Source organism: Trachypithecus francoisi, unplaced genomic scaffold, assembly GCF_009764315.1.
Source record: "Trachypithecus francoisi isolate TF-2019V2 unplaced genomic scaffold, Tfra_2.0 Lachesis_group4, whole genome shotgun sequence".
Classification (NCBI taxonomy): domain Eukaryota; kingdom Metazoa; phylum Chordata; class Mammalia; order Primates; family Cercopithecidae; genus Trachypithecus; species Trachypithecus francoisi.
In genome coordinates this window covers 151,072,317-151,144,405 of record NW_022681469.1, presented here as the reverse complement: position 1 = coordinate 151,144,405, position 72,089 = coordinate 151,072,317, and the positions used below count along the sequence as shown (strand labels likewise).

The 72,089-nt window shown below is 38.8% G+C and overlaps 1 protein-coding gene across 6 annotated transcripts; it reads left to right on the top strand.

Moving 5' to 3' along the window:
- The first annotated feature begins 23,780 nt into the window (after positions 1-23,780).
- On the top strand, positions 23,781-54,144 carry ZNF92 (zinc finger protein 92). 6 transcript variants are annotated; one of them, XM_033194558.1, is made up of 5 exons: positions 23,781-23,974; positions 40,577-40,703; positions 41,829-41,924; positions 51,407-52,003; positions 52,256-54,139. In XM_033194558.1, the coding sequence occupies exons 1-5, from the start codon at positions 23,972-23,974 to the stop codon at positions 52,939-52,941; spliced, it is 1,509 nt and encodes a 502-aa protein (XP_033050449.1). In that variant the 5' UTR covers positions 23,781-23,971; the 3' UTR covers positions 52,942-54,139. The 6 variants fall into 6 exon arrangements, with proteins under 6 accessions (XP_033050449.1, XP_033050443.1, XP_033050444.1 ...); XM_033194552.1 differs by having other exon boundaries at positions 51,407-54,144; XM_033194553.1 differs by lacking the exon at positions 41,829-41,924 and having other exon boundaries at positions 51,407-54,139.
- Positions 54,145-72,089: the final 17,945 nt, after the last annotated feature.

The window sequence follows — 72,089 nt, the reverse complement described above, 5'->3', positions numbered from 1 at the left end:
AAATTTCTTTTGCAATTTTATATTTCTGTGTTTCTAATTTCAGGGTAGGCCACCTTACATAATTTGTGTTTTAGTTTTTATTTATATATTATAGTTTTAATAGAAATATTCAACTGTGTATATTTTAAGAAAGTGTTGCTGGGCACGGTGGCTCACTCCTGTAATCCCAGCACTTTGGAAGGCTGAGGTGGGTGGATCACCTGAGGTCAGGAGTTCGAGACCAGTCTGACCCACATGGTGAAGCCCCATCGCTACTAAAAATACAAAAAATTAGCTAGGCATGGTGGCAAGCGCCTGTAATCCCAGCTACTTGGGAGGCTGAGGCTGGAGAATCGCTTGAACCTGGGAGGCAGAGGTTGTAGTGAGCCGAGATCAAGCCATTGCACTTCAGCCTGGGTCACAGAGTGAGACTCCATCTCAAAAAAAAAAAAAAAAAAGTAAGAAAAGAAAGAAAGAAAAAGAAAGTGTTCAGAAAAAGTGAAATATGCATGTCATATGTCACTTGACTTATGTTCCTTGACTCATATTGTCTGTTTGCAATTTAACTATCTATCCTTTTGTTTGCCTGTATAAATACCCTCTCTCTTTTTTTTTTTAATGATGTATTGTTTTCTGGTTGGTGATCAATGGTTGTTCATCCTGTCTAGTTGAGTAATCATGAAAGTTGTCTTAATTTCCCCATCTGTTTATTGGACAATCCATATTATTTTTGTAGGAGAGAAATACTTTGTGATTCAAAGGTAATTTTTTAAAAGTTTCATAAATCTGTATCTTTTTAGTTTTTATTGTTTATTTTCAATAGTGTTCAAAACCATATAAAATTTATAATCTTAAATATTTTTAATGTATAGTTCAGTCATGTTAAGTATAGTCACATTATCACACAACATATCTTTAGAACATTTTTATCTTCCAAACCAAAATTCAATACACATGAAAAAACTACTCATTGTTTTTCTATTACCTAGACCTTTCCAAATATCATTTTATTTCTTGTTTATAGATATCTCATATAAGTGGATTCAGACAATATCCAGTTTTTGTGACTACCTACTTTGTTTAACATGTTGTTAAGATTTCTCTTTTTTATATGTTACCTTTTCTGGTTTTGAAAAGCTGAGTAATATTTTATTAGTTTTATATTCCAAATTATATTTATTCATTCATTTGATGAGGAAAGTTTTGGCTTATTTGACCTATCTTCTTTTGCAAATAATGCTGCAATAAATATGGGTATGCAAATAACTCTTGACTGCATATGGGAAGCTTTATTTCTGAGTACACCGTTATGTTTTGTTTTTCTAGTTGTCTACCTTTATGCTAGTATCAAACTGCTTTAGCTATTGTGGCTTCAGAATGTATTTTAAAACCAGGAAGTTCAGGCTGGGCATGGTGGCTCGCGCCAGTAATCCCAGCACTTTGGGAGGATGAGGCAGGTGGACCACTTGAGGCCAGAAGTTTGAGACAAGCCTGGCCGACATGGCGAAACCATGCCTCTACCAAAAATCCAAAAATTAGCTAGGCATAGTGGCACACGCCTGTAATCCTAGCTACTCAAAAGGCTGAGGCACGAGAATCATTTGATCCTCGGAGGGAGAGGTTGTAGTGAGCTGAGATCACACCACTGCACTCCAGCCTCGGTGACAGAGTGAGACTCCATCTTAAAAAAAAAAAAAGTGTGATGTCTCCAATATTGCTTTTGATTTTTGAAAATTGTTTGGCTCTTCATGGTCACTTCATATTCATATGATTTGGGGGTTGTTTTTTCTATTTATGCAAAAATAAACTGAGAATTTGAAAGGATTGCATTGAATCTGTAGCTCACTTTAAGTAGTATATCATCTACCTAAAGACATCTTCATAATATTAAGTCTTCCCACCCTTAAAGAAGAGTATGCTCAAGAGTGTATTGCTTAATTTCCATATATTTGTGAATGTTTCAGATTTCCTTCTCTTATTTTATTCCATTTTGGTTATAAATAATAATCACTAAGTTTTCAATTTTTAAAAGTTTAAGACTTGTTTTATGACCTAACATGTGTAGTATCAAGAAGAATGTTTAATGAGATATTGAGAAGGAGGCCGGGTGCAGTGGCTCAAGCCTGTAATCCCAGCACTTTGGGAGGCCGAGACGGGCGGATCACGAGGTCAGGAGATCGAGACCATCCTGGCTAACACGGTGAAACCCCGTCTCTACTAAAAAGTACAAAAAACTAGCCGGGCGAGGTGGTGGGCGCCTGTAGTCCCAGCTACTCGGGAGGCTGAGGCAGGAGAATGGCGTAAACCCGGGAGGCGGAGCTTGCAGTGAGCCGAGATTGCGCCACTGCACTCCAGCCTGGGCGACAGAGCGAGACTCCGTCTCAAAAAAAAAAAAAAAAAAAGAGATATTGAGAAGGTTGTGTATTTTGTTGTGTGGAGTGTTTGCCATATATACATCTATTAGGTGTGATTTTACAGTGTTTCAAGTCTTCTGCTCCCTGTGTGTTTTGTACTTTAATTTTTGTCAATATTTACTTTATAAATTAAAAACCCTGATGTGAGATATAAATGAAGATATGCTCACATGAACACACAGACACACATATACAATTGTCATAGGTTTTCAATGAATGAACTTTTATTAAAGTCTTTTTTGATTCTTGTAGTTTTGAATTAAAATATATTTTATGAACTGTGACAAATTTTAACTTAAAATGTATTTTGTCTAATTAATTGTGATCTCTTATGCTCTCATTCAGTTAACATTTGCATGAAATACCTTTATGTTTATTTGTTTTTTGAAATATGTGGGGTTTTTTTTTTTTTTTTGAGATGGAGTCTTGCTCTTTCTCCCATGCTGGAGTGTAGTGGCGCGATCTCGGCTCTCTGCAACCTCCACCTCCCGGATTCAACCAATTCGCATGCCTCAGCCTCCCGAGTAGCTGAGATTACACACACTCACCACCATGCCCGACTAATTTTTGTGTTTTTTATAGAGATAGAGTTTCAACATGTTGGCCAGGCTGGTCTCAAACTCCTGACCTCAGGTGATCCACCCACCTTGGCCTCGCAAAGTGCTGGGATTACAGGCATGAGCCACTGCGCCAGGCCTGAAATATCTTTTTTTATACTGCCACTTTTAGTCTATTTTTGTCATTAGATCTAAAGTCAAACTGTTGTACACAGAATATAGTTGGAGCTTTTAATCCAATTAAAAACTTTTTTTTGCAATATATGATTAATTGGGAAAGTTAATTCCTAAATATTTAAATAATATTCTGAAAGAAGATGACTTACTATTGCCGTATTAATTTTTTTATTCTATTATTGTAACTATTGCATTCTCTTTTTCTTTCACTTTGTCTTCTTTGCTGTCTCATTTGTTTTCATATTGACAGATTTTAGTTCCTTTCTCATTTTTTATGGAATATCTTTCTAGGTAGTTTATTTATGTTTACCATGGGCATTACACAAGACCTCTTAAAGTTACAACAATATATTTTAAACTGGAAAGATCTTCAGTTGCATCCAATTCTTTTGTTTGTTTGTTTGTTTGTTTGAGACGGAGTCTTGCTTTTTCTCCCAGGCTAGAATGCAATGGTGCGATCTCAGCTCACTGAAACCTCCACCTCCTGGGTTCAAGCAATTCTCCTGCCTCAGCCTCCCAAGTAGCTGGGATTACAGGCACGTGCCAGCACACCCGGTTAATTTTTGTATTTTTACTAGAGATGGGGTTTCACCGTGTTGGCCAGGCTGGTCTCAAACTCCTGACCTCAAGTGATCTGCCCGCCTCGGCCTCCCAAAGTGCTGGGATTACAGGTGTGAACCACTGCGCCCAGCCCTAATTTTTTTAAAGTACATCTACCCTCAACTTTGTTATTGATGTCACTAATTGTATCTTTTTATATTAACAGGTGTTTATAACTCTATTTGTTCTTTTGTCTATCATGTTTATGAGTATAGTCAGTGTTTGCTGCATCATCATTTTATCACTGCACAGTTTTATATATGTGTTATGTATATGGCTTTTCCAGAGAGTTATGTATTTTCATATGATGTGTTGTTTTCTAGCATTTTATTTTCAATGGAAGGGACTCCGTTTAGCATTTTTAGTAGGGCAGGTTTACTAGCGATGTACGTTTTCACTTATTTATTTATTTTGAGACTCATTTAAACCTGGGAGGCAGAGGTTGCGGTGACTCAAGATAGCACCACTGCACTCCAGCCTACGCGACAGAGTGAGACTCTGTCTCAAAAAAAAAAGTTAAAATACAGAATTTATTTTTATGTAAGACTAAAAGAAGCAAGAGTTTGATTTTTGAAGAGTTGTAATTATATTTAAAGTTTATTGTTCAATAGTAAAGACTTGGAACCAACCCAAATGTCCATCAATGATAGACTGGATTAAGAAAATGTGGCACATATACACCATGGAATACTATGCAGCCATAAAAAAGGAACGTTCATGTCCTTTGTAGGGACATGGATGAAGCTGGAAACCATCATTCTGAGCAAACTATTGCAAGGACAGAAAACCAAACACCACATATTCTCACATATAGGTGGGAATTGAACAATGAGAACACTTGGACACAGGGTGGGGAACATCACACACCGGGGCCTGTCGTGGGGTTGACGGGGGAGGGATAGCTTTAGGAGATATACCTAATGTAAATGATGAGTTAACAGGTGCAGCACACCAACACGACACATGTATACATATGTAACAAACCTGCACATTGTGCACATGTACCATAGAACTTAAAGTATAATAATAATTTTTAAAAAAGAAAAAAAAAAATAAAGTTTATTGTTTTACATTGAAAGAATTTTAGATTTTTTGAAATATGAATATTAATGAGCATTTGGTTACCTTGTAATTTTTTTTTTCATTTTGAAGAAGAATTTTTCTGGTTATAGTATTCTTCCTTGGAAATTTTTCTCTTCCAGGACTTTGACTATATCTCTCAACTTTTTTTCTGGCCTGTAGGGACTCTGCGGATAAATCCACTGCCAATCTCATTGGAACAAACTTATAGACAACACATTAGATTTCTTTTGCTGCTTACAAGATTCTGTATTTGTCTATAACTTTATTTATTTATTTATTTATTTGTTTTGAGACAGAATCTGATTCTGTTGCCCAGGCTGGAGTACAGTGGTACATTCTTGGCTCACAGCAACCTTCACCTCCCAGGTTCAAGCAATTCTCCTGCCTCAGCCTCCTGAGTAGCTGAGATTACAGGTGCCCACCACCATGCCCAGATCATTTTTGTATTATTAGTAGAGATAGGGTTTCACCATGTTGGCTGGGCTGGTCTCGAACTCCTGACCTCAGGTGATCCGCCTGCCTCCCAAAGTGCTGGGATTACAGGCATGAGCCACCACACCCAGCCTGTCTATGACATTACCATTTTTGTTTATAATCTGTCGTGTTATGAGTCACTTTGTGTTTATCCTAAAGTATGTTAAGCTTCTTGATTTTTTACAAGTGTTTTCTTTACGTTTGAGGATTTTTCAGTCATTATATCTTAATATATTGTTATATTTATGGCTGCATATATATTAACTCCATAATTTTTTTTTTTTTTTTTTTTGAGACGGAGTCTTGCTCTGTTGCCCAGGCTGGAGTGCAGTGGCCAGATCTCAGCTCACTGCAAGCTCCGCCTCCCGGGTTTACACCATTCTCCTGCCTCAGCCTCCCGAGTAGCTGGGACTACAGGCGCCCGCCACCTCGCCCGGCTAGTTTTTTTGTATTTTTTAGTAGAGACGGGGTTTCACCGTGTTAGCCAGGATGGTCTCGATCTCCTGACCTTGTGATCCGCCCGTCTCGGCCTCCCAAAGTGCTGGGATTACAGGCTTGAGCCACTGCGCCCAGCCTCATAATTTTTCTTTTTATACTTTTAATCTTTTGGTTGATATTCTCATTTTCCTGGTTTCATTTACTTGTCTGTTTTCCCATTTTATGCATTGAACATCACTCAGGTAGTTATTTTGAATTTTTTAGGTAAAATTCATATCTCCATTTCTTTAGGGTTGATATATGGATATTTATAGAGGGTTTTGGGGGCCATATTATGGCGAAACTTTGTATATGTTGTAAGCTTTTATTGAAATTGGTGCGTTTACAAAAAGCTTCCTGTCACAGTATTTATAAAGTGGCTTTGTCATGAGGGTGTCTGATACCAGTTGACCAAGCTAGAGATTCTAGAACCCTCTCAAACTTGTTCTTCAGGAGATGTCTACTCTGGAATTGTGTGTACATATTTTAAATTAATGAAGTTTGTCTGTGTTTCTTCTTAAGAGACTATAATCACTTGCTGCACCTGTTGTTTTTTTGTGATACTGACCTCTCTGTGCTGCTGTGAGCATTATTTATCTTTGCTCTCAGCAGAAGCAGCCTGCCATTCAAAGTGTAGCACCATTCCTTTTAGCACTTTGTGTTATAGGAGGCAAAAAACAGTCTTTGAAAAGTTCCCTGAAAGCTGGAATTATGGACATCTGTGCCAGTATTTTCTTTCTCTCTTGAGGGAGAAGTCAGAAGTTTACTTCTAGGGGCATCATGCTGCATTAGAGAGGAAGGACTGTGATGGGTAAATGTAACACACTTTCCTTCTTCTGTTTGGCTCTTGGCATTGTGCTTACCTGTGGTGCTGCAAACTCTTACTTTTTAGAATTATTACAATGGAATTTCGTTAAGTATATTCTTGTTAAGTGTATATGTATATAAAGACCTGTGGTATTTTATTATGCCATCTTGCTCTTGTACTTGGTAGAACTTTATACATTAGATTTGTAAAGCATATTCACCTGAGTCTAGTAAGTGGGATAATTTTTTTTCTTTCTTCCAATAGTGTCTTCTATTTCACTGAAGATAAATTGCCAGGGCAAAGCATAATACATTAATTCCAAAGTGTAATACTGAGAAGACATGGAAACTGCAATCTTCAGAATTTACACGTAAGAAAAGACTGAAAACGTGTGGGTGAGTGTATGGGGCATGTTACAATGCACTTAACCAGTGTTCATCCACTATTCATAGCAAAATCTTTCAATGTGATAAATGTGTGAAAGTCTTTAGTAAATCTTCAATAATAAATAGACATAAGACATGCTGGACATACTGGAGGGAAAGATTTTAAATGTTAAATAAAGTAACAAATTATTCTAAATGTCTTAAATTCTAAGTTAACATCAGAGAATCAATACCGGATGGAATCCTTACAAATGTAAATAATGTGGCAAAGGCTTTAATAAGTGCTCACACTTGACTGAAAATAAGGGAAATCATCTCGGAGAGAAACATTACAAATGTAATGAATGTGGCCAAGTGGTTAAATCTTGCTCTACCCTTTCTATTATTAAGAGAATTTATGCTGAAAAGAAACCCAACGAATGTGAAAGATGTGGCAGAGTCTTTAAGTGGTCCTCATCCCTTACTCAACATAAGAGAATTCATCCTGGAGAGAAATCTATAAATGTGACAAATGTGACATAGTCACAGCCTTCAACTTTTACTAAACGTATAATACTTTGTAGTGGAGAGAAACCCTACAAATGTGAAGAGTGTGGCAAAGCCTTTAAATTGTTTCTATACTTTACACAACATAAGGACATTCATACTGCAGTGAAACCATACAAATGGGAAATATGTGGCTCTTTTTTTTTTTTTCTTTTTTTTCTGAGACAGAGTCTTGCTCTGTCGCCCAGGCTGGAGTGCAGTGGCGCAATCTTGGCTCACTGCAAGCTCCGCCTCCTGGGTTCACGCCATTCTCTTGCCTCAACTTCCCGAGTAGCTGGGACTACAGGCACCCGCCACCACGCCTGGCTAATTTTTTGTATTTTTAATAGAGACAGGGTTTCACCGTGTTTGCCAGGATGGTCTCAATCTCCTGACCTCGTGATCCACCCGTGGCAGAGCTTTTATGTGGTTTTCATACCTTACTAGACATCAGATAACTCATCTTGGAAAGAAATTCTACAAATGTAAAGAATGTGGCAAAGCCTTTAATCAGAGCTCATACCTTAATGAACATAAGAAAGTTCATACTGGAGGGAAACCCTGAAAATGTATGGAATGGGACAAAGCTTTTAACACTCAAATCTTGCTAATCATAAGGCAACTCATACCAAATAGAAACCATACAAATGTAAAGAATGTGCCAAAGTCTTCTACCAGTTCTTATACCTTGCTGTACATGAGGAAATTTAAACCTGAGAAAAATTTTACAGATGTGAAGAATGTGGCAATGTCTGTAATACCTGTTATCTTACTTGATATGGAAGAGTTCATACTGACTAGTAGTGTTATAAATGTAATTACTGTCTAAAAACATTTTACAAAATATAGATTAGATTGCAAAAGTTTAGTGAAGAACAACATTGCAAATACAAAGATGGGTTCAGGCCGGGCTCAGTGGCTCAAGCCTGTAATCCCAGCACGTTGGGAGGCCGAGACGGACGGATCATGAGGTCAGGAAATCGAGACCATCCTGGCTAATATGGTGAAACCCCGTCTCTACTAAAAAAAATACAAAAAACTAGCTGGGCGAGGGGGTGGGCGCCTGTAGTCCCAGCTACTTGGGAGGCTGAGGCAGGAGAATGGCGTAAACCCAGGAGGCGGAGCTTGCAGTGAGCTGAGATCCAGCCACTGCACTCCAGAGCAAGACTCCGTCTCAAAAAAGAAAAAAAAAAAAAAAAAAAAAAGCAAAGATGGGTTCAATGCCTTCACTTATATCATGGATCTTTTTGTACACAGGAGAAATTATGCTGGAGAGAACTCCTCAAACAGTTGCTCACACTTTATTCAACTTTAGAGAATTTGTATTGGAGACAGACACTACAAATATAATAAATGAAGAAAAACTGTTTGTTCTAAAAATATCAGAAAACATCAGAGTGTTCACATTAAACGATATTTTTAGAAAACAGCAAAGTGTTCACATTAAATGATATTTTTCAGGTTTAGTAAATGTAAAAAAATAAATATAGCCAAAATAATCATCAGATAATTCACAGGAGAAATCACTAAGGCACACACAACACTTTAGACATTAAGCAGGGTGTTGATTATAGAGATTAATCCAAAGTTAAGGCCGGGCTCGGTGGCTCATGCCAATCCCAGCACTTTCAGAGGCCAAGGCAGGTGGATTACTTGAGGCCAGGAGTTCAAGACCAGTCTGGCAAACATGATGAAATTCTGTCTCTACTAAAAATTAAAACAATTTAGCAGAACCATCGTGGTGTGGCGCCTGTCCTCCCAGCTACTCGACAGGCTGAGGCAGGAGAATAATTTAAACCCGGGAGGCGGAGGTTACGGTGACTCAAGATAGCGCCACTGCACTCCAGCCTAAGTGACAGAGCAAGACTTTGTCTCAAAAAAAAAGTTAAAATACATAATTTATTTTTATGTAAAACTAAAAGAAGCAAGAGTTTGATCTTTGAAGAGTTATAATTATATTTGAAGTTTATTGTTTTATATTAAGTTTAGATTTTTTGAAATGTGAATATTGATGTAATTAAACTCTCATCACTTGATGCTATGCCTTCATTTGTAGCATTTATTAAAAAACATTTGATCAATTGTTGCTGCATTAAAGCTATAAGAAGTTCTTCTGTATTAGATTGACATCATTCATATTCTTTTTCATGAAATATTATGGATACTGAAATTTAAGATGCATGATCTTTATTGAGCACACAAATGACAGAATAAGAAATATAATCATCAGATGTCATCAAATCACTGCAATGCATCAACAATTTATTATAAATTAAACTTAGTATAGGGTCTAACTGAAAACACAATTCTTGCTGACAAGCATATTGCTAATTTCAAGACACTTAATTCTCAGATGCCCTAGGGAAAAAGCATAGGCAGGGGAAGCATAGGCAAAAGTAGCACACAGAAAGACTCTGGAGGGACTTGGTCACAAATACTGTGTTGCCAATATTAGAAAACCGTAAAAGTTCTAATGGAAGTTTTTTTATGTTTGTTTGTTTTGGTTTGGTTTTTGGTTTTTGGTTTTTTTTAGACAGAGTCTCACTCTGTCACCCAGGCTGGAGTGAAGTGACTCAATTTTGGCTCACTGCAACCTCTGCCTCCCAGGTTCAAGTGATTCTCCTGCCTCAGCCTCCTGAGTAACTGGGATTACAGGCATGCACCACCACACCTGTCTAATTTTTGTATTTTTAGTAGAGATAGGGTTTCACCATGTTGGTCAGGCTGGTCTTGAACTCCTGACCTCGTAATCTGCCTGCCTCGGCCACCCAAAGTGCTGGGATTACAGGTGTGAGCCACCGCGCCTGGCCAGTTTTTTTTTCTTTTTGTTGTTGTTGCTGTCAATTGTTTTCTGATCATCCCAACTAAGATATTAGTGAATAAACACTTTTTTTATCTAAAGGCTTCCAATATCCTTTGTCATCATGTCCATGTGCATAACAGTAAAGAGATAATGAGAGTCATACTGTCAAATATTAAATTTGGAGGGATATTTCCAAGTTGGAAATTGGAATTTAAAGAAAAGCATCTTTTGCTTTTCATGTACACTGAAAGTAGTTGAAGTTCTTTTCTCTCTGACATTACTATCTCAAGTGCACAACAGACACACAGAATTAAAAATGTCTTATCTAATATTAAGACACTTATGTGATTACATAATTTTGTACTGTTTAATTTTCTTAACAATTTTATGCCCTCATTGGTCACAAATAATTATTATCAATATCTTTTTTCTTTTGATTTCAAAGTACCCTTACTTCATACTCTCTGTCTTTCATTTTAAGAATCGTAGACAACAAAAGGACACTATCCCTACTGAAATAAAACATTAACGTGTACATTTTATTAACAACATTGAAACATACTTTTCCAATTTGTGAATATATCTTAAAAAGCAAATTGCAAATTTAAAATTGTATGAGACTGTATGAGTAAAAAATTCAGAGTTTTTTTTGTTTTTGTTTTTTTGTTTTAAGACAGAGACTCACTCTGTCACCCAGGCTGGAGTGCAGTGGTGCCATCTCGGCTCACTGCAGCCTCTGCATCCTGGATTCCAGCAATTCTCCTGCTTCAGCCTCTTTAGTATCTGGGATTACAGGCATGCGCCACCATGTCTGGCTAATTTTTGTATTTTTATTAGAGATGGGGTTTCACCATGTTGGTCAGGCTGGTCTCAAACTGCTGACCTCAGGTGATCCACCCGTCTCAGCCTCCCAAAGTGCTAGGATAACAGGCATAAGCCACGGCGCCCGGCCCAGAGTTTTTTTTTAATAAAAAGGGAATGCTATCTTCTTCAATTTTTGCAGATTATTATTCTTTTATTGCTAAAAAGTGTTACCCAGCTGATTAACATGAGTAATATTTTATAACTTAGTTTCGTGATGAGATATGAAATACTATAACTGAATTTATGTTTATATTTATAATTATGCTTACTATTAAAAGCTTCTATATCTGTTATTTAGTAACTCTACAAAAATTTAATAAATGCCAAATGCAGATATTTCTAGTTTATAAAAATTAGAACATTTTTTATTAGCAATTGCTATAACAGAATTAAACTTTTTTTATGGTTATCTGCTACAAGCTAATATATGAGAAAGGCTGAATAATAATCTTAAGGTTTATTACATCTCAATTTTAAATGGTTGTAAAGAGTATAAAATATACTAAAGTATTTCCAATTCTGAAAAAAAAAATGGGCGGGTGCTGTGGCTCATGCCTGTAATCCTAGCACTTTGGGAGGCGGAGGCAGGTGGATCACCTGAGGTCAGGAGTTAAAAATACAAAAGGTGGATCACCTGAGGTCAGGAGTTAAAAATACAAAAATTAGCCGGGCATGGTGGCAAGCGCCTGTAATCCCAGCTACCCAGGAGGCTGAGGCAGGAGAATCGCTTGAACCAGGGAGACAGAGGTTGCAGTCAGCCAAGATCACTCTATTGCACTCCAGTCTGGGCCATAAGAGTGAAACTCTGTCTCAAAAAAAAAAAAAAAAAGAAGAAAGGATGACTGCATTCTGAACAAGTTCTGATATCTTTTATAATAACATTCAAAATTTTAGTTATATATATACTATAAATTAAAATTAGAAAAATGAGAAAATGTAAATGCAATTCTAATTCAAAGGTAATATTACAAATTCTTTCAAAATTTTTAAAATCCTTTCAAAGTTTATAGCCTAATAAAATTCAAGAAATTGATCTTTTAATTTGGAAACTTCTACTGCATTTAGCTGTTAGTAAGATATATTACTGAAATTATTAGAAGGGAATTATTTTAGCACTTTATTGAGAAAATTCTACCTCATTCCATCACTTACCTGGGTCTTGAACTCTCTCACTGTTAATAATGCTGACAAATAGACATTTACCCAAATGAGTCCTGAAGTGAGTCTGTGTATGAGGGATGAGGCCCCCAATATATACTTACAAGGAAGTAATGCCATTAGCTCATCCCCCTCCAGGCCCATAATTTTAATGTAAACTCTATAAGGATGACAAGCCCTAGCTTTCTGATAATTAGAAATGGAGCCACAAAAGGAAAAACTGAACTGAATTACTAGAAAACACAATAGGAATAACTGGGTTTTAAATTATTCTGTGTGAGCTCACTTTTCCAGGTAACTTTGGCCTGGTAGATTGTATGGTCTTAGTCTTTGGCAACAAAACCAATACCTCCTAATAACCAAAACATTAAAATAAATAGAAAACAGTGCCAGATTTCCCAATGTATGCCCACCGGTTGAAGTGATTCAGGGTGTCTTCTACATATATTCTCCTGTGGTCTCTAGTTTTTTCACAGTCAGAATTACACCAAAAGCACCTTTGTGGGAATTAGAAAAATGCTACCTCTATCAGACTTCCATATGCAAAGTCCTCAGTCTCGCAGACAACACATCTGTGAGCCAGTGGACTAGACATGGGAGCAAAATACAGGCTGCTTTTCACCGCTTCTCTCTACTAACTTGTTTAGGTGCATTTACTAAGAGCACAATGCCTCCATTTTAAACTCCGTGAGTTTTGAGATAACCTGTCTTCTTCAAGAGCTCTTGACTGGGCCTGGTGGCTCACGCCTGTAATCCCAGCACTTTGGGAGGCTGAGGTGGGTAGATCACCTGAGGTCAGGAGTTCAAGACCAGCCTGGCCAACATAGTGAAACCTATGTTGAACCTAAAAGTTAACCTTTTAGTCTCTACTAAAAATACAAAAATTAGCTGGGTATGGTGGCAGGCGCCTGTAATCCCAGCTACTCGGGAGGCTGAGACAGGAGAATCACTGGAACCCAGGAGGCGGAGGTTACAGTGAGCCGAGCCGAGATCAGGCCACTGCACTCCAGCCTGGGAGACAAGAGTTTCACTCTTGTCTCAAGAAAAGAAACAAATGAACAACAACAACAAAAGAGATCTTACTAAGATATGATGTATCAAGCAGTTCTTGTGGTGAATTTGGTCAACCCATTCTTCTATCTCCTCTGTGGCTTATGCTCATAGGAGTGTTTTATTTCATACACTAACAGGAAAGTACCCACTTTTCAGCAATCTTTTTCTTTCTGTAAGCCTATGAATCTTAAAACAGAACAACAGTTCAGCCGGTTTATGTTCAGCATGATATGCTGTCATGTGTCATCTTTGATTCTCTAAAAAATTACTCCTCAGCTGGGCATGGTGGCTCAATCCTGTAATCCCAGCACTTTGGGAGGCTGAGGCAGGCAGATCACGAAGAGGCAGGAGAATAGCTTGAACTGGGAGGCAGAGGCTGCAGTGAGATGAGATTGTGCCACTGTACTCCAGCCTGGGCAACAGAGCCAGACTCCGTCTCAAAAAATAAATTAAAAAAAAGAATAATAATAATAGCTCTTCATTTGACCTCAGTCAGAACTACTCACCTTATAACCTTATATAATTTTTCATTTTCTTTTCTTTTTTCTTTTTTTTTTGAGACGGAGTTTCGCTCTTGTTATCCAGGCTGGAGTATAGTGGTGTGACCTCGACTCACTGCAAATCCCGCCTACCGAGTTCAAATGGTTCTCCTGCCTCACCCTCTGGAGTAGCTGGGATTACAGGCACCCGCCACCACGCCTGGCTGTGTTTTTGTATTTTTAGTAGAGACAAGGTTTCACCATGTTGGCCAGGCTGGTCTTAAACTCCTGACCTCAGGTGATCCACCTGCCTCAGCCTCCCAAAGTGCTAGGGTTACAGGCATGAGCCACCGCACCTGGCTCACCTTACATACTTTTATTGTCCACAAGTTTTATTCTCACTGCTCTCTCCAACCCAATTTAATATATTATCTTCTGCCATTGATAGGCCTTCCTATGTTAACCCAGTTGGCGTTTTTAGGTATTGATTTGTCCTCTTGAAAGGCCTTTCAAGTTTAATTGAAATTCCTTTCTATTTTTCAAAGAAAAACTGTCATGTAAAAATCCTGTACTAAGAAAATATATTTATTGGCCGGGTGCGGTGGCTCAAGCCTGTAATCCCAGCACTTTGGGAGGCCGAGGCGGGTGGATCACGAGGTCAGGAGATCGAGACCATCCTGGCTAACACGGTGAAACCCCGTCTCTACTAAAAATACAAAAAACTAGCCAGGCGAGGTGGTGGGCGCCTGTAGTCCCAGCTACTCGGAGGCTGAGGCGGGAGAATGGCGGGAACCCGGGAGGCGAAGCTTGCAGTGAGCCAAGATCAGGCCACTGCACTCCAGCCTGGGCAACAGAGCGAGACTCCTCCTCAAAAAAAAAAAAAAAAAAAAAAGAAAATATATTTATTAAAACTAAAACCTTTTAGTTTTAATAACTAAGATCTTAGTTATTAAAGGCTTTAGTTAGTAAACTATATAAGCCTCAGTTATTAAGGCTTTAATGATTAAAACTAATAACTCTTGAAAGCCTTTCACGATCAATTGAAATTTTTTTATTCCTCAAAGAAAAATTGTCATGTAAAAATCCTATATTGAGAAAATATATTTATTAAAACTAAATGTAAAATAAACACATTCCAGAGCAAAAAAACTGAGAAACTTTGGTGCTAGCCAACCCATCTTACAGAAAATATTGAATGAAGATTCTTAAGGCTAAAATCAACTGACCACAGATAATTTGAATTCACATAAAATGACAAAGAGTATTGGTAAATGTAATTACAAAAGAAAGTATACAAGAACATTACTTTTTCTTTATGATTTTAGTTCATTTCAAACAAACAATTGTATAAAAATATGAATATAGGCTGGGCATGGTGGCTCATGCCTGTAATCCAGCACTTTGGGAGGCCAGCGCGGGCAGATCATGAGGTCAGGAGTTCGAGATCAGCCTGACTAACATGGTGAAACCCCCATCTCTACTAAAAATACAAAAATTATCCAGGCGTGGTGGTGCACACCTGTAGTTCCAGCCACTCCAGAGGCAGAGGCAGTAGAATCACTTGAACCTGGGAGGTAGAGGTTGCAGTGAGCCGAGATCGTGCCACTGCACTACCAGCCTGGCGACAGAGCTCGACTCCATCTCTAATTCTAATTGTAAGAATTAGAGAAACAACTAAGGGTATAATTCCAAAAATATGTGAAGAAAATTATGAAAGAAATTAGAATGTTACACAATAATTGTTCTCTTAATGCAAAACAAAGCAGAAGTAGAAAAATGTAACAATGCATGAGATATATAGAAAAGAAAATGATATAACAAATATAAGCACAGCTATATAAATAACAACATTACATATAAAAAAGATTAAACAGGACCAGTTGCAGTGGCTCATGCCTATAATCCCAGCACTTTGGGAGGCCAAGGCAGGCGGAACATTTGAGGTCAGGAGTTTGAGAGCAGCCTGGCCAACATGGTGAAACCCCATCTCTACCAATAATACAGAAATTACCTGGGCGTGGTGGTGCATGCCTGTAGTCCCAGTTACTCAGGAGGCTGAGGCACGAGAATCTCTTGAACCCGGGAGGTGGAGTTGCAGTGACCCAAGATCATGCCAATGCACTGCTTCAATGCCATAGAAATAAAAAATACAATTTAAATATTTAACAAATGCAATGTGTGTTCTCTAACCGTAGTGAAAGAAAATTAGAAACTGATGATAGCGATAAATCTGTACAGACACATAGACATTTCTCCTTGAAGGTGAAAAGAAAATTATCCTAAATAAAGTGCTTGTAAAAGTACACCCTCAGGTAAAGCAGGCTTGCTTCTTTGTCAGATTTATCCATGCTTAGTCCAGCCTTAGAGAATTTTTTCTTGGCTCTATTTCTTAATAGGCTCCATGCTGAACTCAGTAATTATAGCTAAGAAACAGTAGCAAAGTTAGAAAGACCACCTTTTGAACTAAATTACGACTTCCTGAAATTTATCTTGAAATCCTTTTGTCCAAAAAAAAAAAAAAAAAAAAAAAACTATGTCTGTAAAGGAAATCTCCATTTGTAAGGTGTCTGCAATACATTAAAAATATTTAGTTGAACATTGTGGCTCATGCCTGTAATCCCAGCACTTTAGGAGGCTGAGGAGGGTGGATAACTTGAGGTCAGGAATTTGAGACCAACCTGGCCAACATGGTGAAACCCTATCTCTACTAAAAATACAAAAAAATAAAAAAATTAGCCAGGCGTGGTGGCAGGTGCCTGTAATCCCAGCTACTTTGGAGGCCGAGGAAATAGAATTGCTTGAGCCCAGGAGGCGGAGGTTGTAGTGAGCCAAGATCAGGCCATTTCACTCCAGCCTGGGTGACAGAAAAAAAAAAAAAATTAGTATTGTTTCAAATTTACACAAGTCATACATTTAATACGCTTTTCTGACCATCTTCTCTTAACTAAACTTTTACTTACACTGTAGTTTCCTTGGTTGAAAAAATAATACAACATTTTAGCCTAAATTGTTAGTTCTGTGCTTTAGAAATATGCGTTTTTTGTTTCACCTAAGTTGTCCCATTAGAAACGCAAACTTGTTGCCTAGATAAAAATTGCTTGGAGCAATGAAACAGGCAGCTGGAAGTTTGATAGGCTAAATGAGAAAAATAAAAAGTATTTAAAAGCCAGCAGATGAAAATTGTTTAGAAAAGCTATAAGATCTGCTTCTATATATTTGTCCTTATGTCTATATGTGTTGTGTGTATGTGACCATACTTGGCAAATGAAGGTAGTTTTTAAATTGTTGGTTAAATAGAAATGGCTTTGTAGGCCCGGCACAGTGGCTCACACCTGTAATCCCAGCACTTTGGGAGGCCAAATCACTTGAGGTCAGTAGTTCGAGACAGACCTAGCCAACATGGCAAAACCCCATCTCTACTAAAAACACAAAAATTAGCTGGGTGTGGTGGTGGGTGCTTGTAATCCCAGTGACTTGGGAGGCTGAGGCAGAGAATCACTTGAACCTGGGCGGCAGAGGTTGCAGTGAGCCAAGATCATGCCACTGCACTCCAGCCTGGGCAATAGAGTAAGACTCCATCTCAAGGAAAAAAAAAAAAAAAGTCTTCATAATGATCATTTAAATATAATTCAATACTTCAGCAAATTTTTGGTTTTGACCCTGTGGACTCAGGTGTCAGGATGGGTGGCCATGTTGAGGCTTGGCAACAAGTTCTCAGTGCCTACACTGGCAGCTACCAGACAGAATCAAGCCCAATATGACTCCTTCTTCTCTGTTCCAGCTTTGCCTCCTCGCTCTTCTTTAAGAGGATGGATTTTTCTTCTGCCCTGTGCTCCACACCTGGTATGTAAATTCACAACTTACTGAAAACCTGCCTTTCATAGCTGTCTTGTGTGCTGCATGCTTACTTAAGAGCCAAGATGACTGGGAAATACAATGAGAATAATGCCTGTTTCATAGTTTCAAAATCCTTTTCTATAATTTAAAATATTAAAATCATATTATGGTAATTTAATAATAATCATAACATTTCTGAGTCATTTTTGTGTTAAAATACTAAAACATTGGCCAGGCGCGGTGGCTCATGCCTGTAATCCCAGCACTGTGGGAGGCCGACGCAGGCAGATCACAAGATCAGGAGTTTGAGACCAGCCTGGCCACATGATGAAACCCCATCTCTACTAAAAATACAAAAAAGGTAAAAAGGTAAAAATAACTAGACCTAGCAGACATGCTTAGTATGCCCCCAAGAAGCAACTGTAGATTATATATGTTACACCATCTCAAAAAAACTAACAAACAAAACATACAATCCTAAGAAGACAACTGAAACTTTGTGTACATTTCTGCTACATGGTGGGCCAGTTAAACATTTATACAGATATTTTATTATAATTTTTAATGCATGTTTCCTGGTAGTATAAAAGCTTTCTTATGCAAGAAGGCTGATGTTATAACAGAAGCTTAAAGGATATTAGGAAACATGTTTTCTTCATGGGACATTTCTGAAAAAGTCTCCGATGATAAGGATACTTATTTCATTAGAATAGTTGTAAAACGGTGAAATAAGGTATTATAGATCCACTAGTATTGAGCAAAGCTAAGTAAATTGATTGGATTGCTTTTGTAGTTGCAGATTGATGACAATCAGATCCACTTAGAGTGGAAAAAATGTGTTGACCCTTATAAAATAGTCACTGGAAGGCCTATACCCCTAATAATAGAACCTCATGCATCTTCTGCTACCGAAGTCTAATTATCACTAAATTCAGCAAGGCTTTAATGCATTATGGCCAAGCATATTTTCACCAGGTAAAGAAAGCTAATAGTCTACTGACTGAGGATAGTAAAACCCTTTATACTCTAGAACCCAGAGATTGAGTCTGCTTGCATCTGCACTGCAGCAAGACTTGAGGATCTTGAACCTTAATTTGATAATCTTATAACTCAGAAGGGGCCCTCCAATCTCTTGCAATTGTTAAGGTAAAGCTAACCAGGGAAGATTCTTCTCCAAAGAAGACGGCAACCTTGATGTAAGTAGCTGTTTACACAAGATCAAAAATCAAGACATCTCTGCTATCATGACACTCTTAGTTCACAGATTTTTTTATGGCTCTATAAATAAGAAAAATAAAAAAGGGGTCTCTTGTGTGCACTCATGGGTTATACTTTTATATGTAGAGAATTTTGCACCAAACCTTATATAAGAACAAACTTAGGCCTTGATAGGTAAAAGATGAAGGGCCAATGTAGGTGAGAAATTTTAATGGGACATTTGTTGCCTCATAATACCAGAAACAGAATATTGGTCCACTGCTGTTAACCTACTTCATAAGTTAAAGAGAGCTTGTTCAGAATTGGTTAGGGAGCATTGCCAGGAAGCCATTACTCCTCTGAATGGGCATAATTTTTAGGTCTTTTTTTCCCATGGTTTAGAGTAAATGAGGTGATGGACAGAAATTTATCCCCCATAATTGGTTCTATAGCAGATTCTACCATAAAGGCTATGGTTGGTTACACGATAGACCTTAAGCTTTCTTGTTAAAGTTGTGCTAAATAATGAATTTCTCTGGATTGCTTACTGGATAAACAAAGAAGTATCTGTGCAGTTGCTAATACTTGTATTTGCACTAGAGAAATACATTGGATATTACAGAGATTCAGTTACAGGAGATTAATGAACAGGGTGCTCGGTTGAAATGAATAGATGTTTATCTAGCTAATTATTTGATTTATTTAATTTTAGTTGGTTTGTTCATGGGGACCCTGGCTAAAAAGCATACTTCAATCTCTTGATATTACCCTCCTGATGTCAAAATAGTAGTCTCCCTACCGCACTGTATTTTCTCAAAAGTTATAAATGTTTGCATGCAGTCATCTCTAGAATGTCAAATGGTTTCTCATTAACTGGAATAACAAAAACTCAAAGACATATGTGACCATGAGGACACCAAAACCTATAACATAACAGATAAGGACAAAAACCCAAAACAATGGAAACTAAGTGGCACTAAGGCCCTGAGTTTTGGTCACAATCTGACCTACATGAGAACTTAACCAAATGGAAAGAATTTTTAAAACAAAATTATCAGAGGCCACTATTCCTGACTGAGTGTGTGCACTAGGCCCAAACAGACCAAACCAAACCAAAATGGAGTCCCTCATGCTAAATGTCACATAAACTGAAAATTTAAGGAAAGAGGTAGATCCTTAAGATCTATAGGCCAGGTTTTGTTTTTCTTGTGTAAACAGTAGATTTCCACACATGGAGGTCCTCTTACTGTAAGCCTTTAAAAAATATAATAACCTGAAGCCCTTATTTCCACTTTACAAAACCCACAGTTCTCTTACTTCACAGTGGGATTTGAAACTAAATAAGTACATTTTTAATGGTGATAGATTGATATCAATGTCTAAAGTTTTGGTCTACATCTGAAAATTGAGAAGGTAACCAAAAGGGAGAAATTGTTACATTAATTATAGCCTAAACCTGCCCCCTTTCCTTTATAAGTTTGGTCAATAGGTGTTTTTCAAGATAGTAAACTGAAACCTAACTAGATATATAAGTAGACTGTAACATATTCTTGTACTAACCACTCTGTTTTTGCCAATAAAAAAGTTAACTGTTCAAACAATGTTCAAATAAGGCAAATCCCAAGCTGTAATCCATCTGGCTGTTTCAGTACCTCACTTTCATTTTCTCTGTGTCATTTTGCTTTTTCTGTCCATAAATCTTTTTCCACCAGGTGGCTGTGCTGGAGTCTCTCTGAGCCTACTTCTGGATCCACAGGCTGCCTCATTTGCAAATTATTTTTTGCTCAATTAAACTCTGATTGGTTTTAAAGTTGGTTGTTTTTAAGTTTTCAAATTTTTTACAATAAAAAACTAATGTGTTGGGCTTTGATTTTCTAAACTCATCCCTCAATGATTTTCCTGAATTATTCTGCATTCTTTCAAAATGCTTCTGCAATTTCTTTCTTTCTTTCTTTTTTTTTTTTTTAACTTTCGAGATAGGGTCTCACTGTATCACCCAGACTCGAGTGCAGTGGTGTAACCAATTATGGCTCACTGCAGCCTTGATCTTCCATGCTTAAGCAATCCTCCTCCCTCAGCTCCCCGAGTGACTGGGACTACAGGCATGCACCATTATGCCCAGCTAATTTTTTAGCTTTTTTCATGAAGACAGGATCTTACTATGTTGCCCATGCTGCACTTGAACTCCTGAGCTCAAGTGATTCTCCCACCTCAGCCTCCCAAAGTGCTAAAATTACAGATATGAGCCACTGAGTGCATCTGCAGTTCTTGAGAGGAGTATTACCAATAATTAAACAGTACTATATGGTCACAAATTTGAAAGGAATCTGGCATCTATTCTAGAAGTGTCACTCGCCAGGATTTCAAGCATCTAAGGCAATTACTTTAGTAGTGTTTTTTATGGAGGTGCATGGGCTTTGGGGTCAGACAGAGTTGATCCTGAATCTCAGCCCAGCCACTTAGTAGCTGTGGGTCTTTGGACAAGTTTCTTGATGTGCAAGAGTTCTATAAACCACATATGCAAAAAATAAGGCAGAATGATACTGATTGCAAAAATGGTAGCAATTTTTTATCCCTTCTATATCCATGCCCATTGCCAGGGACTTTTACAGCTGTTTCCATTGAGATCCAGAATCTGTTTTCTGAAACCTAGATCTGGCTGGCCTTATTTGCTCAAGGCAGTAAAAACATGTGAACATGACAGTGTGCTAGTTTGGGGACTAGCAGTCTTGAATGCTTCTGTTTCTCTTTCACAGTGCTGCCATCTCCATGCAAAAAAGCCCATGCTAGGCAGCGGGAGGATAACATACCATGGGGAGGAGAAGCAAGGTGTCCCTGTTGGCAGCTCCAGAAGCAGAAGCTCACATCCAGAAGCACAGCTGCCTAGTTAACAAACAGCTGATAACACATGTCTGAATGAGCTCAGCTGAGATCAGAAGAATTGCTCCACTGAGCCCAGCTTAAATGACTGACCATTTCAATTGTGAGCTAAGAAGCCTTGGCTGGGCTGGGCACTGTGGCTCATGCCTGTAATCCCAGCACTTTGAGAGGTTGGGGTGGGTGGATCACCTGAGGTTGGGAGTTTGAGACCAGCCTGACCTACAAGAAGAAACCCTGACTCTACTAAAAATACAAAATTAGCCGAGCGTGGTGGCGCATACCTGTAATCTCAGCTACTTGGGAGGCTGAGGCAGGAGAATCGCTTGAACCCAGGAGGCGGAGGTTGCCGTGAGCTGAGATTGCGCCATTGCACTCTAGCCTGGGCAACAAGAGTGAAACTTCATATTTAAAAAAAAAAAAAAAAGTCTTGGTTGGTTTGTTATGCTGTAATACCTAACTAATACGTGCACCCAGTGCAGTTAGGATGCCAGGATTTAATGGCAGGTTGATTACTGGTTGTTATAGTTACCTTCCAACAGTTAGCACCCTAAGAGTACTGATTTTGTTTTGTTTTGTTTTCTGCTTTAAAGTTGGATGTTTTGTAAGAGCAATATTGAGTAATGCAGAAAAATATGTAGGCATGTTTGCATGTGATTGGTACTTGTACTCACATAATCCCCACACCACAGGAGAAAACAGATAAACACACCCTGGCCACTAGGGCCAGGCCAAATAGCAAGATAAGTTTACCTTTAATCTATTTTCTCTATATCTAAACACTGGAAGTGATGACTGTGGAGAGATCGAAGACATAGAGTTTTAATCTCCTGTGGCCCCATCATCTTTTGTTTACTGTCTGATCTCTGGAAGAAAGGTGGGCAACAGGTGGCCAGCAGTGGTGTACCTGTGGTTATTTTATTCCTGCTGCCCTCTGCTCTTTCTGTGGTGACTATCTGTTCCATCCTCAAAACTGAAGAAGGATATTGGTAAAGAGAGGCTGTCCCTTCACTTCTGGCAGAAAAGGGATGTTCAGGCCCTTCACCCTCCTGATGTCAGGGCTGCACTTCAATGTGGCAGCTATTGGCCATGTGTGGCTACTGGCTGCCTGGAATGTGGCTGGTCTGAACTGAAGTGTGCTAGAAAGGTAAAATACAGAGTTAATTTCAAAGATTCAGTTCCAAATAAATATATATACTTTATTAATAGTTACATATCACGCATATATTAAAATGATAAGGTTTTAGATATATTGGGTTAAATTGTTACAATCAATTCCACCTGTTTCTTATTTCTTTTTAAAGTTTGGCTCCTAAAAAATGTAGAATTCATGTGTCGCCCACATTTTATTTCAGAGGATTGCCTTCTTTTTAAAATTTCAGGCTGCCTGCTTAAAAAACCAGAAGCCGGCTGGGCGCTGTGGCTCACGCTTATAATCCCAGCACTTTGGGAGGCCAAGGTGGGTGGATCACGAGGCCAAGAGATCAAGACCATCCTGGCCAACATGGTGAAACCCCGTTTCTACTAAAAATACAAAAATTAGCTGGGTGTGGTGGTGCGTGCCTGTAGTCTCAGCTCCTTGGGAGGCTGAGACAGGAGAATCGCTTGAACCCAGGAGGCAGAGGTTGCAGTGAGCTGAGATCGCGCCACTGCACTCCAGCCTGGCGACAGAGCTAGACTCCGTCTCAAAAAACAAAACACAAAAACAAAACAAGAAAACCAGAAGCCAGGAAGGTCATAAAATCTGAAAATTTTGAATAATTGGTATTATATTCTTTGCATTTGTGAATACCCATATAATATATTATTTATAAATGCATATGGCCTTATTCACAAGGTTAAATGCAAATACCCTCTAGGGTGGGCCTGACTCAGCTCAGGGAGGAAGCCCTGTCTGAAAAGGCTGCAGCTTAGGCTGTCACTCTTCCTTCAGCCCAGCATCTGATCACATCTCCTGTCACTCAGGGCCTGAAGGGGCGGGGCCTTAAACGTTACCCAATCAGGAACGCTGGGCTGGGAACCGTCCAATCAGGCACGCAGCTGAAGCGGACAGCACAGCTTCCGGGATTTGGCGGGGCCTTTGTCTCTTGCTGCAGCCGGCGCTCCACGTCTTCTCTTCACTGCTCTGTCTCCTCTGCGTCCAGGGTGACCGATGTGACCCTGTTACCAGCAAGAACTTGGAGCTTCACAACTAAGACGCCAGGATCCCCTGGAAGCCTAGAAATGGTGAGCCTGCTGGGTCCGACATCCCGAGAGAGGGGGAGGGTCTGGTTGGAACCGGTTGGAAGTGGCTGTGGCGGGCCTCGGGCCTCCCCTTAGTCTGCTACGAAATCGGCGGCCCGAGTTCTCCTTGGCGCAGCTCGGCCCTCAGTCTCCTTCAGCCGTAAGATGGCGGCTGGGCTGACAGCCGGGACTCCGGGCGTCCTGTCTCCCCCCTGCGCAGTACTGTGCTTTGGCCTGGAGCCTTCTGTGGGCAGCTCTGCATCCGCAGAACCGCATCTCTCGCCGAGTGTGCAGGGACGACGGGAGAATCGTCAGAGGAGAATCCTGACTCGGGGTGCGGGGTTTATGAATGGGAAGAGCTTTGGTCTGTGCGGTTCCCAGGTCCTCTTTTTTCCTATTAAAAATTTATGGGAGTGAAGGTATTTTTATTAAAGAATTTAATCAAAGAGCGGTTCCGGAAATTTAGAGCGTCTTGTGAGAGGGTGGTTACTGAGTCTCGTTCTGCTGCCCAGGCTGGAGTGCAGTGGCGTGGTCTCAGCTCACTGCAACCCCTGCCTTCCGGATTCAAGTGATTCTCCTGCCTCAGCCTCCCAAGTAGCTGGAATTGCAGGCACGCACAACCACGTCCGGCTAGTTTTTTGTATTTTAGTAGAGACTGGGTTTCACTGTGTTGCCCAGGCTGATCTCGAACTCTTGAGCTCAGGCAGTCCACCTGCCTTGGCCTCCCAAAGTGCTAGGATTATAGGCGTGAGACACCACGCCTGCTGACAGATCTGTTTTCTGATCAGCACTGCCACTTCCTGGGTTTGTCATCTTGAAAAGATTTTTTTTTACTTATTTTGACTTTCATTTTATTAGGGCTTGAAAGGTAAGACACATTTACAAAGGGCATAAGAGAGGTGAGTTTCAGGAAAAAAATTAATATCTAATCACATATTCCATTTGTTAAAAATTCTTTGACCTTTTTCTTTTTTCCCAGAATGAATTTAGGAATTTTCTCACTTGTTGTTGTTGTTGTTGTTGTTTGAGACAGACTGTCGCTCTGTCACCCAGGCTGGAGTGCAGTGATGTGATCTCGGCTCACTGCGACCTCTGCCTCGCGGGTTCAAGCGATTCTGCTGCCTCAGCCTCCTGAGTAGCTGAGATTACAGGCGCATGCCACCATGCCCGTGTAATTTTTGTATTTTTGGTAGAGACGGGGTTTCACCATGTTGGTCAGGTTGGTCTCGAACTCCTGACCTCGTGATCTGCCCACTTTGGCTTCCCAAAGTGCTGGGATTACAGGTGTGAGCCACCACGCCTAGCCCACTTGTGTTTTTTATGGCTAGGTAATTACAAACACAATTCTAAGGCTTAGCTTTTAGAATGTTACCAAGGAAAAGAATAGGGATAATCTCTCTTCCATTTTGGCTGTAGAAAATGAATACATTTCCACAAGAAAATGTGGTAGATAATTGGTGAGTTACATAGGTTCACTTTGCAGAGTAAATTTGTTACAGTGAATATGTCCGTTCTATACCATGTAATCTTGATTTCTGAGTTGCACGCTAAATTTTATGAGATTAAACTTGGTACCTACTAAAAGTGTTCCCATATGACTACATGATTTTTAATGGAAATAATAAAATAATCTGTTGTCTGAAGGTAATAGATACTTTTGCTTTTCTTATTGAGGTGTGAAATGTAAGCACCTTAAAATTTCCTTCACTCATATTTATACTGTGTTTGAGTAATCTTGCTGGATTTTTCAGACACTTAGTTTCAGAAACCAAGAGAGTGACTCTAACATGGAAATTAAAGCTTCAGCCCAGTGACTCCAAGCTATGGCTGTTATTGAGCCTGCAAAAGGAGGTTATTAAAGGCCCAGTTAGGTTCTTTTTGGGGAGCCTCCCCTGCAGATGTCCCAGCCTGCTCACCCCAGCCATGGAAGAAGCCTTTATACTGAGAAGCTACAGAGCCCTGGAAAGCTGGGGACCCACAGGCAGATGCAGTTAACATTAAGATGGAAGGGGATTGGGAGGGTCTTACTGAAGATAAAGCTGTCATTGTTTTGAGGTAGTTTCTAGAGGCAGTTTATTTTGAGGTAGTTACTCTTTTTTTTTTTTTTTTTTCCTTTTTTTTTTTTTTGAGATGGAGTCTTGCTCTGTCGCCAGGCTGGAGTGCAATGGTGCAAGACTCACTGCAGCCTCTGCATCCCGGATTCAAGTGATTCTCCTCCATCAGCCTCCTGAGTAGCTGGGACTACAGGCAGGTGCCACCATACCCAGCTAATTTTTGTATTTTTAGTAGAGACGGGATTTCACCATGTTGGTCAAGATGGTGTCCATCTCTTGACCTCCTGATCCACCCACCTCGGCCTCCCAAAGTGTTGGGATTACAGGCATGCGTGCCCAGCCTGGCAGTTACTTTCTGAAATAAAACAAAGTTAGAATTATGTAAAAACATTTGGATTCCAAAGGAGTATTGCAGCAGGAGGAAGTACCAACTATAAGATCTTTCAGGACTGCAAAGTTTAGGCAGACAAGGGCTTTCTTTCATAGGGAAGAGCAAACGATTACAAAGAAGGTGGGCGGGGAACTGCAAATAGAGGGAATTAAACTTTAGGCCTGGCATGGTGGTTCACACCTGTAATCCCAGCACTTTGGAAGACAAAACTCAGCTGGGTGTGGTGGTGGGCGACTATAATCCCAGTTACTTAGGAGGCTGAGGCAGGATAATCCCTTGAACCCGGGAGATGTAGGTTTCAGGGAACTGAGCGTCACTGCACTCCAGCCTGGGTGACAGAGCAAGACTCTCTCAAAAAAAAAAAAAATCAGGTTTTAGATGAGAGAATGTTTTACCCTGAAGTCAGTATGTTCTTAGGAGGGACATAAAGTGGGGTTGTATGTTGGCTCAGACTGAAGGTAGCTCAAAGTGCAGGTGTTGGTGGGAAGGAGATAAGTAAAGTTTGATTAAGAAGTATATTTGGCCAGGCGCGGTGGCTCACGCCTGTAATCCCAGCACTTTGGGAGGCTGAGGCGGGCAGGTCACGAGGTCAGCAGATCGAGACCATCCTGGTCCTGGCTAACATGGTGAAACCCCATCTCTACTAAAAATACAGAAAATTAGCCAGGTGTGGTGGCGGGCACCTGTGGTCCCAGCTACTCAGGAGGCTGAGGCAGGAGAATGGTGTGAACCTGGGAGGTGGAGCTTGCGGTGAGCTGAGATGGCGCCACTGCACTCCAGCTTGGGTGACAGAGCAAGACTCTGTCTCACAAAAAAAAAAAAAAGTATTTTTCTTTTGACCACTGAAGCCAAATTCAGCTGATTTTTTTAATGAGAAAAATAAAATGTGCAGTCTTTATCTGGCTATGTGGTATGTAAGAAAAGAGTGTACCATCTAAGTCATAATAGTAAGGGTGGTTCTTTCCATGAACTATGCCTGGAGAACACAAAGGATGGAGAATTTTATTAATCACAGCTATTTACCATGATTATCTATGTGCTTCATTTTTCCCTACATCTTTTTTCTGTCCTATACATTTTTTCCATTTGACTTTTCCCAGGTTGTATCGTTTATAATAAACTGGTCAACATAACTACAGTGTTTTTCTGAGTTCTGTGAGCAGCTCTATCAAATTATTGAACTGGAGGGAGGTTATGGGAGTCCTCAGTTTTTAAGCAGTAGCTAAGAAGAATAGATGGACCCATGAGGTTTGTGACTGACATTTGCAGTGAGGACAATGTTGTGGAACTGAGCCCTGAATCAGGGTCTGTGCTGACTCTGGATAGTGTCAGAATTCAAATGTTAGAAAATGAGTTGGTGTTGGAGAATTGCTTGGTGTTCACCAATCTGTAGATTTGGGGACAGAAGAAAGATATCACAGAGGCCTGACCTGGAATGAAACTCTGGGTGTTTGGGAATGGGAGGCTCTGCTCTCCTGTACACAGGCTGTCACACTGCCCATTGTCCTAGAATTCCAGGTCTCCTACTATGGTGAGAGAGGACTGAAAACTTAGTTGAAAGAAGCTCTGATAACAGACATCCTTTCCCCACAGCTGCCATCGCGTGATTCCCACCCACTCACAAACATACTCACTAGACATTGATGTGCACACGCTCCTCCCAGGACTAGGCACCACCCTCAGGAGTTTCACCGCAGCATTTTTGAATCTGTTTCTTGCCCACAAAATTGTCTACAGTGTCCTGGCATATCCCCATCTCCAGACACTGAATCTGCAGCAGCAACCTGCTTTTTCCCCCAACCTAGGGTTCTGCATTCTGCACCACCTGTTCATAATCTCATCTGCCTGCATGGACACAAATAAATCAGAGGACAGCCCCACCTGGCCACTATCTGTAGCACAAACCAGTCCTTCCACCTACATTGCATTCTCCCCCATCCATGGATCTTTTCTCTTTTAACTTTTATTTTTGGTTCAGGGGTACACATGCGGGATTGTTCTATAGGCAAAATTGTGTTGTGGGTGTTTGGTGTAGATTATTTTGTCTCTGAGGTACTAAGCGTAGAACCAAATGGGTATTTTTTTCCTGATCCTCTTTGTCCTCCCACCCTCTACCCTCAACTAGGCCTCAATGTTGTCTGTTGTTCCTCTTATTGTCTCCATGTGTTATTATTTAGCTCTTACTTATAAATGATAGCATGCATTTGGTTTTCTGTTTCTGCATTAGTTTTCTGAGGATAATGGTCTCCAGCTCCATCCATGTTGCTGCAAAGAAAATGTTCTTGTTTTATGGCCATACAATATTCCATTATTTTTATGTACCATATTTTGTTTTTATTAAATCTTTATTTTATTTATTTCTGAAGACAGGGTCTCACTCTGTCGCCCAGGTTGGAGTGCAGTGGCATGATCTTGGCTCACTGCAGCCTCAATCTCAATCTCCCGGGCTCAAGCAATTCTCCTACCTACATCTCCCAAGTAGCTGGGACTACAGCATGCACCACCACTCCTGGCTAATTTTTCTTTTTGTATTTTTTGTAGAGATGGGGTTTTGCCATGTTTCCCAGGCTGGTCTCCAACTCCTGAGCTCACGCAATCCAGCTGCCTCACCCTGCCAAAGTGCTGGATTACAGGCGTGAACCACTGTGCCCAACCATAATGTATTTTCTTTAGCCTACCATTGAGGGTATTTAGGTTAATTCCATGTCTTTGGTACTATGAATAGTGCTTCAGTGAACATGCATGTGCATGGGTCTTTATGATAGAATAATTTATATTCTTTGGGTATATACCTAAATAGGAGGTGGGTCAAATGGTAATTCTGTTTTTAGGTTTGTAAGGAATTGTCACACTGCTTTTCACAATGGTTGAACTAATTTACATTCCCACCAGCAGAGTATAAGCATTCTCTTTACCCTGCAGCTTTGCCAGCACATCTATTATTTTTTGACTTTTTTACTAATTGCCATTCTTACTGGTGTGAGATGGTATCTCATTGTGGTGTTTTGTTTTTTTGTTTGTTTGCATTTCTCTGATGATTAGTGATGAGCAATTTTTAAATATGCTTGTTAGCCACATGTATGCTTTCTGTTTTTTCTTTTTTTTTTGAGATGGAGTCTCGCTCTGTCACCCAGGCTGGAGTGCAGTGGCACGATCTCGGCTCACTGCAAGCTCTACCTCCTGGGTTCAAGCAGTTCTCCTCCCTCAGCCTCCCAAGTAGCTGGGATTACAGGCACGTCCCACCACGCTCGACTAATTTTTGTATTTTTTTTGGTAGAGACCATGTTGGCCAGGGTGGTCTTGAACTCCTAACCTTGTGATCTGCCCGCCTCAGCCTCCCAAAGTGCTAGGATTACAGGCATGAGGCACTGCACCCACCTGCTTTCTCTTGAAAAGCATGTGTTTATGTCCTTTGCCTACTTTTTTTTTTTTTTTTTTTCTTGTAAACTTGCTTAAGTTCCTTATGGATTCTGGATATTAGATCTTTGTCAGAAGCATAGTTTGCAAATATTTTTCTTTATTCTCTAGGTTGTCTGTTTACTCTGTTGATAGTTTCTTGTGGTTTTGGTTTTTGTTTTCTGTGAACATGCTCTTTAGTTTAATTTGGTCCCATTTATCAATTTTTGGTTTTGTGGCGATTGCTTTTGGTATCTTCTTCATAATGTCGTTGGCCGTTTCTATGTCTAGAATTGTATTTCCTAGGTTATCTTCCAGGGTATTTTATAATTTTAAGTTTTACATTTAAGTCCTTAATTTATCTTACGTTTATTTTTGGATATAGTGTAAGCAGGGAGTCGAGTTTTAATCTTTTACATAATGCTAGCTAGTTATTACAACACCATTTATTATAGGGAATCTCCCCTACATTTCTCTTGTCAGCTTTGTCAAAAAGAAGATGATTGTAGGTGTGCCATATTGTTTCTGGGCTCTCTATTCTGTTGCATTGGTCTCTGAGCCTGTTGTGCTGGTATTGTGTTGCTGTGGTTACTGTAGCCCTATAGTATAGTTTGAAGTCCGGTAATGTTATGCCTCCAGCTTTGTTCTTTTTGCTTAGGGTTGCCTTTGCTATTTGGGCTCTTTTTTGGTTCTGTATAAATTAAAAACAATTTTTTTCAGTTCTCAAGAATGTTGTTGGTAGTTTGATAGAGCATTTGATTTGTAAATTTCTTTGGGCAGTTTGGCAATTTTAATGATATTTTTTCCTTTCTATTTTTTTGAGATGGAGTTTCACTCTTGTTGCCCAGGCTGGAATGCAGTGGCATGATCTCGGCTCACTGCAGCCTCTGCCTCCCAGGTTCAACTGACTTTCCTACCTCAGCCTCCCAGGTAGCTAGGATTACAGGTGCGTGCTGCCATGCCTGGCTAATTTTCTGTAGTTTTAGTAGAGATGGGGTTTCACCATGTGTCTGTGAGGTGTTGTAGTCTCCCAGTATTACTGTGTCAGAGTCTTAAGTCTTTTCTTAGGTCTCTAAGAACTTGCTTTATTCATCTGCACTCATGAATTTTTATAACACCTTTCTCTCTTCCGCTGTTTTCCCCCATAAACATTCTTTCAAGTGCATACAGTATGCCCAAGACTACTCCTTAGATTCCTAAAGCCAATGTCTACTGAAAATCAGATGTTGAAGAGACTAAGAAAATGTCCAGAGACCTGGCTGTTGTAGGAGAAAATATAAATTAGAAAGAAGAGGCCTAATTCTTCTACCTGAAAATGAAAGAAAGTATTTTGCTCATCTCTTTTCTTAAAAGCATTTAAATGTACTTTTTTTTGTTTTTTTGAAATATATGTAAATTATATTAATAGCCAAATAAGCTTTTTGTTACTCTTTTTGACTCAAAATTGTCTTTATCTAGGATCTCGAATTCATTGCTTTGTTTTTGCTTTGGCAAATGTTTATTTTTTTCACTTTTAGTGTTTTAAAGTAGACACAGGGCCAGGCACAGTGGCTTATGCCTGTAATCCCAGCCCTTTGGGAGGCCGAGGTGGGAGGATCAAGGGGTCAGGAGTTCGAGACCAGCCTGACCAACATGGTGAAACCCTATCTCTACTAAAAATACAAAAATTAGCCAGGCGAGGTGGCGCACGCCTGTAATCTCGACTACTCAGGAGGCTGAGGCAGAAGAATCGCTTGAACCTGGGAGGCGGAGGTTGCTGTGAGCTGAGATCCTGCCACTGCACTCCAGCCTGGGTGACAGAGCGAGACTCTGTCTCAAAAAAAAAATAAAAAAGTAGACACAGACTTGTTTAGGTTTAAGTTCATTTTAAGATTACAGAAAAGTCGAGCACAAAGATGGCATTAAATTCAGCAATACAGAATGATAAAGACTAAAAGATAGTGAGTAATTTTGACAAAAAACTGATTTTCCAAGGTAATTATCTAATATTTTCAGGCTAAAGTACTTACACTGCAAAAGCACGGTTCAGTGTATGAATAGTGGAGTCTGTAGTTATATTTTGCTTTCTATTTATTACTTCAGAACAATTAGCATAGTTATGCATAATGTTTGTAGATAAATGCATTCATGTAAATTAAACAGTATTTTCTACATAGTATGAATTTAAGGCCACAGTATTTACTTGAAATGAATCCCTTGTTAATATTGTTGTTTATACTTTTTTTTTTCTTTTGAGATGGAGTGTCACCCAGGCTGGAGTGCTGTGGTAAGATCTTGGCTCACTGCAACCTCTGCCTCCTGGGTTCAAGTGATTCTCCTGCCTCAGCCTCCTTAGTAGCTGGGATTACAGGCACCCACCACCATGCCTGGCTAATTTTTGTATTTTTAGTAGAAATGGGGTTTTGCCATGTTGGCCAGGCTAGTCTCGAACTCCTGACCTTAGGTGACCTACCTGCCTCGGCCTCCCAAAGTGCTGAAATTACAGGCGTGAGCCACCACACCCGGCCTGTTATTTATACTTTTAAAATATAAAGTGTTTTAATTGAATTATGTTTACAGACAATTTTTAAAAATTCTACATACCTTATGACTAGTACATTAAAATATTTATACTTATTTACATCTGATATCCAAAGAAAATCCACTACCAAATTGTTACAGTAGGTACAAGCATGACAGACTTATTAATTTCTCCCATAGGGATAATTACAGATGAGCATGGTTTTAGTGTTTTCCATTTCAGTAAATTGGAATGCTGCTGTTATAGGACAAATAAAGGTGATGTGGCCACCCAAAAAACATAATAGCTCTTTAGTTAGCCATGTTGCAAGCTCAGATATATTTTACTATATGAACTAAATCAGATTCCAATTCTTTTTTTTTCTTACAGATCACTTTGCATTACTGAACTTTTTCAAATTACAGAATTCAACTCCAAAATAAATAAATGCCTATTAAATTGTTATTCACTTGCATTTTTCTCTCCTAAAATTTTAACATAGCAAAGCATCTTAAAGACGTGTGAATAGGTTCAGTGCACTCTCAGTGGCTCACAATCATGAGGCAAATACCACATTTATCCACAAAAATATAAGATAAACAGATCAATATTTTAAAATATTGCTGACATAAAAGAAAAAAAATAAACTACTATACTTTTACCACAATTATTTTGGTAGATGATAGTAGAACATTGTTTAAAATAATGCTCCTATACAGAACACATGCTGTGCTTGGTATACTTGGCACATGAGCAGATGGTAACTGCTCAGCTTCCATCTGCAGGTTATCTAGCAGGACCCTTATTCAGGCCCACTTTCAAACCCTGAGCTCTGATCTGTCTGTCTCCACAGGGACTATTCTGATAGGAGTCTGACCCTTCTTCCTCCACCTACTCTTAAGACTTCAGTATTCCCCCAGATTCACACTTGCTGCCATCTCCATTTTCAGCAAAAATGCCTGGCACAAAACCCACAAAGCTGAGCATCTCCTTCATAGTTGTTACCCCAGATGTTGTCTCTTCACTGACTAAATTATGACTATTATTAGATACAGAGAATGGGTCTATCTGCAAAAATAATTCTCCCTACTTTATAGTCGCATCTCCTTCAATGCAAAAATACAGCTTAGTGATGCCTGTTTTATAACTTTAAAACATTCATTGAGTTTAGGCAGAATATATACTGCTCTGAAGTTCCTTAAAATCTCTTCTTATTGTTTGTTTTTAAAATCATAAAAGTACAAAAACTGTAAACATTCTACTAAACATATCAGTAGAAACCCTGTTACCCTACTTTTTATTTAGTGGATTCAGAAAGAATAAAAGATTCCAATTCTTTATCAAAAAGTTCTGGTGGAAACTCAGATGTATTTCAGTATAGGACCCCCATCCAATGACTAGGAGATGAGAGAGCAGCAGAGATGGAAAAGAAACCTTATAAAATTCTGCTGAGAATATGCCCCCTTTCTTCATAATGCTCATGTTTCTCATGCTGAGGGTAGCTGTGCACTTTGGCTATTTATAGAGAAATGTGTTTTAGCTGTCACCAGGCAGGAAGTGCAGTGGCACTATCTCGGCTTACTGCAACCTCTGCCTCTCGGATTCAGGTGGTTCTCCTGCCTCAGCCTCCCGAGTAACTGGGACTACAGGCATATGCCACCACACACAGCTAATTTTTGTGTTTTTAGTAGGGATGTGATTTCACCATGTTGGCCAGGATAGTCTCGATCTCTTGACCTCGTGATCCACCCACTTTGGCCTCCCAAAGTGTTGGGATTACAGATATGAGCCACCACACCCAGCCTTAAGATGCTTTTAACTTCGTTTTTTCTCTCAATGTACTCTTTCTCAGACTGAGAGCTGTTTCTCTCTTGAATGCTTTGTGTGTCTGTGTCAGAAGTCTGTGAATGAGTTGGGCTGTCACAGTGAGAACTCTTAGAGCTCGCTCTATCCTGACTCATGCTGGAAATCTAGCACTATAGGTAGAAACTGAGGCTGAAACAGTGCTCTTGTTCCCATTATTGTGAAGGTACATTCCTACCTAGGAGGCCTGTAGGCTCTCCTGCAGCCCAGGCTTCACTCTCTGATGTGGTTCTGGAGTGCTGCTGTGGCAAAAGGGGTTTACATAAGATGTGATCAGCCAGCTGTGAGCTGTGTGCTGTGGGCGTATCAGTAGAAGATGGTAGGAGTCAAGAGAAGATACCAGCCACCAGAAGACAGTGACTGGAGTGCTGCAGCCCAGTGCTCAGAGTAGAGAGCTATTGCTTTAAAACGCAAATAGCCAAAAAGAGAGCACTATATGCAACCATTTCTGTAGGAGAGTGAGAGCCTACCTTCAGCAGGCACCTGGCTTCAAATTGCAAAACTACCTCCTGTCATGGAGATGTGAAAAGTTTATTTTGTCATTGAATATAGCCAATTAGCTTACACAGATGGCCTCCCCAATTGCCAGGTGAATTTAGGATGAACTATGCATTACATGGGACTGTAAATTCTACTTATGGACTAATTATTGTGACCGTCTTTCTGTCTTTGCAATCTCTTAAGCAGATTGACTGTGGTGCATGTCACATTCTGGTTTAATTGTGTAATAAAACAGTTTTCTTTCTGTTTTGTCATTGTGGAGTTACTCTGGGGCTGGAGAAAACTTTTCTTTTAATTATACTTTCCAGACACTGTTTAAACTTACCACACATGATATAAACATATAAGGTACCAACCAAGCTTTAATCTAGATGGACCTTTTTGTCTCAGGCTTCCAGTCAACTCATGATTATGCTGCAAAATGCATGCTGTCCCCAAAATATGCAGGCAGAGTCGTACCTCTGCTTCTTTGGTATCTAGTCCTGTATGATCACATCTAGAGAGGCTAGACCCAATTTCTAAATACCTCACAGAACAGCAGTCAACCATTTTACCTCTTTCAATGACTCTTGTATCTTTAGACCTGAAACTGATTCAGAGACTATGGGGCCCAGAAACCCAATAAGAGTAACATGCATGCATTGAGTAGACATATAGGCATGAGAATCACCACTTTCCCCTTCCTCCTCTTTTTAAAATGCCCACAAATGTGCAGGTAACACTGCTATTCCACCCATCCAGGATCTAAACCAGTGGCTCCACATTCTGAATCTGGGTCTTGCAGTAAACCTTTTATCTGAGAAATACAAATCCTTTTAATTATACAGCTCAAGAGACATCAAAATGAGACCACAATTATGTCTTTCTCTCTCCTTTGAGCTCTGTATTTATCTCTTGAAACTGCTTGCTATTGCCATGAGTAGCTAGAAATTAATAATGCCACACTGAACACTATAACCCACACCCTATACAGTTTAGCAACGTATGTCAATCAGTAATCAAGGTTATTTTTAGTAAATAAGAATTCCTGAGAAACAATTTTGCATCAGCCCACTCTCTGTCTCTTTTTGCCTCTAAAAATCCACTTGTAACTGCTGCTAGATTCCAGGCAACTTGAATCTTTGCTCCCAGTTTACAATCTTTAAGCTTGGCCCAATGAACTGTCTACTTATATTCATGTTTCCTCAGCTTTTTCCTGTTAAGGAGGAAATTAAGGACATATTATTTAGAATGTGCCAGAGCAGCCTTTATGAGGGGATCTCTCCTTTGGTTGTACTTTTCTTGCTGTAACACCCAGGAATGCAGAGCCAGGTTGACCCCACCTAGAATCCACACATAAGATCTGGCCTCTGCCTGGGATTTACAAGACAGTACCAGAGTTTGGATTAAGAATGTACAGAAAACCAACAGGAGGCATTCTCTGCATTGTGAGATGTCAACATAGACATCTTAAAGCTACCTCCTTTGATAGTGTGGCTATTTGAGCTTTTCAGATCTTATTCAGTGACCTGTTACTGTTACATGAGTGGTGCCAGGTATAAATAGAATCTGATGGCAGAATCTATAAATGTAAACAAAGCATCTTAGGATTGAGAGATCAAGGCCACAAAGCATCTTAGGAGTGAGAGATCAAGGTCACAAAGTATCCAGAGCCATGACTACAACTATAACTACCTGTAAAAAATGTGATACTGGAGTAGAGTATTCTTGTCCTTCCTCTTACCCGAAGACTACCTGATCAGGACAGGTGAGCCAGGTTCTGGAGCTCCACCAGGGCAGTTCTGTTTTTTATTTAGAATCAGCCTGAATCTCTACTGCCTGGCTTACCATTGGACCATCAGCCCAGGATCACTGAGAACCCTCTCACAATCACCTAGGCATCTTTGAAACATTTGAGGATGTTCAGAGTAAAACTGTGTTAGGCTGACAAGAGTGGTTAATTCTGCTTTTGTCTCAGTGTAAGAGAAATGAGTCATGCCAAAAAATGTGGGCTTCATTTGGGCCACTTCTTTATATTGATGTGACTTCTGAGGTCATCATTTGAATGGATGTTTATGGACAGAAGAGTTGTTATTATTATTTCTGTTTCTTTTACCTTGTTAAGAATACATGCTTATCTTCTAACAAAATTACCCTAGAAAACCCTAAGAGATTTGTTTAAATTGCTTATTAGTATATGTTATACAATTGACAGGGCAGTGGCTAAAGACTAAATTACACAAACTGTGGGATTTAAGTTTCTCGTAGGTAAGCTTAGGAAAAACAGAACAGGAAATACCCCAGTGGCATAGAGAGCAGAATTCTACGTAGTGTCCTCTCCCTGCCCCAATTCTGTTCAGAATCACCCTTTTTGGAGGCCTTATTGAGGTCTGGCTTCACCTTGGAGTCTAGTCTCATAGAACTGATTAAAAGAGATAAGTGTTGGGTGATGAATTCTGCTGCCTTTCTAGAGCTGTTGCTGAGAATTTCCTGAAATCTAAAAGCAGATAAATGGGAAAAATAAAGTAATGTTTTAGGGCCTTAATTTCTTAATTTTGTATTGAAATCAGTGCCTGCAGAGACATGCCATTTAGCAACTTATTCCTTATTTTATTCCTGAAGACCCAGTAGTTGCTCCACAAGCCACAAACAAGTAAATATAAACACAATAAAAATTCCTCCAAACTACATTAAACTCTTTTTCTTTATTCCTCTCGTCTGTCTATATGTAGTTTTTATTCTGTACATTTTTCAAAAAAAAATAATGATAAAGGAGAAATAAAAATGCTGGGCCCTTTATCTAAATTCTGGTAATTATTAAACAACTCCCAGGGTGTTACAAGGATTAAATCATGTAATGTTTTATTCCCAGCAGTGCTCTGTAACATACTCTTGAGGACATAGTACCTGTTTAATAAACATTGCATTAGTGTATGTGTAAATGTTTTTTTCCAAATGCAGATTTCTTTGGACATTGCTGGCCTCTGTTTCCTCTGTAAAGAGCCAGCAAAGAATATACTTTAGGATGAAGATTGGTTGTCTTTATTTGTACCAGAAGTATTTATGTTGTGACAAATGTGCTGAGTGTAAGGGACTCTGTGATATGCCTGCTTTCTCTAGCTAGTGCTAATAATGAGCGCAGGGGGAGCAACATCAACATCTATAGAGGACTTGTTTAAAATACCCGTTCATGGACCCTTTTCAAACCTGCAGAGTCACATTATATAGAGTGGGGCCACAATCACCAAGTGATTTATAAGCTCATCAATGCTTGAGAGATAATACTTAGCTAAGTGTTTATCAGCCCAGGCTTTTAATTAAGATTACGTAGCCAGTTTGCAGAAATCTCTATTTGTGCCCTCCCCACAGGTTCTGTTCTATTGTTCTGGAAGCATCCATATTGCTTTAAGAGCCTCATGTGACTCTAAGGTGAGGCCAGAATCAAGTATGACGGGTTCAAGATACATTGTGAATGTTAAGTTCTGTCTTTGCACTAAAGGGCCTGTTCTCTTTGGGTTTGGTAGGGACAAGGCAGAGTGGCCCATATTTCCATTACTTTAGCAAAAATTGCTGGTGTCTGGTAGGAGAGGGCACCTGAGGACAGGAAAGGAGAAACTTACATCTTTATCTCCATAGAGCAGCTTATTTTTCTTGAATCTCTTCTGTTATAAAGGACAGAAATGGGTGGGCTTTTTCTGCAGGTCTTGGACCTTTTGCCTGTGGGTGTGATGGTAGCAGGTAAACAGGTGGTGCCGACACCTTTAAAGGCATATTCTCCAGGTTCAGGTGTAATTTCTCCAGAGAATCTCATCTGAGAAAGAATCTTAGAGCAGGAGGAGAAAGAGGAAAAAATGGCTATTTTTCAGCTAAAAATGTCTCAGAGTAAGAGCTGTGTCTACTGTGCCTCCTTGGAATGCCATGTGTTTAGTACTTACAAACCTTTACTTCTCTACTTGTGCTTTTCCTCCCTAATGAGTTTGTTTTAACTACTTGAAAAAATTTTTTCATTATAGTCAAGTGTCTGAAAAATTTTTATTTACTTATTTTTGAGACGGAATCTCGCTGTGTCACCCTGGCTGGAGTGCAGTGGCGTGATCTTGGCTCACTGCAATCTCCGCCTCCCAGGTTCAAGCAATTTTCCTACCTCAGCCTCCTAACTAGCTGGGATTACAGGCGCATGCCACCATATCTGGCTAATTTTTGTATTTTAGTAGAGATGGGGTTTCACCATGTTGGCCAGGCTGGTCTCGAATACCTGACCTTGTGATCTACCCGCCTTGGCTTCCCAAAAGTGCTGGGATTACAGGTGTGAGCCACTGCGCCCGGGCAAATATTTCTTTCCTATATACTGGAGCCTTCTCTACACCATGGCTTCTTAAATGACATGTGGAATTCTCACCGTGGATTTATGATCTGCAGTGTTAAAAATGTTCCCTTTGTGGCTGTTTAATATCGGAGGATGAATATACTCAAGATTCCTATTGGGGAAAAGCTGGGGTCCTCAGTCAAGGAGAACACGTAATATTGAGGTTTCATCTGTCTTCTCCATTAGCTCTATGCAGAACAGGATTAAGAAAATGCTTTTTGAAACAGGATGACATTCACTACTCAGAAAGTTCTGAAGAAAATTATTAGGAGATATGTGTTCTCTAGGGTGCTAAAGAAAGACTATTTAAAATTTCTATTAAAAATTACAGAACATGGGAGATATCTGTATCTCGAACTTGGCATAAAATGGATGTTTCTTTATGGTTAAATTCAGACTATAATTTACTTTTTGGGGAAGTAATATCTCAGCAGGCAAGCAGTGATGCTGTGTCCTTCTGTTCATCAGCACATTATAAAAATTTGTCCTAGTTCAGTTGATATTAATGGTTCACTTGGTTAAAGAGCTCTCTGACAGATTTTTTCACTATAGAGTTAGTAATTTTCCTCTTGATTATTAAGTGTTTTCTTTTTTTTCTTTTTTTTTTTGGGGATGGAGTTTCACTCTCGTTCCCCAAGCTAGAGTGCAATGGCGCAATCTTGGCTTACTGCAACCTCCGCTTCCTGGGTTCAGGCGATTCTTCTGCCTCAGCCTTCCGAGTAGCTGGGATTACAGGCACGTGCCACCATGCCCGGCTAATTTTTTGTATTTTTAGTAGAAACGGGGTTTCACCATGTTAGCCAGGCTGGTCTCTGAACTCCTGACCTCAGGTGATCTGCGCACCTCGGCCTCCCAAACTGCTGGGATTACAGGTGTGAGCCACTGGGCCCATCCGATTATTAAATATCTTTATGCAGTTGATGTGCATAAACCATTACAGTTAATCTGGCAGCTGCCCTTCTTTATTAGGTTTTCTTTGCATATATCTGTCTTTGGAAAATGAAGGCTCTCATCTTTGTTTATAGGTCAGAAAAACTGGGAAAACCCACACTCCTCCCACTTACTGGATGCTTGACAGAATAATCTTCTTGGGCAAAAATCATTGGCATTATTGGTGATCTTCTTAGAAATTAAGAAATTCAGACTTTATTCCAGATGTTCTGAAAAAATATATGCATAACAAGATATTCAGTTTATCATACACATTAAGATTTGAGAGGTCCCTTCTAACTCCACGTCTTTTCCATCTGAAACATATACACTCAAAAATGTATGTTTGTGTTCATGCCCTTAATTTTATACTTTATCATCCAGAAAAGTATCATATATACACTGGTGTTATGGATCTCATGTCATTCCCTTTTCTCAGAGTTATATTAGAAAATATTTCTGTATTGAAAATTATTTTATTGGATAATTTCAGTCACTCCTGTAAGTCAGAACTTGTTCTCTTTACTCTTTCGTTTCACCTTAAGTCAAATAAAAAATTCTGCCCATGGCCACTTAGTAAACATATGTGTGTTTGTGTGTGTGTGTGTGTGTGTGTGTTTTTCAGGGACCACTGACATTTAGGGATGTGAAAATAGAATTCTCTCTGGAGGAATGGCAATGCCTGGACACTGCACAGCGGAATTTGTATAGAGATGTGATGTTAGAGAACTACAGAAACCTGGTCTTCCTTGGTGAGGATAACTTCAATACATAATTCCTAACGTACCCTAAAGATTTCATTTATCTTCTTTGTAGAATGTCTTTTGGTAATTTATGCTTTGCATAAATGAGTTTCAGATCCCAGTTTTCAAGAAAACAGATTTGTCAGTGTAGAAAAGAACTTCTTCAAGATGTTTCATTTTGGGCCGGGCGCGGTGGCTCAAGCCTGTAATCCCAGCACTTTGGGAGGCCGAGACGGGCGGATCACGAGGTCAGGAGATCGAGACCATCCTGGCTAATACGGTGAAACCCCGTCTCTACTAAAAAAATACAAAAAACTAGCCGGGCGCGTTGGCGGGCGCCTGTAGTCCCAGCTACTTGGGAGGCTGAGGCAGGAGAATGGCGGGAACCCGGGAGGCGGAGCTTGCAGTGAGCTGAGATCCGGCCACTGCACTCCAGCCTGGGCGACAGAGCGAGACTCCGTCTCAAAAAAAAAAAAAAAAAAAAAAGATGTTTCGTTTTGACCTGAACTCTCCACATTCCTGAGCTGATCTTTATCCTTTACTCTAAATTAGTGGTAATTCCAGAAATTTATTGGCATAAAATATTGTTGCTACCACCAATTTTTCATTTAGTAGATTTAGTAGTACTGGGCAGTATTAAGTAAAATTAAAGATCTACGAATGTAGGCCAGGCATGGTGGCTCATGTCTGTAATCCCAGCACTTTGGGAGGCCGAGGTGAGTGGATTACCTAAGGTCAGGAGTTTGAGAGCAGCCTGGCCAACATGGTGAAACCTTTTCTCTACTAAAAATACAAAAATTAGCCAGGCGTGGTGGTGGGCGCCTGTAATCCAACTACTCAGGAGGCTGAGGCAGGAGAATTGCTTGAACTCGGGAGGTGGAGGTTGCAGTGAGCTGAGATCGTGCCATTGCACTCTAGCCTGGGTGACAGAGTGAGGCTCTGACTCAAAACAAAACAAAACAAAAAATCTACAAATTTAAAATATTTTAAAAATATTTAGATATTTGTCATAAATTAGTATTTGGGGATTAATTTACTGGATTAAGCTATTACATCTTCTTTACTGAGCATGTTACTATGTTGGTAATTGGAGAATGTGAGCAAGATTTATATTACTTATTTTTAATAAAACAGGTATTGCTGTCTCTAAGCCAGACCTGATCACCTGGCTGGAGCAAGGAAAAGAACCCTGGAATATGAAGAGACGTGAGATGGTAGACAAAACCCCAGGTAGGTGACAGTTAATACAACAGACGACACAAATGAGAGGTCTAAAAGTCAAGGAGAAGGCCAATCTTTTTTTGAGATGGAGTTTTGCCCTTGTTGGAGTTTTGCCCTTGTTGTCCAGGCTGGAGTACAAGGGTGCGATCTCGGCTTACTGCAACCTCTGCCTCCCAGGTTCAAGCGATTCTCCTGCCTCAGCCTCCTAAGCAGCTGGGATTACAGGCACCTACCACCACGCCTGGCTAATTTTGTATTTTTAGTAGAGACGAGATTTCTCCATATTGGTCAGGCTGGTCTCGAACTCTCAACCTCAGGTGATCTGCCCGCCTCAGCCTCTCCAAAGTGCTGGTATTTACAGGCGGGAGCCACTGCACCCAGCCTCAGTCTTTAAAATGTAATTTGGGAAGTTGTTTCCAAAAAAGAAAGTTTCTGGGAAGCCTCAGACTTCTGTTTTGCTCTCACATAGGGGCATCTTCTGTCTAATGCTTTTAAATTTTCTAAGGTGATCTTCCTTCAAGTTTACAGTGAAAGCCAAAGTCCTTTTCATGGCAGTAAGAGACTGCACAATCTGACTGCTTTTCCATTGCTTTTGAGGACACACAAATAACTGCATAATTTTGAGAAACTCTGTTAAACTACTTTTCTTTTTGTTTTTTTGAGATAGAGCCTCGCTCTGTTGCCAGGCTGGAGTGCAATGGTGCAAGCTTGGCTCACAGCAGCCTCTGCCTCCTGGGTTCAAGCAATTCTCCTGCCTCAGCCTCCCAAGTAGCTGGAACTACAGGTGTGCACCACCACGCCCAGCTAATTTTTGTATTTTTAGTAGAGATGGGGTTTCTCCACGTTGGCCAGGATGGTCTCGATCTCTTGACCATCGAGATCTCGTGATCTGCCTGCCTCGGCCTCTCAGAGTGCTGAGATTGCAGGTGTGAGCCACTATGCCTAGCCCAGAAATATATTATTAATATTATTATTATTTTTCTGAGACGGAGTCTCACTCTGTTGCCCAGGCTGGAGTGCAGTGGTGCGATCTCGGCTCACTGAAAGCTCCGCCTTCTGAGTTCATGCCATTCTCCTGCCTCAGTCTCCCGAGTAACTGGGACTATAGGCGTGAACCGCCACACCCGGCTAATATTTTGTATTTTTAGTAGAGATGGGGTTTCACCATATTAGCCGGGATGGAGAAGTGTATTGTTTTAATGCTATTACAAATAAGATTGTTTTTTCCTCTACTATATCAGGTAGCTTATTTTACGTGTATGGAACCATAGCTTGTATGTTAATTTTATATTGTGCTAATTTACTGAGTATTAGTTGAGACAGGCTTAAATGTTTATGATTTTCTCTGTATAAGATTATGTGATCTATAAACAGCAACTTTTTACTTATCTGTCTTCAATTTCAATGGCTTTTTAGAACTTTTTAAATTCTTTTGCCGCGTACTTCCAGTGCTATGTTAAAATAGAAGCATTGACAATTGGCACAATATACTTTTGCATTGTTGTCTTAATTTGAAGGAGCAAACACCTCAAAGTTTTGATAAACTGGTTTCAGAGGGTAAAAATCTTTTCTTGGGCCCCCAGGGTGATGGGATGCCCTCTGGATTTGTAGTAGAGAGGGGTGTAGCTTGGTCACAAGGCTGCTGGGTCTACACTAGGGTCCACCTTTACTGGCTTGTTACAAGGGGCTTGGGTAATTGTCATTTCCATTTTATTTTTGAACAGACTGAATAGCCTCCAGGACTTTGCTCTGTAGGGCAGACAGTAGGGCAGGTTTCTGTAGTCCCGTCTGCGTATAGTGGACCTTATTATCAGGATGTGGATGAGTATGACTTTCACTGAGTACCAGAGAGGATTTCCCCAGGCCACTGTGTAAGTTTCTGTGTAGATATAACTGGCCATAAACTGTGGCTCAGAGAGTTCGAACGGAGTCATTAAACTGCTTCAGAGACCGCAGTCAAGGCCAAAGTCTGCAGGCCCCCCTGCCTGCATGGGGCTATAAATGGTTGTCTTCCTTCAGGCCGCTGGAACAGCAGGACCTTTTCCAGACTGTGGCTGGGAGAAGTTTGTGATGGTTACAGAGTAAGTTCAGAATTCTCAGTGGGACCAAGTTTGGTGGGCCATTTTCTGGTCTGTAGCCAAGAACAGGGGTCCTGTAGTTTGCCACCTGAATGAAAGCCTGCCTTCTGAAAAGAATACTCCTCAATCTTGGGATTAGCAGAGTTTCACAACTCCCTCCCTGGATCTCAAAGCTCTCTTAAAGGCACTTATTTTTGAGATGAGGTCTTGCTTCATAACCCATTCTGTTCTTGAAATCCTGGCCTGAATCAGTTCTCCAACCTTAATGTATAATGTAGCTTTCATTACAGGTGTGAGCCGTGATCCCTGACTCTCTCAAAAGGCATTTTTATGAGGGATGGCTGACGCATTTGCTTGCTGTTGGAGGATAACAAAATAAGGCACCTTTTATTGTCCTATCTTCTGATGTCACTCTTCCTATACATTTTTACTTTGTATTTTCTATTTCAAATTTGTCTATAGCTTTAGAATCAGACCTTTAGGACAATATGCTAGAATTTACATGTTATGCCTGAAGTAAATTAGATAATTAGTAGGCACTCCATAATTACTAAAATAGTTACTTATAAATTTAAGTTTGCTGCAGGCAAAAAGGAATAGTATTTTCATTCACCCACTTTCTTTAGCCTATATCTAAGTAATAACATAATGTATCCCCCAAATATTTGTTTTATATATCAGAGGCACTAACTATATTCAGCAGAATACAAATTTTTTCTTTATTTGGCAAATGTAAAGCTATTCTTTGCTTCTAAAGTTGGATTGCAGCAGTTTCACCTTGTGTAAGAATAGCATATATTTAAAACATAAAAATTATCTCAATTTTTAAAAATGCTTACTTATTAAAAGTTTTTTATTAGAATCCTCTATGTATGATTATACTGCATTTTCTCTGAAATTTTACTGCCATACGTACTTGCCTTCCATGAGTACACAGTTACAGTCAAATATTGCAGTTATCTAGACAAATTCTTTTTAATGGTACATCAATATTGCAAACCAGATTTTATGAGTAAACATTTAATGTTTTACAGTTCCATATTACTGTTTATTGTTTAGGTTTCTTATCAGTTTATTTTGTTTCTTGTTTTTACAGTTTTAGCAATTTGCACTACTGTTTGTACACTTGAAGTGAATGTTGGGTTTAACTAAGAAATAAGTCAGCCATATGTCCATCATAGTCTGATTATATATGTGTGTGTTTTTATCTATAAATATGACCTTAATTTTGGTTACAGCATATCTTGTGTATATTCTTTCTTAGCTGATTTTCAATGGTTGTTTTGTCTAAGTGAGTAGTCCTGGAAATACTCTTCTTTTCACCGTGTGTTTAATGATAAATATTATATAATTTCCTTTGGGTAAGAGAGACACTTTTGTAATTTGAAGGTAATTTTTGGAAAGACTTATAATTCTATTTTTTTTTAGTTTTTCTTTTAAAAAGTAATTGTTGTAAAAACACATAAGTAGTACCATCTTAAATCTACTTAAGTTTACATTTCCTGGCCAGGCATGGTGGTGGCTCACATCTGTAATCCTCAGATTTTGGGAGGTCAAGACAGGAGCATCACTTGAGCCCAATTTTTTTTTTTTTTTTTTTTTTTTTGAGATGGAGTTTCACTTTTGTTGCCCAGACTGGAGTACAATGGCGCCATCTTGGCTCACCATAACCTCCGCCTCCTGAGTTCAAGTGATTCTCCTGCCTCAGCCTCCCGAGTAGCTGGGATTACAGGCATGTGCTACCACACCTGGCTAATTTTTTATTTTTAGTAGAGACAGAGTTTCTCCATGTTGGTCAGACTGTTCTCCCTCTCCCAACCTGAGGTAATACACCCGCCTCAGCCTCCCAAAGTGCTGGGATTACAGGAGTGAGCCGTGCGCCTGGCCAGAACCCAAATGTTTGAGGCCAGCTTGGACAACATATGGAGACCCCTTCTCTACAACTTTTTTTTTAAATAGCCAGACATGGTGGTTGTCACCTGTAGTCCCAGCTACTTGGGAGATTGAGGGGAGAGGACTACTTAAGCCTGGAAGTTTGAGGCTGCAGTAAGCCTTAATTGTGCCACTGAACTCCAGCTTGGGTGACAGAGTGAGACCCTGTCTCCAAAAAGCTGTACATTTCAGGCGTGTTAACTATATTCACATCATTATGCAAGACTTCTAGAAATTTTACATTTTGTAAAACTGAAACTCAGTACCCATTAAGCAATAACTGCCCATTTTACCCTCTCTCCAGCACTTGACAAACACCCTTCCACTTACTGTTTTTATGAGTGTGACTGTTTAGATAGCTCATATAAGTGGAATCACACAGTATCCATCATTTTCCTACTGGCTTATGTCAGGTGACAAAATATTCTCAAAGTTTATCTTAAAATGTGACAAACATTTTCTTTTTTAAGGCTGAATAATATTCCATCGTATCGATATGTTACATTTTTGGATGTGTTTATAAATCAAGAAGGCAGTTGGGTTGCTTCATCCTTTTGGCTTTTGTGAATACTGGTACATGGATGTTCAAATATATTTTTAAGATCCTATGTTGCATAGTTTGGATATAGATTCATAAATGGGATTACTGTGTTTAATAATAATTCCATTTTTAATTATTTGAGAAACATATAATATTTTAAAATAATGGCTGCATCCTTGTTTTTCACCAAAAAATAACATGGGTTTTATTTTCCTTGCATCATCAACAGATTTGGTGCCTTTTAAAAAATTTTATAGTGGCCATTCTAACCAGTATGAGGTGATTTTGTTTTTAATTGTGCTGCTTATGCATTTCTCTACAAATTAGTAATTTTGTCTGTCCTTCAAATGCTTTTTCCCATGTATATATCTCTTGATAAAGATTCAGTTAAAGTTCAATATTACTGAACTTTATATGATACTTTATATGATGAACTTTATATGGTAAAGTTTAATTTCTTCATTTCTGTTCTTCATACCTTCATTTCTCATCAAGTTATTCAACTTTATTGTTCAGTTTGAAGAGTTGTTTATATATTCTGAATATTAACTCTTATCACATGTGATTTGCAAATATTTTCACTTATTGTGTGGGAGACATTGTCACTCTCTAGAATGTTTTCTTTGATGTGTAAAAATTTTGAAGTATAGCGTAATTCAATTTTTCTGTTCTTTTCTTTGTTGCTCGTGCATTAATATTGTAAATGGTGCCAAGACCAACATAATGTCTTTCTTCTATATTTTTCCTAAGATTTGTTAGTTATTTTTTTATGTCTAAGTGTTTTATTTAAAATAATTTTTGTATATGGTTCAAGGAAAGGATCGGCTTTGTAAGTGTTAATATCCAATTTCACCATTTTTTGAAGAGATTATCTTTCCTCTATTGTGTGCTCATGGCAACTTTGTGGAAGATCATTTGATCATATACAGAAGGGTTCATTTCTAGGCTCTCTGTTCTGTTCCTTCATCTCTTTATCTGTCTTTGTGTCAGTACCACATTGTTTTTGTTATTGTAGCTTTTAATATGTTTTGAAATCAGGAAGTGTAATGCCCATTTGTTCTTTTTCATGGGTGTTTGCATAATTATAGTTTTTAATCAAATTTTAAAAATTTAGACAATATTTATGTTAAAAACTGTGTGCTATGGTATTTTTATAGAGATTATGTTGAATTTCTTTACCACTGTAGGTTGTATTGACATCTTAAAAAAATGAAGTTTTTTTGTTTTCTTTTTTTTTTTTGAGACCTCGTTTCGCTCTTGTTGCCCAGGCCAGAATGCAATGGCTGGTGCAATCTCAGCTCACTGCAACCTCTGCCTCCTGGGTTCAAGCAGTTCTCCTGCCTCAGCCTCCTGAGTAGCTGGGATTATAGGCACCCACGACCATGCCCGGCTAATTTTTGTGTATTTAGTAGAGACGGGGTTTCACCATGTTGGCCAGACTGGTCTCAAACTCCTGACCTCAGGTGATCCACCCGCCTCGGCCTCCCAAAATGCTAGGATTACAGGCATGAGCCACTGTGCCCGGCCCAAAATGAAGTGTTTTGACCCTTGAGCAAAAAAATATGTTGAAGAATCTGTTTTATTTTCACATTTATTTCCTAGTTTCTTTCAGTTTTGGTCAGAAAACATACAGTTTATTATTTTGGTCTTAAGTTTATTTATTGTTGTTGTTTCTGAGACAGGCTGGAGTGCAGCGGCATAATTTTGTCTCACTGCAGCCTCAGTCTCCTGGGCTCAAGTGATCCTTTTCCTCAGCCTCCTGAGCAACTGGGACTACAGACATGCACTACCATGCCTGGCTAATATTTTGATCATTTGTAGGGACAGGTTCTCACTATGTTGTCCAGGCTGGCCTCAAACTTTTGGCTTTAAGTCATCCTTCCACCTTGAAATCCCAAAGTGTTGGGTTATAAGCATGAGCCCCTGCACCCAGCTAGTATTCTTATATTAATAAGACTTGATATGTGTCCTAACAGAATACACCAGCTGCAAATAAGAATATTGTGTATTCCCTTGCTTTTGACTAGAAAGTTTTGTACATGTCTGTTAAGCCTAGTTGGTCTATGATATTGATTGGATGTTCACGTTCTCCAAACCTTAGGCTGCGATGTAGTCCTCAATGTTTGATGTGGGACCTGGAGGAAGGTGCTTGGGTCATGGGGGCAAATTCCTTATGAATGGCTTGGCACTATCCTCTTAGTAATCAAAAAGTATACACTCCATCAATTCAAGTGAGAGCTCGTTTATTAAAAGAGTAGATAGATGTGGTAACTATAGATTCCTGGTAAATTGACCCATTTTACTATTATATATCAGTCTTTATCTCTTGCTGGTACTTGACTTAAAGCATGTATGTCTGATATAGTTATGACTACCTCACCCAATTGTGGTTGCTATTTGCATAGATATAGATCTTTTTCATTCTGTTACTTTCAGCCTATTTGACTTAGTGCCAAAGTGGATCTCTTTTAGGCAGTATATTGCGTGCTTTCTTTCTTATTTATTTACATATTTATTTCTTTTTGAGATAGGATCTCACTCTGTCAACCAGGCTGGTTTGCAGTGGTGTGATCATGGCAATGAGCTACAGCCTCAACCTCCCAAATTCAGATGACCTTTTCATTTCAACCTGTCAAGTAGCTGGTTACAGGCATGTGCCATCATACCCAGCTGGTTTTTTGTATTTTCTGTAGAGACAGGGTTTTCCCATGTTGCTGAGGCTGGTCTCAAACTCCTGCAATCAAGTGATCAGCACACCTTGACCTCCCAAAGTCCTGGGATTACATTTCTTTTTATTAAGTAGTTTAATTTATATTTAAAATGATTTTTTAAAGAAATGACGTTACTATTACCAGTTTCATTGTTGTTTCTTGTGTAGATACGTTTTTTCTCATTTCCTGTTTTACTCCTTAAATTTTTGTTTAATCTCATAGTGACATGCTTTATTTTTTGTTTTGTATAGTTTCTATAAATATTATCTTTGTAATCATCTTGAAAAATGAAGATTATAAAAAAATCTTAAAACAGTTTCTAGTTTGTTACTAATATTACAAATTATTTTATATTGTGTTTCTATTAACAGATTTATTCAGATTTATATTTTGTTTTTCATATTCTATAGAAGAACTTTAAGGGTTTAATGCTCCATCATTATGATAGTAAAGAATTCTATGTTTGTCTATATTTACATTTAATAGAGAGCTTTTTATTTATATATAGTTTTCTAATGCTGTCCAGCATTATTTTATTTTTCAACATAGTGGACTCATTTTAGCATTTCTCTTTTTGTATATGCAGTGTCTCACTATGTTGCTCAGGCTGATCTTGAACTCCTGGTCTCAAGTGATCTGATTGCCTTGGTCCCCTAAAGCTGTAGGATTACAGGCATGAGCCATGGTGCCTGCTCACCATGTAGCATTTCTTATAGGACTGTGCAAGGGATAATGAACACCCTTACCTTTTATTTTGGAAAATCTGTTTTATTCTTGTTTTTAAAGTAAAACGATTTCTAACCGAGTGTTATTGGTTAGGAATATTTTTTGTCTTATTACGTCAAAATTTGGAAAGTTCTCAGCCTTTTTTATCTTCAAGTATCCTCTGTACTACTTTTTTTTCTATATTCTTCTAAGATTTCTTCCGTGAATATATTGATTTAGTTGATGGTGTCCAATAATTTTACATTCTGTGTTTTAATTTTGTTTTGGACTCTTTCACACAGTTTATGGCCTGCAAAATTTTTGTTGACAGTTCACCGGTTATCTCATAAGACTATGCATATAAATGACACATTACTTCTGTCTTGCAGCTCCCAAGGCTCTCTTCTGGTCTGTAACTTCTGAAATTGTGCTTGTATATGTGTTATAAGTATCTTTGTGTGTATCCTAGTTTGTCTAGCTTCTTCATTTTTTATTTTATGATTTTTAGTTATTATTTTTTCTTGTATTTTTTACCTCTACAATTTCTGAAGGGGTGTTGATATTTTTAATATTTTTGTTGTTATCCTCATTTGTCTGATTGTCAAAAATCATCTGTGTTTCTATTTCACTCATGGAATATTATTCAATTTATTTTCAATTTCTTTAATTTATAACTTTATTTTTTATGGTTGCTTTCTAAAAATTGTATAATTTTTTGACGGGGCCATGTTGCCCTAATATTTTGTATGCATTGTAATCTTTGATTGAGATTTGGACATTTAAAAAAAGCTGCCTGTTACAATCTTTATTATGTAGCCTTGTCCTGGCATAATCTTAAACCAGTTGTCTTGGCTAGAGATTCCCGGAGTCTCTCAAACATGTTCTTAGGATGTGTCTTGTCTGAAATTTTGTGTTTACTTTTTAATTAAAGGAATTGATTTGTGTTTTTTGATAAGTCAGTAATCAGTTGCTATACGTGTTTGTTGTCCGTGGTGCTGCTGCATTCTCTCTGCTGCTGCAATGTTTACCTTTGGTCTCAGCAGACAAACTGTCATTCCAAAGTATACCACCATTTTTTTCAGCACTTTATGGCATGGGAGACAGAAACCAGTGTCTGGAAAGGCCCCTAGAGGCCAGAAATAAAGATGTATGTGCCAGTATTTTTCTTGTCTTCTGAAAAAGAAACCAGGAATTGGCAATTTACTGCTAAAGGCATTAGGTTATTGAGGAGCAGAAAGAGTTGTGTTGGGTAAACGTAACACAGTTTTCTTTTCTTTCTATGTAGCCCTTTGCATCGTTCTCACCTGGGGCACTGTACACATTTAACTCATTTATAACTTTTCCACAAATGTATTTTGGTCAGTATGTTTTTGTTACATTTATATTTCTATAAGGAATTAGGGCCTGTAGTATTTTGCTATGCCATCTTATGTTGTAGTTTGTATAATTTTATAGGTTAAATTTGTAAAGTATATTCATCTGAGTCTAGTAAGTGAAGTAACTTGTTAATTTAATTTTTTTCAGTTATGTGTTCTCATTTTACCCAAGATGTTTGGCCAGAGCAGAGCATAAAAGATTCTTTCCAAAAAGTGATACTGAGAACATGTGGAAAGTATGGACATGAGAATTTACAGCTAAAAAAAGACCATAAAAGCGTGGATGCATGTAAGGTGTACAAAGGAGGTTATAATGGACTTAACCAATGTTTGACAACTACTGAGAGCAAAATATTTCAGTGTGATAAATATGTGAAAGTCTTTCATAAATTTTCAAATGTAAATAGAAGTAAGATAAGACATACTGGAAAGAAACCTTTCAAATGTAAAAACCGTGGCAAATCATTTTGCATGCTTTCGCAATTAACTCAACATAAGAAAATTCATACTAGAGAGTATTCTTACAAATGTGAAGAATGCGGTAAGGCCTTTAACTGGTCCTCAACACTTACTAAACATAAGATAATTCATACTGGAGAAAAACCCTACAAATGTGAAGAATGTGGCAAAGCTTTTAACCGGTCCTCAAATCTTACTAAACATAAGATAATTCATACTGGAGAAAAACCCTACAAATGTGAAGAATGTGGCAAAGCTTTTAACCGGTCCTCAACCCTTACTAAACATAAAAGAATTCATACAGAAGAGAAACCCTACAAATGTGAAGAATGTGGCAAGGCCTTTAACCAGTTCTCGATTCTTAATAAACATAAGAGAATTCATATGGAAGATAAACCCTACAAATGTGAAGAATGTGGCAAAGCCTTTAGAGTATTCTCAATTCTTAAAAAACATAAGATAATTCATACTGGAGAAAAACCGTTCAAATGTGAAGAATGTGGCAAAGCCTTTAACCAGTTCTCAAACCTTACTAAACATAAGATAATTCATACTGGAGAGAAACCCTACAAATGTGATGAATGTGGCAAAGCCTTTAACCAGTCCTCAACCCTTACTAAACATAAAAGAATTCATACTGGAGAAAAACCCTACAAATGTGAAGAATGTGGCAAAGCTTTTAAACAGTCCTCAACCCTTACTGAACATAAGATAATTCATACTGGGGAGAAACCCTACAAATGTGAAGAATGTGGCAAGGCCTTTAGCTGGTCCTCAGCTTTTACTAAACATAAGAGAAATCATATGGAAGATAAACCATACAAATGTGAAGAATGTGGCAAAGCCTTTAGTGTATTCTCAACCCTTACTAAACATAAAATAATTCATACTAGAGAAAAACCCTACAAATGTGAACAATGTGGCAAAGCCTTTAACCAGTCCTCAATATTTACTAAACATAAGATAAATCATACTGAAGGGAAATCCTACAAATGTGAAAAATGTGGCAGTGCTTTTAACCAGTCCTCAAACCTTACTGCACATAAAATAGTTTATACTGGAGAGAAACCCTACAAATATGAAGAATGTGGCAAAGCCTTTAACAACTTCTCAACCCTTATTACACATCAGATAATTTATACTGGAGAGAAACCCTACAAACATGAATGTGGCAGAGCCTTTAACAAATCCTCAAATTATACTAAAGAGAAACTACAAACCTGAAAGATGTGAGAATGATTTTGACTACACCTCAAACTTTGCTAAACATAAACCATACTGGTGCCCTAGAAATGTGAGGAATGTGACAAAGCCTTTAAATGGTTGTCACACTTGATTGTAGGTAAGATAATTTATAATGGAGAAAAATCCTACAAGTATGAAGAATGTGGCAAATTGTAACCAATCCTCACACCTTATTGCACAGGAAAGCATTTATACTTGAGAAAAATTCTGTAAAGAATATGGAAAAGCCATTTATATCTGCTCATATCTGCACATCAGAGAGTTCATACTTAATAAAATGCAGTTACTGTCAAAAGATCTTTCAGAAAATATAAGCCTTTAACACGAAGAAGAGTATTCTTAAAACAAACATTGCAAATAGAGGGCTGTAGTACCTTTACTTTTGTGATAGATCTTATTGTACACATTTTGTACCAGAGGAAAACCCTAAAGCATTAGTTGCTCAAACTGTTCAACATCAGGGAATTTATATTGGAGAAAAACCCTGCAAATGTAATAAATATGGAAAAACATTTTTTTCAAAAACTACAGCTTGGAAAACAGTTCGTTCTAAAATATATTTTTGCAGATGCAGTAAATATGAAAAATATTTAATCCAAAATTAAGTCTATGTAAATATCAGAGAATTCACAGTAGAAATCATAAGGCATAAGGCACTGACACTTCAGACATTACACTAGAGTGTTGAGTATAGGAAATCCAAAACTAGAATTGTTAGATAAGTTATTTATATATAACTTTAAAAGAAGTGGAAAATTTTTTTGGAGATTTATAATTACATTCAAAGTATACTTTTTTCTTGAAAAAAATTACAGATTTTTTGAAAAGCAATTAATAATGTAATTTAACTCTCAAATTCATGTTTTTCTTCATTCCTATTGTATTCACATGTGAAATCAAGTGATCAGTTGTTGCTGAATCAGAGATATGAGAGATTCTTTTTTAAAGGTGGGCATTATTTATGCCCCTTTCTGTGGAAGAGTAAGAAAATTAAAATATAAGATGCATGAGGAAAATGTAGAGATGCTCTTTGTGGTTAACTTAGAATATTAAGTGCTGCTTGAGGTACATGTTTAGACTAATACTCTTTTGCAGTATAGTGAGAAAAAAACATTTTCAGTTAAAATTAGTGTATCATTTTGTTGATTGTGCTTTTATGTAATGCAGTACTTTAAAAAAATTTAGATTGTGTATGAACTTAATTTTGTTATTAAACATTTTTTTAACATGCTAAGACTTGTGTATTTGATGAAGTGTTATTTTGCCACTAACTTTAACCTATTCTACCTTACTCAAGGGTGTGGGGTAAAAGATGGTAACAGTATATTATTTGGTAACATAGTGGGATTACATCTCTAGTAATCTTTTCCAGTGGCTTAAACTGCAAATTCTTTAAAGAATAGTGTTCCCATAGGTTAAATTTTTATCTTTTTAAAATTTAAATTTATTTTTCTTAATATTTGTGGGTACATAATGTGTGTATATATTTATGCCATATATGCCTTATTTTGATACAGACATACAATATGTAATGACATCAGAGTAAATGAGGTATTCACCTCTAGCATTTTATTCTTTGTATTACAGACAATCCAGTTCTGTCTACACTTTTATTCATTTTAAAATGTACAATTCTTATTGACTACAGGGTCATTTTTATGGTCATAATAATTATACAGAAGTAAAAATAAAATCCATATTTCTGAGACCTAAATTTTATTTTTAAAAATTTGTTATGTATTTTTCTTTGAACATGTGGCCTCTGTGCCTGCAAACACACACAGACGTTTAGTTTTGATTTACATAAAGATATATTACTCAAAAAATAAACCTTAGGTGTAAGAAAATGATGAAGTATGTTTTTGTAAGTATGAATTTCTATTTTCAGAAGAAACTGAGAAAACATTTTAATAAGGTGACTACTAGAAAACTAAAAACCTCAAATATGCGTAAGGCAAATCTATATGCTGCTTTGTATTGAATTCATGACTATAAGATCTTATGGCTTATGGTTCATAACCTCCCCAGGCAATTCCTCTGTTTTACTTGCCTGGTACTCATGCTAGACCCATAATTTTTCTGTTTCTTATAATTTGTTTTATAGTTTTTGAAGTATTCATTATGTGAGCTCATCAGGGATTATAAATTATTTTTATAAAATTGCACACAAAAAGTTTTTAGATGTAATTCCACAATTAGTGTATTTTAGTTAGAACATTCCATTTTGTTATTTTACTTGGAGAACCCTATATAAGTCTCCCTTTTTAAATTTTTTTTTTTTTTTTTGAGATGGAATTTTGCTCTTGTTGCCCAGGATAGAGTGCAGTGGCACGATCTTGGCTCACCGCAGCCTCCGCCTCCTGGGTTCACATGATTCTCCTGCCTCGGCCTCCAGAGTAGCTGGGATTACAGGCACGTGCCACATTGCCGGGCTAATTTTGCATTAGTAGAGACAGGGTTTCTCCATGTTGGTCAGGTTGGCCTCGAACTCCCAACCTCAGGTGATTCACCTGCCTTGGTCTCCCAAAGTGCTGGGATTACAGGCGTGAGCCACTGCACCCGGCGGTAAGCCTACTTTTAGTTATTGCTGCTTCCAGATTTTGTTTTGAGACGTAGGCTTGGTCTTGTTGCCCAGGCTGGAGTGCAATGGCACGATTTTGGCTCATGCAACTTCCACCTCCCAGGTTCAAGCAGTTCTACCTCAGCCTCCTGAGTAACTGGGATTACAGGTGCCCACCACCACACCCTGCTAATTTTTGTATTTTTAGTAGAGACGGGGTTTTGCCTTGTTGGCCAGGGTCGTCTCGAACTGACCTCGTGATCCGCCTGCCTTGGCCTCCCAAAATTCTGGGATTACAAACATGAGCCATCGTGCCCAACTGCTTTCAGATTTTTTAATTGACATAAGTAAATTTATGTAGTGAGCCAATTTGTTAGGGTATGTACTGGGGAGACTTCATAAGTCAGGATTTTTTTTTTTTTTCTTTTTTTTTGAGACAGTCTCACACTGTTGCCTGGGCGGGAGTGCAGTGGCATGATCTCGGTTCACTGCAACCTCTGCATCCCAGGTTCAAGCTATTCTCCTGCCTCAGCCTCCCAAGTAGCTGGGATTACAGGCACCCACCACCAAGCCCAGCTAATTTTTTGTATTTTTAGTAGAGACGGGGTTTCACTATGTTGGCCAGGCTGGTCTCAAACACCTGACCTCGTGATCTGCCCCCCTTGGCCTCCCAAAGTGCTGGGATTACAGGCGTGAGCCACTGCGCCCGACCAGGATGATGTTTTTATATATAAATGCAGCAAAGAAACATGACAGTGCTTGCTGTATAACAGATGCTTAATGATAACCCATAAGTACTCTGTCTTGGCTTACTGCAACCTCTGCCTGCCAGGTTCAAGCAATTCTGTCTCAGCCTCTGGAGTAGTTGGGTCTGTAGACACACATCATTACACCGGGCTAATTTTTTGTATTTTTAGTACAGATGGGGTTTCACCATGTTGGCTAGGGCCTGGTCTTGAACTCCCGATCTTAAGTGATCTGCCCACCTCAGCCTCTAAAAGCACTGGGATTACATGCGTGAGCCACTGTGCTCAGCCTTCAATACCATTTTTTATAGATTTAGAAGAAGTAAAGTATTTTAAAATTCATATGGAAGGATAAAAGAGCCCAAATAGCCACAGCAAGTTTAAACAAAAACAATAAACCTGGAGGTCTCACATTACCCGACTTCAAAATGCACTTACAAGATACAGTAACCAGTACAGCATAGTTCTGGTACAAAATATATATATATATATATAGGCCAATGAAACAGGAGAGAGCCCAGAAAAAAAGCTACACTTCTACAATCAACCTATTTGTGACAAAGCGAAATAAACCAAGGGAAATAACCCCCTATTCAATAAATGGTACAGGAGGAAAACTGGACCCCTGCCTCTCACCATATAAAAAATATAACTCAAGATAGATTAAAGACTTGACAGTGAGACTAAACTATAAAAATCCTAGAGCACTTAGAAAGTACTTCACTAGACTTTGGCCTCTAGAAAGAATTTATGACTAACACCTTAAACATGAGTGCAAAAAAAAAAAAAAATTGGAAGTTGGCACCTAATTAGCTTCTGCACAGCAAAAGAAACTATCGACAGATAGACAATCTACAGTATGAAATGAGAGATTTGCAAACTGAATACAACGGATTAATATATATGATCTATAAGAAATTTAATTTTTAAAAGCATACAAATGATAAATAGGCACTTCTCAAAGGAAGACATAAAAGCTGCCAAAAAAACCAAATTGGCCAGAGTGGGGGTTCATGCCTATAATCTCAGCACTTTGGGAGGCTGAGGCAGAAGGATCACTTGAGGCCAGGAGTTTAAGACCAGCCTGGCCAACATAGTGAAACCCCATCTGTACTTAAAATATGAAACTTACCAAGTGTGTTTGTGCATGCCTGTAGTCCTAGCTACGCAGGAGGCTGAGGCAGAAGGATCACATGAGGCCAGGAGTTCAAGACCAGCCTGGCCAACATAGTGAAGCCCCGTCTATACTTAAAATACAAAACTTAGCCAGGTGTGTTGGTCCATGCCTGTGGTCCCAGCTACTCAGGAGGCTGAGGCACAAGAATCACTTGAACCCAGGAAGCAGAGGCTGCAGTGAGCTGAGATTCTACCACTTCACTCAAACCTGGGTGACAGAGTGAGACTCTGTCTCAAAAAAAAAAAAAAGGTTGCTCAACATTCCTAATCATCAGAGAGGTGTAAATCAAAATGACAACGTGATACCATCCCACACCAGTTAGAATGGCTGTTATTAAAATTAAAAAAAAAAAAAATGTTGAAGTCGTGAAAGGGAATCTTTATACACTTTTAGAAATGCAAATTAGTTCAGCCTTAGTGGAAAGCAGTTTGGAGATTTCTCAAAGAACTAAAAATACAACTGCCATTTTACCTATCAACCCCATTACTGGGTATTTACCCAAAGGAAAATAAATTATTTTATCAAAAAAGACACCTGCACTCACATGTTTATTGTAGCACTATTTATAAATAGCAAAGATATAGAATTAAACTAGGAACCCATGAATCTTAGACTGGATAAGAAAAATGAGATACTTATACACCATGCAATACTATACAGTCACAGAAAAAAAAATGAAGTAATGTCCTTTCAGCAACATGGATGCAGCAGAAGCTTACTCTAAGCAAGTTAACATAGAACAGAAAAATACCACATGTTCTCACTTATAAGTGGGAGCTAAACATGGGGTGCACATGGAAACAAAGATGGAAAAATAAACACTTGGAATTCTAAGAAGGAAGACAAACATTGAAAAACCACTTATCAGGTATGATGTACACTACTTGAGCAATGAAATTATTCAGTGTCCAAACATCAATGTAATGCAAACATCAACGTACATCTGGCTGTAGAAACTGGACATGTTTTGATTGACTCTGCTTTACTTCCTGCCTTCCTGTTTTGCACAAACATAGCAGCACAAGGAAGGCCAGAAAGGCTACACCTTGATTGCAAACACACCAGGGCCCTTCTAGGGGAATATATGTGTGAGCATATTATCTTGGAATTCATGGCATCTTTTGTGGAAGTACAGATGTCTATATGGCAAATAATAAAGACAAATAAAAATTAGATATTTCAGTAGAATCAGAAAAGTATTCTAAAAGCACTTCTGGCCCGTTATTCTTTCTTTTTTTTCATCAGAATGGTTTTGATGGAATGAGCATTTGCAGCAGTGTGGTTTTAAATAACCCACATTCTCTGTCTCATCATTCTTGGGCTATGGCCATAAGAATTTTATTTTATTTTTTAAAAAATATTTTCTTTTCCTAATTCAGTAATTTTGCATGATTTTCACAGCCTCATATTTTCAAAAATAAATGGCTTATTCTAAGAAACATGTGATTAAACTACTCACCATTTTTCCCAAAAAGAGTAGAGTAGCAAACTAACTCTATTGTCTAGTGTAGTTAATAAATAAAAAATAATGCTGTAGAGTCATTTATTTTAGCTGTACATTTGGAAATAAAACATTTCTTGGGTTATAGGCCAAGAGGTTTCAGAGATGTTAGCTTATAGAATTTCGAAAGACCTGGTGTAGAAACATTCACCCCATGCATAAATAGAAATGGGTTGTTAAAAATGAGTTTAAAAGGAACTTCACGTGTTCATTAAATAACATTTAAAACCACAGTGTAAGTGACTAGTAATTTCAATCTATTTTATTTTAGTCACTAGAAAACTTAATATACTTTAATTATTTATTGTGGGATCCCATTCAGAATCCAAGGTAGATCCATCAGAAGGGTGAGGATAGGAGTGGATTCTAACTTTTTCCTTTCATTTTGAGGCCTTCTGTCCTCAATTTTAAAATTAAAAAACTGGGCCAGTTAAAAAAAACCTTTAGCGTGGCCATCATTCTCAAGATTTGGACAACAGTTTTGCTGTAGAGAACTTAACAAACCCCCAGTGCCCTCAGGGTGCTGGCAACGTTAGCATTGTTTCAAACTGGTTTCCCGCCATGCAGAGCCTATCCATTGCGTGGGGCTGGACGACATCAAGAGGTCAAGATGGTTCCTATCCAGGGTCACACCCTGGTGTTACCCAAAGACTTCTGGAGTAACCCCAGCCTCCAACAGCCCGACTGGTGTTGGCAACAGGATCTCCAAGCTTTTCCTATTGCAACCTCTCTTCTTTACTGTCTGAGACCATGTCTCCTAACCAGTCTCTGTATTTAATGCTGCAGGAATTTTCACAGTTCAGGGAAATAGTTCTGTTAGGCAAGATCAGGAAATGCCATAGTAACTGGGAACATAACTCAAGGGTTTGCCATTTTTGTGATTTTTCTAGGAACAGAGGGTCTTCTTTTCCTACCCAGTGAGCATCTCTCTCTTTAACCTTGGTCTGAAGAGCCCATGGTATTTCAAGGTCAACAGTGCCACCTAGTGGAATAGGAAAGAACATGAGGCACCTTGTTACCGTCCCTTTGTTAAAATAATCTAGTTTCCCAATTCTCCCAATTTTTGAACCCCTCTACTAGAGACCAAATTTTATGCTTCTTCTATGAATGGGAAACCTCAACAATAAAATGTCCTCCAAAACCAAATTTTAGTCTCAATACTTTCCCATCAGCAGGAAAACTACCATTTGGTCCCTACGTTCTTTTAAGTCATCTATTCTTCCTCCAATAAAAATTGTACTTAAGGCCGGGTGCGGTGGCTCACGCCTGTCATCCCATCACTTTGGGAGGCTGAGGCGGGCGGATCACGAGATCAGGAGATTGAGACTTTCCTGGCTAACATGGTGAAACTCAGTCTCTACTAAAAAAAAAAAAAAAAAAAAAAAAAAAATTAGATGGGCACGGAGGCAGGCGCCTGTACTCCCAGCTACTTGGGAGGCTGAGGCAGGAGAATGGGATGAACCCGGGAGGAGGAGCTTGCAGTGAGGCGAGATCGTGCCACTGCACTCCAGCCTGGGCAACAGAGTGAGACTCCAACTAAAAAAAAAATATATATATATATATATATACTTAAATGGTAAGGGGATTTTATGTCCAGAAGTTAACTAGAGTCACTGCATTTATTTATAAGAATAAATATATTAGTCCAGGCCATAATAGCAGAATATAGAGTTCAATCCAGTACATTTCCTCCATTAAAGAAGCCTTGCCCAAATACAACTGGTACATAGTCTTTCCTGAGATTTATCTGTTGGGAAGCCACACAGATCACATAAACCAAGGAAGTCAAAGGCAAATCCCCAGTAAAGGTCTAGAGCTGCATGGGTAAGCATGACTGACTCCATTGCTTAGTTCCTTTGGATCCATGGCTGAGTGTCACACCTACATCCATGGGTGACACCTTTAACAAGTGCTGTGGCTCAGGGGACCAAGGAGGACAAACAGTTTGTGGGACACCCCACTGTCTTCCCCTCCACCCTGGGGCATTCCAAAGAAAAGAAAGGAGACTAAAAAGAAGACTTTTTCTCACTTATCTTTCTAGATGGGTAACAGATCATCCTCGACCTGCACTACTCTGGAATGCATTCTGAAGCATTGGGATGCCTTTGACCCCAAGAGTTTTTTGTTTTTGTTGTTAAAAAAAAAAAATTTTCTTTTGTGCAAGGGCTTGGCCTTCTTACCATCTTGAACTAGCCTGGCCCATGGAGAGAAGCCTTGGTTTTAAATCCACTTAACAATTAGATCTTTCCTGTAGATGGGAGGGGAAATGGTCTGAGGTCCCTATGTACAGGTGTTCTTTTCCCTGCAAGACAACCTAGACCTTTGCAAACATTGAACAATCAACTCAGCTCTTTTAGCAGTCATATCAGGCAGGCCTCAAAAAGTGATTCCCCAAAACTAGAGAATAAACTTCCAGGGGAATCATCTGAGGCAGCTATCGAGTGTCTGGGCCTTTCTTTTTCTCCTCATTTTGGGCCCCCTCCAACCATGCCATCAGCTCCTTCAGCTTCACCATTTCCAAAACTCCCCAATCCCCCAGCTTCAATCTTATCCTTACAGAAAATGCCCAATGGAGGTGATGCCACTAGGATTCAAGCTCCTTTCACATTGCAGGACCAGGACCTTAGGCCAATTTTCTGATGACCCCAATAAATTTATAGAAGCTTTCCAAAATTTAACTCAGGTATATGACCACTCATGAAGGGATGTTATGCTGCTCCTAAGCCAAAACCCTAGCCACCGCTGAAAAATAGACAGCACTGCAGGTAGAAGAGAATTTTGGAGATGAGCAATATGTCTCCTGTAGTAGTCCAGAAAGAAAAAGAGAAAAGGGGAAGAGTTACGGGAACCATCATTTCCAATAAGAAGAGAGGCAGTACCTCTTTACAACCCTGACTGAAACTCCAATGACTCCATAGATGAATGGAAAAGAAAACATTTTGTAATGTGCGTATTGGAGGGCCTACAAAGAACTAGGGCCAAACTTCTGAATTACTCTAAACTGTTCATGATACACCAAAAGCCAGATGAGAATCCCTCAGGCTTTATGGAAAGGCGGAGAGGGGCACTAATAAAACATACCTCCTTCCCCCCTAATTCAGTTGAGAGACAGCTCATCCTCATCCTAAAGGGCAAGTTTATTACACAGGCAGTTCCTAATATTAGAAGAAAACTGCAAAAACAAGCTGTAGGACCAGATAGCACCTTGGAAAACCTCCTGAGGATAGCCACCTCAGCCTTTTATAATAAGGACAAGGAAGAGGCTCAAAAGAAAGAGAAAGCACAAGAGAAGGACATAGCTGCATTGCAGACTTGCAAAGTCCAGGATCCCCAAGGTGCATTTACTAGTTGCTACCGGTGTGGCAACTCAGAGCACTTTAGGAAGGAGTGTCCAGGCAGCAAGAAGCCACCTTGACCTTGTGCAGCCTGTGGTGGGAATCACTGGAGACTGGACTGCCCCCAGAAATGGAGGTCACCGGATTCAGAACCAGTCTCACAGTAGTCCAGCAGGACTGACAGGTCCTGGGGCTCAAATTCCTGGCTCCAGTGGCTCAAAATGCAATTACTGCATAGGAACCCCAGGTGATTAGAGAAACTGAAGAAAGGAGGGTGGACATCATAGACACTGGAGGTAATCTTTCTCTTCTCCTCTCTAGTCCAGGCCTCCTCTGTCCTTGTAGCTGTAGTTTGGGGGGCCTATTATTTACACATGCCTTTTTAATCATGGCTGAAAGTCCTATTCCTTTATGAAGTAGAGACATTTTAGCTCACATGGGGGCCAGTATCTTTATAGCTCCAGGACAAATTCTTTGTCTCCTCCTGGTGGAAGCTAATATTAATCCAGAAGTGTGGGCAACTCAAGGAAGAATTGGTCAAGCTATAACTGTTTGGCCAGTCTGGATTCATCTTAAGGATCCCACTTCTTTTTCTAACAGAGACAATGGCCCCTAAAGCCAGAGGCTAAGAAATGGCCAGAAGCCATTATTAATAAACAGAAAATGTGGGGCCACCTCAAACCCTGTAACAGCTCCTGCAATGCCCCAATATTGGAGTGCAAAAACCTAGAGGGAATGAAGCACCTTGCCTCATTAATGAAGCTGTAGTTTCAATCCATGCAGTGGTACCTAATCCCTATACCTGAGGGAACTAAATGGTTCTCAGTATTAGATCTAAAGGATGCCTTTTTCTGTATACCATTACATCCTGACACTCAGTAACTATTTGCTTTCAAAGATCCCTTTGGCCAAACAACCCAGTTAACATGGATGGTGCTGCCACAGGGATTTTGATACAGTCCTCACTTATTTGGCCAGACACTGTCAAAGGACCTCTCTGAGTTTTCCCATTCTCAGATCAGGGTCTTGCAATCTACAGATGACCTACTGCTCTGCTCATTTTAGCATGCAACCTGCATTGCTTTAACAAATATATTATTCCTTCAGTTTTGATCCTTCAGGATATGATTCAATTCTTCAGGATATGATTCAAGTCCCTTCAAACTGAGAGAAGAATAACTTATTTGTTAAGGTAAGTGATGTAAAAAAATCCCTGATTACTTTTGACCAACATGTCCTCCACTCCTAGCCCCCCCAAATCATCATTCTACCATCTGCTTCTATGCGTTTGAATTTTCTTTTACACTTCTACATAGAAATGAAATCATGTGGTATTTTTCTTCTGTGCCAGCATATTTTACTTAGCATAATGTCCTCCAGGTTCATCCATGTTGTTGCAAATAACAAGACTTTCTTCATTTTAAGTGTCAGATAGCATTCAATTACATAAATATACAACATTTTCTTTATTCATTCACCTGTTGATGGACATTTGGTTGATTCAATATCTCAGCTATTGTGAGCACTTTCTTCCTTTTCTTTTGTTTTTATATCTCTTTTTTCTCCCCTTTTTCATTTCTAGAAGTATTTTTATTTTTTATATAAATTATAACTGTTAAATACCTTTATTTCTATCCCTTCTTTTGGTAAATATTTTGGCTGATTGAAAAAAATAAGTTTCTCTACAATTTTGGATCAAGGCCGCTATTTATTATTACCATAATTTGAGTGATTATGCATAATAGTAATGCAAATCAACAGTGATTAGTGAAACAATTATCTAGCTTCCGGTAATATTCCCCTTTCCCACTCAACATGAAAGCTGCATCTTTGTCATTTCTCCCACTTGTAAGAAAAAATCGCTTCTGATCAAATTAATCAGCTTAAGATTTGTAAAATTTAACTTTTTTAGTCTGAAAATTAAACTGATCTATTACCAGAAAAGTTGTTTTTATATGTATTATTTTACTCCATTCTATTTAAATTCTTCAGAAAAGCTAAACTGACAAAACATGCATTTATATTTTTTGAAAATTAAAAATGCTTACAAAACATTTTTATCGAAAACATAATTAAAAATAATTTTAGATTCCTAGAGAACATGTCTCAAATCCTTCAAGTTACCTTCCTCTGACCATAGATGTATATTTTTCTATACTGCTGTAATAAAGTTTTGGTTGCCCTTTGTGACCAACTCCATCATTTCTATCCTACTTTGTTGTGCAGTATTTATGTTACACATTTTACATTTTTAAAGTTGTACCCCATAAACAATTGACAAACTAGTTTCCATGTAAAACTCTCTGCTTAATCAGCAGTCACTTTATCTTCACTCTTCAAAGGCATTTTAACTGCCTGAAAATCAAAGGAACAGTTCAAGTGATTGTGCTGAGCTGGTTCTCTCCAGAGTCAATCTATTCAAACTCATCGAGATAGTCTTCTGGCGAAAGAGGGTTCACTTCAACAGCATTCACACAGCAATGTGGAACAGATGTAATAAAATAAAAGATGAATCACTGCCTTCTAGGAAACGGAGTTATTTTTTCTTATTCTGTGAATGTGAATGTGGTGGTTGTAAGGTTGAGAAAAAAGGCTAAAGTTACACACACACACACACACACACACACACACAGAATACTTCATGTTAGTAGTGAAGTGCAGATCCTATGCAACTTTCTTGTTTGTCAAACATACCCTGAATGGTTTGGTCAAATGTTATGTTGCTGCATCCATCATTTTTATTAGACTCTGATGATCACTTTCTACTTTATCAGTTTAAATACGCACTTAACATTATTTAGTGTTCTGTCCTTGATGCTTGTGCTCAGACATATAACTATTAAAATACTATTGATAAAAAGATGAGGTTTGATTTATTTATGTTACTACAGAGCAATTGATGCCAGTAAACATACGTCCTTCAAACTTTTGAAAATGTGCTTTAGTTTTTCCTTAGTCTGGAAAGCCACATTTAGCCAAAAGTAAATATAACAATAAACTTGACTATAAGTCATTTTGCAATTGCATCTAAATCATTAAATAAAAAGTTAAATTTGATAAATGTATTTGACTGTGTCAGGAATTTTTTAAAATTTGGATAGCAAGTGTGACAAAGCTGAAAGTTGAGAAATATGCATGCTTTTATGACAAATAATTTTGTGATCATTTAAATTTTCGGTTTAACAATGTTATATAGTAGACTTCAGTACCAGTTGGCTGTGTTTAAAATGTGAATATTGACATATCAAAGAAGAAAATGGTGATAATAAAGAATACAAAGCAAAGCATGATAGTGTTGATGGCTGTTATGAGACCTCAGTTTTTGATGTCTTAGTTTTTAAAACTTTAAACAAGAAACACCAAACAAAGGAGTTACACCATAGGGTAATTTATTGCAAAGGAGAAAGACTATTCTAAAAGTTAGGTCCAGAATAGCCAGTATGCCCTGAGAGAGAAGGGATTTAGGACAGGTGGCTTATAAGAATGAGACAGCAAAGATTGGAACTCAGGAAGCTTCCAATCATGGCAGAAGGTGAATGGGGAGCCAGTGTATCACATGGAGAGACAGGAAGCAAGAGAGAGAGAAGGTGCCAGGATCCTTTAAACAACCAGTTCTTCACACCTGTAATCCCTGCACTTTGGGAGGCTGAGGCAGGTGGATCACAAGGTCAGGTGATTGAAATGATCCTGGCTAATGCAGTGAAACCCCATCTCTACTAAAAATATAAAAAATTAGCCATGCATGGTGGCGGGCACCTGTAGCCCCAGCTACTCATAAGACTGAGGTGGGGGAATTGCTCGAACCCAGAAAGTGGAGGTTGCAGTGAGCTGAGATCATGCCACTGCACTCCTGCCTGGGTGACACAGCGAGAATCCGTCTCAAAATAGATAGGTAGGTAGATAGATAAATAAATAAATAAATAACCAGCTCTTCAGTGAACTAACAGAGCAAGAACTCACTCATTACCTTGGGGCAGGCACCAAGTCATTCACAGGGATCCATCCCAGGACCACACACGTCTAACATTGGGGATCATATTTCGATATGAAATTTGGAGGGGAAAAACATTCAAATTATATCAGATACTTAGAGTTCTTTCAGATGAAAGTTGAGTCTCCAACCTCCTTGATAGCCAAGATACACAGAGCCAGTTCTCATAACTTTCAGTGAATTAACTAAAAAGGTAGACAGGGGACTTTTGTTAGGTGCTTTGTTTGAAAAGAAATCCTTAGAGGGCTTATTTCTCCTTGGAGCATAATGTCAATTATTATGAATAGCTTAGAATATACTCTTGATAATATTAAGGAAGTATTCTCTTACATGTCTTTATAAGACTTTAAAATAATAATGGATTGACTTGATAAAACACCCTTTAATATCTACTCATTTGCTGATTTATAGACTCATTTTTCAGAGATGTACTATAAGCTATAGTAATATATTAATGTTTTTCTTAATATTGATCACTTCTATACTTGGGATAAACCCTTTATGCTTTTATATTATTATTCTAATGTATCATTAAATTCTACTTACTGACGTTGTTATTAATCACATAGTTTTGTATTCACAAGTGAGATTATTCTAAAATACTTTTGGTTATCTTGGTCAGGGTATTGGGAACAGGAACATCTACCTTATAGGATAAATTTTATAGCTTTCTGTCTTTGTGTAAAGACAGGGAGCAAAAAACACCCACATTAAATATTTCCCATTTGTTTCATTCCTTAGTATAATTTCTTTTTTTTGGAAAATATTTGCAAAATAACTGACAAGGAATTTTAATCAAAATACATAACAGTTCCTATAACTTGGTAACAAAAACCAACCTAATTAAAAAATACACACTCAAACTCAAAGACATATTAATGGCCAATAAACACATGAGAACATGTTCATTAGTCAGAGAAATGCAGACTGAAACCACAAGATACCACTACACGCAAAGAAGTCACAATACTTTTGTGCAAATGTTCATAGCAGTTTAATAACACTTACCAAAATCTAGAAACCAATAAAACGTTCAACAACAGGAAAACAGATGAACAAATTACAATATATTTATACAATAGAGTCCTACTCAGCAATAAGGACTGTTGAACCTCAACAATGTTTATGCTGAAAGAATTACAAAGTTCCAGGGAAGGAAATAAAAATGAACCCTAGTCTATGATGAAAACATTTGAGTGTGGTGGTGGTGGAGATTGCTTAATTGCCTGGGTAGAGATAAGTGAGCTCCTTTTGTCCTGGTAAGGTGTGGGCAAAGGAGAACAATTTACCAAAATTATAGCTTAGATTTATGTATATATATATATATTTAGTGAGATGAAGTCTCACTCTGTCTCCCAAGCTGGAGTGCAGTGGCAATCTCGACTCACCGCAACCTCCGCCTCCCGGGCCCAAGCAATTCCTTTGCCTGAGCCTCCTGAGCAGCTGGGACCACAGGCATGCGCCACCATTCCCGGCCAATTTCCATACTTCCAGCAGAGACGGGGCTTCACCACGCTAGTCAGGCTGGTCTCAAACTCCTGACCCCAGATGATCCACCCACCCCGGCCTCCCAAAGTGCTGGGATCACAGGCGTGAGCCACCATGCCCCGTCAGATTTATGTATTTCAAGTTAAATAAATTTTATCTAAAAAGGGCATGTAGTCACTAGACAGATATGCCTAACTAGAATGGTGGTGTTGGAACTTCTATATAAATGTTTAGTGTATAATTTTGTTTACTTTATATGTTTGAAAATTCTCCATATTAAGACTGGGTGCGGTGGCTTATGCCTGCAATCCCTGCACTGTAGGAGGCCGAGGCAGGTGGACCACTCAAGGTCGGGAGCCCAAGACCAGCCTGGCCAACATGGCGAAACCCCGTCTCTACTAAAAATACAAAAAATTGGCTGGGCATGGTGGCGCACACCTGCAATCCCAGCCACCCAGGAGGCTGAGGCAGGAGAACCACCTGAACCCAGAAGGTGGAAGCTACAGCGAGCCAAGATTGTGCCACTGCACTGCAGCCTGGCGACAGAGTGAGACTCCATCTAAAAACAAAACAAAACAAAATGAAAACCCTCCATATTAAGATGTTTATAAATCTAAAATCAATCGTCTGGGTCCCTAGGCCAAATATCCAACAATTTATCAGACATCCCTTGACAAGTCTGTTTGATGGTTTTCTTACTATCTTGAAGTCACATACCTCAAGCTTTGTGTTTCAAATTTCACCATAGGATTCTGTTGAGAATCCAGGAAAACGGTGGCTATTGCACAAGTCATGATTTTTGTTTTAAGACAGTTTTGCTCAGACTGGAGTACAGCCGTGTGAACACACATCACTGCAGCCTCAACCTCCTTTTATTTATTGTAGAGACAGGGGCCTGCCATCAGGCTGGCCTCAAACTCCTGGGCCCAAGCAATCCTCCCACCTCAGCCTCCCAAACTTTTCAGATTGCAGGTGTGAGCCATGGCGCCCAGCCCAAAGTTCAGTTTTGGAATAAGAATTTGGACACTTGACCAGGCACGGTGGCTCATGCTTGTAATTCCAACACTCTGGGAGGCAAAGGTAGGTGGACCACTCAAGGTCAGGAGACAAGACCAGCCTAGCCAACATGGTGAAACTCTGTCTCTACTAAAACTACAAAAATTAGCCGAGTGTGGTGGCGCATCCCTGTAGTCCCAGTTACTTGGGTGACTGAGGCACGAGAATCACTTGAACCTGGGAGGCGGAGGTTGCAATGAGCCGAGATCGTGCCACTGTACTCCAGCCTGGGTGACAGAGCAAGAATGTCTCAAAAAGAAAAGAAAAATTTTTTGGACACTTGCCATCATTCAAGGCACTAGCACAGAGGCCTGTGGAGGGCCCTAAGGGAAGAAAATCAGAAAATTGAAACAAACTAATGGAAATGTTTTAGGAAATCACAGGACAGTCTCTGAAAGGAGGAAAGGATGGAATCCAAACTAGCAGCACCTCTTCCATTATGACAAGAGGAAGGGCAAAGTGGATGAGATTGTAAAGCCTGAGGCCTGGAACCCATCAAATCCATCACAATTATCCATCCAAGAGAATAAAATAATATCACATTTCCACTTATGTGTCTATGATGGAAGCTTGATGACTGCTTACTAATGAACCCCCAAATTCACTCACCTGTTTGTGGCAAATGAATCTTGTGAATTACATATTGCACAGATGTGTAATATTTTGCTTTGCTAGGAACACTATCTGTTTTTAACGACAATTGAGGAAATATTTTCTAACTGAAGCATATTCTGAGAAAGATCAGAAAATACATTTTCATAAGATTTTCAGCTTATTGCACATTTGACTGTAGAACTAAAATGTTGCCAAATAAAGAAAATGACAAAGCCAAGTGTGATGGCAGAAGCCTGCAGTCCCAGCTACCTGGGAAGCTGCAGCAGGACTGCTTGAGCCTAGGAGTTCAAGGAAGCAGTATGCTATGATCGCACCTGTGAACAACCACTGCACTCCCGCCTGGACAACAGAACAAGATCCTAAGTTAAAAAAATAAAGAAAATGATCAAGCTTATAAATTTTTCCTGCTTAACAGAAATAACCATGAATGAAATAAGGAAATTCATAGTTTGATCATCCTCAACCAATGTTTTAAAAATCTAGTCTATAATAAAGGTTGGGACCTAACACTTTAAACTTTTCTCTAACTCCAAACTCACAAATACACATTGTTATATTGATTTTAAACTTCAGATATATAGTATTTGGTCAAGCAGACTATTTTAAAAAACAGGACAACAGAAAAGTTTCTGAATGTCAATAGACAAACTTTTATTGAAGGATAAATTGTGGTGTAGAAATACATTTCAACTGATTTAAGTCCAACACCAGTGAAAGGAGAAATTATGGCACCAAAACATTCCCTCTTCTATCATACCATGATTTAGATTACGATTCAATCTACATTTCTGTTTTCTAGGCTTTGTCCCAAATTTGTGCAGTTTTTCAACATTAGAATTCTTAATTCTATTAGGGAAAAAGAACAGACCTCAAGTCAACAAATCTATTGGAATATTGTTTACGAACAAAGTCCACCTTAAGCATTGGTCCTAAAAACAGAGCTCTTCAAAATATTAGGTGCTGTGCTCATTACAGAATCAAACTGATCGAAAACTTTCTTTTTTTTTTTTTTTTGAGAGGGAGTCTTGCTCTGTCGCCCAGGCTGGAGTGCAGTGACCGGATCTCAGCTCACTGCAAGCTCCGCGTCCTGGGTTCACGCCATTCTCCTGCCTCACCCTCCTGAGTAGCTGGGACTACAGGTGCCCACCACCCCGCCCAGCTAGTTTTTTGTATTTTTTTAGTAGAGACGGGGTTAGCCAGGATGGTCTCGATCTCCTGACCTCGTGATCCTCCCGTCTCGGCCTCCCAAAGTGCTGGGATTACAGGCTTGAGCCACCGCACCCGGCCGATTGAAAACTTTCTTAATGAAACTTTCAGTCAACAACATGCTTCAAATAAAAGTTAAGCAGTGTTCCAACCACTTGATTTCAAACCAAGTAGATTTTAGGTTTAGAAACACTTAAAAAAGATGTTTCATTTATAAATATGGAAGGAACAAAAACATCACTGCATCAATCCAGAAACTATCAAAATATTTAGAGGACAAGAAACATAAAATTTAGTCAACTTTGCTGTTTTCTCAGTTCCTTAAAATCCCAGATTATCTGCAAATATAGCTAAAAGGTACCAACTCTTGAAAGCCTATATTACTAGTCATTTCCCATTGAGTATTTTGCAATTTTATTTATGTTCTACTTATTTATTCATGTCTTCTGCTTCATGATGTTTATCTGAATAATGTGGACAAATTTTCATTCTGGGCAGTCATTCATTTCATCCTATGAATGCCATGGTGAGGGAAATACCTTAGAGGAACAGATGAAGTCAGAACACTCACATGCATCACAGTCTCAGAACTTCAAGTCACAAGATGGAAAAGACATTGATGCTGCTTTGGATCAAAGTTTATAGAACACTACTTAGTGGAAACTAGTGGAAATGGCTGCTAAAGGAAAAGTTGAATGATCCCAGCTGACTTGATTTACTGACTCCAGAGCAAAATTACGCTAAATCTCTCTGGCAATTAACTAAATAAAAATCATTTTATACTACTACTTAGTAAGTTAGTAAAGGTGTGCTACTCATTAGATGCTAATCTCATTTACTGAGGAACAGAGAATTGTATATGTTTTCCACAGTTCGGCTAGTACATCCTAATCTCAATCTACAACTCTGAGTCTTCCCTGCTAATCAACTTTTTCCCAAAAGAGCACATTACAATAAAAAGGAGGCTAAATTGCCATGCCCTTTAAAGAATATCAAGCCCAGGGACTATCTCCCCCATTCCCCATCTGGGGTATAGAATTAGTACATAAACCCACAGTGTTAACAGTGTATTGCTTTATTTGGGGTCCTGGGGGAGACACCAGGAAGAGGGAAGACATCAAAGGACTACAAATGCAGGGTCCAATAATGTTAAAATAGTAAATATGCAAAATGTGTAACTGGAATCATTTTCTTAATCATTTCTCAACTCATGGAAGAAAAACTTTAATCGCTGTTTCAAAAAACATCTGTATGAAGTAGAAATTGATTTCAATAGCATTAGTAAAGAATGTGTTCTAGAAAGTGGAGGTAACTGGATGTAAAATCATGGCAGCAATTTAATAGAACAGTCCCACAGGATTAGGCTGAGGCCAACACCTAATGAGGATGAAAGCCTTGTCTGTGGGGAATTTGGGGTGATACTTGGAGACATATTACACTGTGCATAAACCA

Coding starts and splice junctions, on each gene's coding strand:
- ZNF92 (XM_033194552.1), top strand. Junction 40,704..41,828: donor CAGAAACCTGGTCTTCCTTG/GTGAGGATAACT, acceptor TTAATAAAACAG/GTATTGCTGTCTCTAAGCCA. Junction 41,925..51,406: donor GATGGTAGACAAAACCCCAG/GTAGGTGACAGT, acceptor AATTTTTTTCAG/TTATGTGTTCTCATTTTACC.